This window comes from Eurytemora carolleeae, unplaced genomic scaffold, assembly GCF_000591075.1.
Source record: "Eurytemora carolleeae unplaced genomic scaffold, Eaff_2.0 scaffold191, whole genome shotgun sequence".
Lineage (NCBI taxonomy): Eukaryota > Metazoa > Arthropoda > Copepoda > Calanoida > Temoridae > Eurytemora > Eurytemora carolleeae.
The window spans coordinates 71-72159 of record NW_019396105.1 but is presented as its reverse complement, the minus strand read 5'-3'; the positions used below and the strand labels follow the sequence as shown (position 1 = coordinate 72159).

Here is a 72089-nt window from a genome sequence, read left to right as displayed (position 1 = left end):
TCTCTGTGGACCAGGACGACTATTTTATTACAAGGATATTGAACATCTGAGAGCAAGGACCCTCCTGACTAGGTCCCTATGGACCAGGACCACTAGATTGCAAGAATAATAAAAACCTGAGAGCAAGGACCCTCCTAAATAGGTGTAAAACCTATATTTAAGCCCTGTTTAGGAAAGAACTAGAATGAAGGCTGAAGTAGGAAACCTACCGAGAACTCAAGACTGAACTGAATTCAAGCATTATCACCAGATCAACCATATGAAGATATGAAGTACTTTTATTAACTTTCATAATATTTAGCCTATATTCAACCCTGCTTTTAAATGCATATTTACTCTGTTTATTCTATAACTTGCAATTTTATATGTGAATTGGAGCAAAAAGAAAAGATTTTAAACTTATATATATAAAAGGAAGCACGTGCAATACCATCAATCTTAAAAATGTAACCATGTATGTAAACCTATTTACTCCCAAAACATTGATTAAAATATTAAATTAGAGGCCTTTTTCAGACCAAACAATATGGTCTTTCTTGGATGCAAATCTGAATAATTTCTCCACGATATAAACAAAAGGTTTGAGAAATATTATAATACTGTACATTCTTTAACGTACTGTATTTCTTGTACATGGGAACAGTGTACACGTTGCTGTACCCTGATCTCATCCCTCCCCGGTGCATCGACAATATATACCCCTGTTAAGGCGCTGAGGACATTATCGTTGTATCCTGACCCCAGCTGACTGGTTTCTGTGAGATCGGAAGACTTCACTAAAGATTGACTAGAGAACGTTGTTTCTAAGCCCTGAGCGGATTCCTAAACTATCTGGAGAACGTTGTTTCCCAGCCCTTAGCGGATTCCTTAACTCTCTGGAGAACGTTGTTTCCCAGCCCTGAGCGGATTCCTTAACTCTCTGGAGAACGTTGTTCCCAGCCCTGTGCGGATTCCTAAATTATCTGGAGATGTGGACGGTGCTCCACCCACTCAGTCGATGCACCAAATGTAAGCACTCATTTAATATATTCGTGTGATTGATTGATTGTAAAATAATAATTAGTTGATGGTATTGCTTTAAAACTTTTAAATTATATGGAACTGATTAATATTGTGATTTATTTTTTCAGTTTCCACCGCAAGACGTGCTTTCCTCGTTCCTAGAGTATAAATGAACTGTGGATATTTACAGAAACAAGCGCGTGAGAAATGGGTATGATGACTGGAGCCTGCGTCCGGCATTTGGCGTGAAGACTTAATTGAAAATTAGGTGAGAAATGCACAATAGGTCCCTATGGACCAGGACCACTAGATTGCAAGAATAATGAATATCTAAGAGCAAGGACCCTCCTAAATAGGTCCCTATGGACCAGGACCACTAGATTACAAGGATAATAAATACCTGAGAGCAAGGACCCTCCTGAGTAGGTCCCCCTGAGGGAAAGCCTACACCCTCGAATGAGACTTGATATTCAGGAAATCTAGAAACTACTCCCTCGGCCCAGTTCTGGAACTCAACTCTACATAAATAATAATAATAAACCATGTGAAAAGTTTATTGTCCCGGCTTGAAAGGGACTGTAAGCGTAATTTCAATTGGCCCTCCATGTAAAGATGGCAATACCTGATTTACAACGGTATCCTTAAAAGCTTTGTCTGATCAAGAATGAATTAAATATCAATGTTTTGTTTCTCTGAACTGTTTTACGGTTTCTCTGTGAAAGTTACTGGCACATTTCTTAATTGGAAAAACGTAAAGAAAAAAAACGTTTTTAGAGTCAGAAAATGGATCTTCCACATTTTTAATCAGAGTAAGGTGAAAATGCGGCATTGCCATCTTGGAGGGTCACTTAAAATTAAGCTTAAAGTCTCTTTAAAGCAGCCGGTACAAAAAAGGTTGGTTGACCAAATTTAAAGTAGTTGAAGATGGATGGGGGTATATAAAAATATTTCTAAAATTTTTCCCTCAAATGTGAAGACTCGACCATTTTTAAAACTACCTGGTCCACTCGAATTTATGGTCCCAGTGTCTGAAAGGACCAGGGAAGCTGTGGAAGAGAGTATTGTAGTCCCTGTTTGGTGTTGTTATCACAGCAATCTTGGGCCTCATGAAACCGAATACTGTCTATATTTGTAAATACAAACAATATTATCAAGTTTTATATTTTGAAATATCCAATTAACAATTTCATAAAAAGACCCAATCAAACTAAAAAACAAATCCAAACAAAAATCTATTTAGAGCTTTTAAACTTTTTATCTACAAAAATTCTTTAAAAGGTAATCTTTTCTTAAGAACATCAAGATCCCCAAACCGATGTCCCCCCCCCACACCCACACTCTACAAGATAGCAACCACACCGACAACCACATTCCCCTTTATCTCTAACTTATTCCAATTATTAAAAAAATCATTAATTAAAAATTGTTTATAAATAATGTTTCCTTGGGGAAAGCCTCTAATTCTTCCGGATAAAGATGTTCAATGAGTTCAATAGCACTGACGGCTTCAATATCTCGTAGCCTAGGATATATTCAGTATTTTCCAGCTGAAATCCCGGATTATAAGATACAGGGTTACCCGCAAAGGATGAGACTTCAGAGACGACTTTACAGAATGTATACTGTCTGTTTCCTTATATAAATGAATCCCTGTAAATATACACTTCGAAATAATCAAATTAGCCATTCAAATACTTTTTTTTGAAGGCAGCCGAATTAATTTAATCTTAATATCGTCATAGTTCAAGAGTTTCCAGTCGTCTTCAAATTCTCATCCTTTATGGGTAACCCTGTATATTGAAACTCAACTCATAGAAAGGATGTCTCAAGCAATCCCTGCAAAGAATGTTATGATTTTAGTTGGATGCTTTGTCCGGCTGAAGATACTGTGACCTAATTAAAGAGAAGCAGGTTCGATTACCGAAGGGTACCCTTTAAAAAAGCGTTGTCCGAGGAGACCTGAAAGGATATCTTCGTTTTTCAAAATATTTCGATTTTGGCAGAACTGAGCTGAACACTTACGAATGGTGGATATCGAGATCAGTCTCAACTGCTATCAATGCTTAACTGCTATCCAAAACTAGTTACTATCGAAATATGTTGCTATCAAAATTAGTTGTTTCCAAAATAAGTTGCTATCAAAACCAGTTCTTAGTTGCTATCATAAACAATTGTTGCTTTCTCAATAAGTTGCTATCAAAACCAGTCCTTAGTTGCTATCAAAACTTGTTGCTTTCTAAATAAGTTGTTATCAAAACTAGTTATTTCTTACAATAAATAAGTTGCTTTCTAAATAAGTTGTTATCAAAACCTGTTCGATGGATTCCTTTTGTAGAACAGCTACGCGCTTAGGATCCGTTTCTGTATTTCTGGCATCTGTAGGTGGCCTGTGTATTGTATGCTTTGTCTTTGTAGTGGAAATACAGGTAGTTATTAATATCTTTCAAAAGGTTGATACCTTTACTTGAGGCAACACAATGAGCCGGTTCCATGCCCACGCAAAGTTTGCCAGAGAATGAAAAATTCCAAATGTTGAGAAATTTATCCATATTTTTTGCAAATTTTTTGAAGAAAAAAAAAGGTAAAAGTAATGATTGAGAGGAAGTCGAAAATTGATAGCAAATGATGATTGATAGCAAAATTGTTGATTGCAACTGACGATTGATAGCAAATTGGCTTGATAGCAAGTGAGGCTTGAAAGCAAATGTGTCGATAGCAGTTGAGGTCGGAAAGCAAATGAGGCTTGATAGCAAATGAATGTGATCGCAACTGAGTTGATAGTAAATGAGTTTGATAGCAAATGTTTGGATAGCAAGTTAGGCGGATAGCAACTGACTTGATTTTAAGTGAGTTGCTAGCAAGGAGTTAATAGCAAATGATCGTGCTCCGATTAAATTTATATTTGTTTAAATGCTCTAAAAGCCGGCTTGTGAACAACTGACTTTAGTTCAGTTGGATATTAGTCCAATCGATATAGCATCGTATCTGTATTTGTAATTAAACGTATCTTTATTACATGTAGTAAGAAATGTGATATGCAACAAGAGCGGATTAAAAAGAAAATTAGAAGTTTCCACGGTGGATATTCAGATTAAGCGATCAGGATTAAGGGTATCCATTTCTAAAGTTTAAATCTGATCTTGTTACAATTTCATTGTCACTGTTACTCAGATAAAGGTTTTTGAATGGTATCGTTGCGAATCTAGCGTATAAGTCTTGGAATGGAAGGTCAATTAAAATGACTCCGACAAGTATGCAATGACAGGTTTTTATTTAAACAAATTAAAATAAGTAGAAGTATTAGAAACTAATCTGTCTAAACTAATTAGGAAAAATATCGAATCCAAAAATTGTAAAGAAAAAATCGGAAATTTAAATCTTGAATGATAATATTATTATTAACCTTGAATCCAAATCAGAAATACTTCCACAAAGCAACTCAATCCTAAGCGGGTTCTCCCTAGATCCTGAATTAATTTTCAATTCAAGGGACTGTAGCTATAAGAGTTTTAAGAAACTTATTTACCGAGATAATCTGCTATGAGAGGTTTAAGAAACTGATTTACTGAGATAATCTGCTATAAGAGGTTTAAGAAACTGATTTACCGAGATAACCTGCTATTAGAGGTTTAAGAAACTGATTTACCAAGATAATCTGCTATTAGAGGTTTAAGAAACTGATTTACCGAGATAATCTGCTATTAGAGGTTTAAGAAACTGATTTACCGAGATAATCTGCTATTAGAGGATTAAGAAACTGATTTACCGAGATAATCTGCTATTAGAGGTTTAAGAAAGCGTCCATTATCCCTGAGAATCTCTTCATCTATANAACTTCTGAATGAGATCAACGCCTGAAGGCCCCGATGGATATTTTATAAAGGTTTTATTCACTGAATTGACGGAAATACTTGACTTTACGGCGAAAAAAAATATGAATTTTTGGATAGAAAGTATAAAAATGACATAGAAAACTTGCCTTTTGATGTTAAATTATAATTTTTACCCCCAGAGCACCAAACAATAATTGCCCACTAACACCCCAACATTAATTTTTTTTAATTACTTACCCTGAGAAACTTACACTCACTGCAGCCAAGATCAACAAACGACTAAATCAAATAAAAATATATTTCTCTATTCTTCCAGGGCCCTCGGAGTGCATGCATGGTACAGATTACAGAAGGATTAATATATAATAAAGTTGTTGTAGATTTAAGGAATTTTTGAGGTTCTCGATTCTGATTGATTGATTTATTGATTGATTTATATTACCTTAAAAATTCCATATTCCTTTTCTTCCTTCTCTACTATATCCAAGACTAGTCGGTATCTAGAAACAAATAAAGTTAAACATATTTTGCATTTGGATGGGCGTTTTATAGTCATTAATAGCCCCCCTACAAGGGAATAGGGTAAACCATAACATTGTTAGAAAGAGAACCGTTCTCATATTTTTCTACAGAGAACTTCAGCACATCATTAAGAGGCGGAATTTACTTTGAGAGCTGATAACTTTTCCGCAGTTAAACTACTTCTCGATATTAATTGATTGATTGATTGATCTGAATATTTGATCTGAATTTGCCAGTGGAATATGTTACAAGTAGCTAACCTTGGAATATAAAGAGGAGGGTCAAACAGTACAATTAAATAACCTTTGAATACAGAGAGGAGGGCCAAACAGTACAATTAAATAACCTTTGAATATAGAGGAGGGCCAAACAGTACAATTAAATAACCTTTGAATACAGAGAGGAGGGCCAAACAGTACAATTAACTAACCTTTGAATATAGAGAGGAGGGTCAAACAGTACAAGTAACTAACCTTTGAATATAGAGAGGAGGGTCAAACAGTACAAGTAACTAACCTTGGAATATAGAGAGGAGGGTCAAACAGTACAATTAAATAACCTTTGAATACAGAGAGGAGGGTCAAACAGTACAAGTAACTAACCTTTGAATATAGAGAGGAGGGTCAAACAGTACAAGTAACTAACCTTTGAATATAGAGAGGAGGGTCAAACAGTACAAGTAACTAACCTTTAAATATAGAGAGGAGGGTCAAACAGTACAAATAACATATCTTTGAATATCGAGAGGAGGTTCAAAAAGTACAAATAACTAACCTTTGAATATACGAGAGCAGGGTGAAACAGTACAAATAACATATCTTTGAATATCGAGAGGAACGTCAAACAGTACAATTTACTAACCTTTAGTACAATTAACTAAACTTTGAATATAGAGAGGAGGGTGAAATAGTACAAGTAACTAACCTTTGAATATCGAGAGGAGGGTCAAAAAGTACAAATAACTAACCTTTGAATATACAGAGAGCAGGGTCAAACAGTACAAGTTACTAACCTTTGAATATAGAGAGGAGGGTCAAACAGTACATCTCCGTACTCAGGTTCTGAAACTTTTAATAATACTAATTATTTGAAACTCAAAATGGATTAATAATGATTATCATTGAAATCATTCAAATTAATAGCGCTGTTAATTCCAATCTCTTTTACAAAACAAGAGATTATTCAGTCAAACTAACACGAAGGCTTTGTCTGATAAAGTATGAATTAGAAATGCGTTTTTTGTTTTGTTTACATAAACTGTTCATTTTCATTTGTGGTTGCTCTGCGCATTTCTTGCTTGTAAAAAAACAATAATGAAAATAAACACTTTTCGAGACAAAAATCGACGTTAGATTCACGATTTTTATCAGATTATGATTTCAAGGGTACCGTTGTAAATCGGGCATTGCCATCTTTTCATGAAATTACGCTTAGTCACTTTAATATCTCTGATAAATTCATTCTCTAGTACAGAAAAAGGGAACTGTTTGGTGAAACTAAAACAAAGGCATTATAAACTTAATTTTGCAAGGTATATTTTCAAGAGCTTCCCTCGGGGGGGGGGGGGGAATAAAAACTGGACATCAAAAACAAGTTCTTTTGATACTTTCGATAATTTTTAATAGTAAATTGATTAATTTTCCCAATTTAACGAATGAAACACTGAAAAAGAATAAAACATACTTAACATCTGGAGGAAATGATTTTTCAATAAAATATACACTCCTGTCATTTAATTTACCTGGAGGTTCCTCTTCCTCCTCCTCCGTGTTATCCTCCTCATTATCCTGAATCTCTGGAACAACCTCGTCATCCTCGATCACAAGGTTTCTGATGTTTCGAGCAGCTTCCTCTATTTCCTCTTCAACACCTTCTCCTTCTCCTTCTGCAAAAAAAACTAATTGTCTTAAGATGCAATCCTTATTAAATCAATAATCCTTATTCTTAATAATCATAATCATTCATTTTCCCTTTCCAACCCATAACCCCCCCCCCAAAAAAAAAATGCTGTCAAGTTCAAAAGATAGTCATCTTTTTCCGGTTTTTGTTAAATAAGTTATTTTTTTGCAAATTCAACTTTCATTTTTCAATTTTTTTTTTGTTTAAAACATATACCAAACATTGCAAAATATTATGGTATATAAAATTTCACCAACCCTGCACATTCTGGAACTGAGGCTAACAATATCTGTATTAAAATATATATATTTCCTCAACTATGCAAGCATAATAGCATTTACTTTTTTAACTTTGGTTGAGAATTCTCTAGTATCTTATTTTTTTAATATGAGCAATCTAAATCTTAATATTTCTGAATACCGTTGTGAATCAGGCATACCTCATTTTTATTATTTTTAATTAAGGGTCCCTTAAATAAAAACACTCTCACATTACTCACCATGCAAACGATTGTTCGGATCTATAATATAGGGGTTCCGGGTTTCACGAGGTGCCATTTTAGAACTCTGAAATAAATAAGTATAACAAAAGTAATAAAACATATTTAGAATCTATATTAGAAAGGGAATACGTGTGAGACCTACTGATTTATAAGATTATCTTTAAAATAAGAAATGTCGACTGTATGCGGGAATATATATTTTTGAGACATACTATCTGATGGACAGATGAAAAGCTGCCCGATTAACATCCGTACCCTTGAAAGATTTGTCCCATTAAGTATGAATTAGATTCTAACGTTTATAATTTTATTAACAGATTATTTTCAAATATGGTTTCTCTACAAAATTAACTTGCGAATTTCTCCTGCAGAAAAAAAAATAGGAATTATCCAAATTAAAGTATCAAGTAAGTAATTTCTCCTGAATACTGATGTATTATTAAATTATTAACGATAATTATACTAAGTTGAGTATAAAAATATATATTCTAACTCCTTTATTTCTAAATATTATCATGATCATCTCTACCAGGGCCTGGACAGCTGTGGTTCATATCTTGTTCATTATAGAAACTAAAAAATAGTATTGTTATTTTTTCTCCACAAATCAAACAATTTTCAGTGGTCAGAACTTCTGAATGAGATCAACGCCTGAAGGAACTAAACCGCCCTAAGCTTTCTTACTTCTGAGAGATATTTAAATCCTTTAAATAAGCTAAGCGTTAATCGGCATCTTTTCTAGTCGACACATTACGTTAAATCATTCTTCATATCTTGTAGAGTCCGTAGAGTCAAAATTGGATCGCAAAAGCATAAGGCCTGTCGTTTTTCACGAATTTAAGACGCGATTGCTAAATCAGAAATTCCACTGTGGATATCGAGTTAAGGCACTAAGATTAGTGTCACAAAAGTTTCGGCCTCATATCAAAGGTGTTTTCAGGGGACGGCTTTGGGGGTTCAGTCCCCCCTAGGTCAGTGAGCGCTGAGCCCCACCTCAATAAAAAAATTTAAGCCCCCCCCCCGGAAAATTCCCGATTACGCCCCTACCTCAGATTAAATTAAATAAAATAACATCCTTTTACCTAATCCCACAAAACGTGCAGTATGTATGCTCGGTTCTCAGGTACTCCACCACCATCTCCAGCTGCTCCTCGATACTGAACATAACCTCCTCCTCCTCCTCCTCTTCGTCCTCCTCATTCTCCGCATCTTCGTCCTCAAAATTAAAAATAATATTAACAAAAAATTGTTTCCAAAAAGGATCTTTTTTATTCAATAGTTGTTAACCCTTATTTATTTGTGGAGTTACTGTTTTGATTTCCAACAGTACCCTGTAATAATTAATCTGATAAGGAATAAATGGGATAACGTTGGTTTTACCCTAAAATTGATTTTTCAAATGTGTTTCACTCAAAAATTTATTTGCGGAGAAAAAATGAAGGAAAAAATATCATTTTTTCAAATAACATTTTTTTACAGTATTGACGATTTTAAGGGTACCGTTGTGAATCAGAACTGCAACTCTATAAATGTAGGGCTACTAAAAATTACGTATGACATTTTAGTTCTAACAAATCAAGCTAATTTTAGAGGTATAGAGAGGACATTTTGTAAAATGCTTCAACTCAGATTCTTTAGTTTTTATTTACCAGAAGTCTTTGTCGTCGTTCCTTCGGCCAAAACCAAGATTCCATTGGTTCAATAAACTCTTTACCGAGGTCAAGTTGTCTACAGGACTTCTGTGCTTTAGATAAGTCAGCCTCGGACCTCTTCAACATGTGTTTCTCCCGCATTTTAGCCCTGCAGGTTAAAAATAATCGATAATAAATATAAGGACTTATGTTAATATTTGAAATAAATAACATTTGTATTTTTACGTCATTATTACTATTATTATCAAAATTTGAATTACAGTCAAAGTATCATGTATGTACTGCTGGCTATGTTAAGTTACGATACTAAAATAAACTTGAAAATAAGACTTCTTTAAGACATAAGAAACTGCGCTTCGAGTCGTCCGTAGAGTAAGATTTATCATTATTTTATACTTTATCCTTAAAAGTGTTTTTAAATATATCAACATGAACATTTAACAGTTTTAATTTAACGATGAAAATCGCGTTTTTTTTTACATAATTGGGGAAAGAATATGGTTTTTTAATAATTGAATGTGGGGTGGCAGAATGAGTTCTTATAGAAAATACCTTAAAATACCCCCCCCCCCCCCTGGTGTTTAGAATATATTTAACCTGAAAGCAGCAGGATCAAACTCAGAAACCAGATCTTTAGCTCTTTTCTCCATTATCATTTGTTTCTTCCTTAGAAGCTGTTTTACAGCCTCCTCCCTACCCAACCCTCCTCGACCCTCTTAAGAAAAAATAATAATATTTTTTCTGAAGATTTTTAAATGATTGCTTTGAAAATACAGTGTGTCTCACAAAACTGGATAATTGAGAGATGACGAAAGTCGTCTTAGTTCTAAGAGCTTTTAGCGTAATAAAGTCCCGTTGATCATTGTTTACGATTGTGTTTTTGTGACGCCCTAAAATGGAGTTAAAATTACGATTATGTTGTTTTTAAGACACACTTCTGTAATTGAAGTTTTGTACTACCTTTAATCTGAATAGGAACCGGATCCTTTCTTCCTGTTCCATCCTTTCCCAAGCTAGTTCCCGGCGTATACCCCATTTTTGCTAGCATTGCAAACCCCTGCAAAAATTTCAGCAACATCAAATAAAATAGAACTGTAAAAGACGTCGTCCTGCTCCCAAACTCGAATTTTGAAAGGACTATACTAAATCGGAGGTTCTACAGGGAGATTTATAAAACATGAGAATAAAGTTATGATAAATTAAGTATTATTTTAAGATTTTTGTTATTCTTTTCATATAGGATGGTATTGTTAAATAGTTATAAAAATTTTGTCTGTCATAAAAGTTGAAGATATACAATCAACATACAATATGGTTAAATCCAACTTCCGAGTTTACCTTGTTACTGCTGTCCAGGACTTTCTGCATCCCCTCCTCCCTGTTCTCCTGCTCCTTCTCCTTTAATGACTTCTTGATTCTCTTGTTCAGTCTCTGCTCCTCCAGAACCAGCTCCCTCTTCTTCCACTTCTCATGCTCTCTAACCATTCATTCATTTATTCAGGGGAACATTTTGTGATAAAGGAAGTGGGGATAACATTCTGTGATCAAGAAAGTGGGGATAACATTCTGTGACCAAGATAGTGGGGATAACATTTTGTGATCAAGAAAGTAGGGATAACATTTTGTGATCAAGAAAGTGGGGATAACATTTTGTGATCAAGAAAGTAGGGATAACATTTTGTGATCAAGAAAGTGGGGATAACATTTTGTGATCAAGAAAGTGGGGATAACATATTGTGATCAAGAAAGTGGGGACAACATTTTGTGATTAAGAAAGTAGGGATAACATTTTGTGATCAAGAAAGTGGGGATAACATTTTGTGATCAAGAAAGTAGGGATTGTTATATGAAATGAAATGAAAGATAGATCGTGGAAGACCCCCAACGTGGGATCCCCAGACCGACTCCGAGAAGGGGACTCAGTCAGGTGCTGAATCCCCGACCGATTCAATCTGGCACCCTAATCTCATTCCCCCTACTCCAAGGAAATTTAATTAAGGCAGGTACAAACCAGACGCTGTCTAGCCATACATCCTGATGGCGAAAGTGTACCCTGCAATCAAAAGTGAGGTGAGAAGCAGTAGCTACTGGAAGTTAAAAGGGTGTCGTGATATTCTGCCAACGCTCAATGATGTTGTGGATGTGACTAGCTCGTATACGCAGCTCTGGTACTCCCGCATTATCCTCCCCTAGATACTTCCTTAGTGTGGTTTTAGACCCTAATGAGTTGACTAGACATTCCGGGATATTAAATTGGTTGCGCTCATAGCTAATACTCAAGCATTCGATTATGACATGGTGTTCTGTTAGTTTGCACAACACTCCTTTATTAAGACAATAAGGGCAATGCGAGAATATTTTTCCCCTTGGGTTTGGTCTTCTGTTACCCAAACCAACATCACCTACTCGTACCCTATTGAAAGTGCGCATCTCTACACTGTCATCTACATGACCCTGGAGTTTGAACCACTGGCGTGGTTGTGGCATACAGGCCAAGGAAGATAACTCTCGTTTCTGTGAGAGAATATTATTGACTGCTACACCCTTCAAGCTACTCTTCAGCAGCCTCTTGGGGCCAGCTAACCGCTGACCCCCCACCGCTTCTTTCCAAGGGACAAAGTGTACTCCTCAATTTTAAACGTTACACGGCCCATTTACAACGGTATACTTAATACTTATGCCATTTATTGGACAAACAATGAGGAAGATATCGTAGTGTTTCTGTTTGAAAAGATCAAAATTCCATGTCTCTGATGTGTTCATCCGAAGGTCACTTTAAAAATTAATAAATTTTCAGATGAAAAACCAGGAATAACTCTATCATTATTAACACCTGAAGGATGAGCTGGTTTTTAGAAAAGGTCAATGCATCGCTTCATGACACGAATAAATTTACAAAATAATCAAAAATCCTTTTTAGTTCGTTTTTTACTTTACAAAAAAAACTCTAAGAAGATTTCATAAATAATGAATAGTTCCTTTTTCCATCGTAAGTTTTAATGAGACCAGGCTTAGAAGATCCAGTCTAAATAAATAATTTTCATCATACAATAACTTTCTTAAAAATTCAAGAAAAACAAACGCACGGAAACCCTGCAATTTTATATCCATGTAAGTTTTCGTGAAAAACTATAATTTTTATCAATTGCCATAAAATTGACATTAAAAACATATTTTGAGAAATCCTTATTTCAAAATTGAAAAATTACAAAAATAATGATTTTTTTCACATTAAGAATTTAACCTGTTCTGTGCATTTATTCAAAAAATCATCCGACATATAATCATATTCTTCCTCAGTCATTTTTAGTCTGAAATAATGATTATTTTTTTAGAAATTTTTCTCCTACAACCACGAAGTGGTAACTCTTAAATTCAATTTATAAAGCCGTTAAATCCGTGAAAATCAGCAGACTAGAATGTTTACTATCACAGGATCTTTTAACATTTAAACAAGGAAGTATTATAATTCAATAACTACAAAAAATGGTGCTTTCCAGAATAGACCTAGAATTAAATTAATTCTTATGAATTTTCTTTCCAACTGATGATTAGTTTTTCATAAATTTTTTTTCTAGAACCATGTAGTGGGAACTTTTAACTTCATGGCATGAGTTTAGATTTGGTTTCAGTGTATACTGTATACTGTATATGAAGGATTTAATAAACTAGAAAACGGTGTTCTTAAAACGTTTATCTTAAAAAGTTTAAAGACTTTTTTTTCAACATAAGAAGCGACATTTTTGAGTCAGCAATCCACCATCAGGAAAATTCTCAAGTTCTTTTTTATCATTCGATGACATTTGCTTTGGAAAGAATTAACAATAATATCTTCAACGAAAATTTATTTTGAAGATAAAATTTTATAGAGTTATTAAAAACATCTTCATAAATATATGATAAAACATCTTAAATTTTTTTAGCACCAAATTGTATTTTTAACTACATAATTTCTATTTTTTCTCTGATTTGAAAAGTTTTTGAAGATCTGAATTCCATCCTAACTTCTCAGATAGAGTTTTGCAACCTGTATCCGTATCCGTCCCAACATGCACGTCTCTATAGTTACCTTAATAGATATATTCAACGTAACATGATACAGGATTACCCCCAAAAAAATGAGACTTTAAAAACAATCTTAAATCTAACGAGCTGAAAATTTTTTATTATGTTCTGATTTAGATCTAGCCTTTTAATGAATAACTTGATGATTTGGCAAAGAAAGAAAAAGGTTCCCAGCTACATGAAACCTTAAATCAAGAATGAAGACCAAAATACTCGTACAGTCGTCTCAGTATCATTGTTTATGGTAATTAAAAAGTAGTAACACTTCTGTGAAGAAATAATCTGTTAAAATAACACCCGTCATTTAGCTGTTACATTTTTTAAATAATTTGAATCCCCTTTTAAATACATTTAAATTTTTCCTGACCGTCATGGAAAATATGTTAAATTTAGTATTATCATCACTTAACAGTGTCTTTTTTTCTCCCTTGATCCATTTGCGACTATTTAGATAATTTAAATTTAATTTTTTAACTTTTTTCAAATACTGTTAACAATTTGTTCGGGTCTTTTTTACTTTTTCCATTTTCTGCGTTTTTCTAGCTGGTAACTTTTCTTCAATAAGGAACATATATAAGGAAATGGAATCTGAAAGAGACACCAATGCAAGGGGGGCCGGGGGGGGGGGGGGGGGTTAAATTCTATTATATACCTGGAGAATCGTACTGCAATCCTTTCTTTTCTAGTATACTTGATAAATCTGTTGCAATGCCGACCTTTTCAATAATATAATATAAATTAAAAAGACAGTTTTTAAACAGAGTGTTCCAAGACAACTTTTCAGTATTCAAACTTCTCAACGTTCAGTGCTGGCAAGAAACTATTTATTAAATTATGATTTTTCTCAATAACGGAATATGTCTGTAAAAACAGTATTTTTCAATAATACTTTCAGATTTCGGGGAATTTTTTTTTTAAAAATACCTTTTCCTTATTGATTAGAAGTCTGGGACATGTATTCTTAACACAGTCAATCAACCCACAGAACGGCTGAGAACAATTATTGTTCAGAATTATTAACACTAAATATTTAATAATACAAAGGTAGGTTGAAAATAAAAGCTTCTACCGAGTTTCGGGCAAATCGGTCAAAGGGTTCCTTTGACCGATACAGACAAACAGAGAGTATTACTTTACATATATAGATGTACATGGCAGAAGGGCGGGGGTATAGAGTTATAAAAATAGTTCAAATCCAAATCGAGGTAAAAACTACGTGTTACAAAGCTTTTTTATTAGAAACTTCATCTCGAGCGTTATATTTTATATTCCAAATAGCATTTTTAAAATTGTGCGGTGTTAAATGCAAAACTCTTTTTTTTTATATTATTTTTATATATTAAAAAAAATTCAATTTTTTGTTTAATTCTATAAGGGAAAAAATGTTTTTAGGAACATTCTTGAAACTAAATGTTATCCCCAACTTATGTGAACTAACCTGAACCCTGAAATGACTTATACTTAACCTGAACCCTGAATTGACTTTAACTGTCCTAAACTGACTTGAACTAACCTTAATTGACTTGAACTAGCCTAAACTGACTTGAACTAGTCTAAACTGACTTGAACTAACCTAGACTGACTTGAACCAACCTAGAGTGACTTGAACTAACCTAGACTGACTTGAACTAACCTAGACTGACTTGAACCAACCTAAAGTGACTTGAACTAACCTGAACCAGTAAACTGGTTCCAAGGATAATGAGAAGATCACAAATCTTGAAATCTTGCTCCAAACATGTAAAATATTTTTCAGGTAAATCTTCACCAAACAGCAGGACATCAGGTTTAACTAATCCCTGGAAAAAATAAACTTTTTTCCTTTATCATTAAAAAATTGTAAATCCAGCCATAAACATCTGAACAAAATCTTTTACATTTTGTTGACGTAATTTTGATCCGAAGTTATGTTATTCTAAACATTAACACGTTTTTAAATTGACTGTAAGCGAAATTCCAAGTGACCCTCCATGTAAAGATAGCAGTTGCCCAATTCACAACAGTACCCTTGAAACCTTTATCTCACCAATAATGTGGAAGATAGTGTGGTTTTTAAGGTTCAGAAGTGTTTCATTATGATAATACGTATGTTTTCCGGCAGTAGAAATGCGCAAGTCACTTTTGTATAAACATGTATATCTAATTCATACTTGATTAGAAAAAGCTTTTAAGGGTATCGTTGTGAATCAGGTATTGCCATCTTTGCATGGAGGGTCGATTGAAATTGCGCTTACAGTCCCTTTAACGCGTATATAGAAAAGAACAAGTAAAGGTTATTTATACTTCAATCTTCATAAAACATTAATTACATTAATCTAATTTCCTTCTACCTGGCATTCATTACATTTAGGAAGCGTATCAGACAATATTCGTTCTTTAGTCCATCCTCTACTATGCTCCTGAAGCAGTATCAATTAATTCTTTATTTCCCCTCAAAACCAATAAAAACCCCCAGAAATGTTTTTTATGCTTTGAGGAAAAAGATAAAATCGGAAATCAAAGGGAAAGTTTTTTCATCCATTATGATATTTTGTACTCAACATTCATTTATTATTCTTTAGAAAATATTTTACCCCGCAATTCAGGAAATATAAACACCCTAAAAGATGTGTTCTTATATCTAACAACTAATTTTTTAAACACCCTGACAAAATTGGGTTAGAGGGAAAGAATTATTGTTAGGAAACTGATTCAAATGTTCTTTCTGCTCCACTTACCCATGATTCCCCCCAACAGCTTGGTCCCGAAGGACAGTGGTGTAACTTAACATCCCACTCTGCGCAATTTCCGTGAAAAAAATCGCGCATTTTCGTCTCAAAAGACGGTTAAATTGTGAACAACTGCTTTAAGGAGGTTAAGAGAATTTTACTTAAAGGAAACCCTCGACCAAAAAAATATTTTTTTTAAAGTTTCAATATAGCTAAATAATATGACACTTTTTAACCCACCCATGACACAACGAAATGGAAAGACGACATTAAGGCAGTTATATGTTTTTTTTATGTTGAAATAAAACTTAAAGTTTTCCAGAAACTTAAAAAGAAAAATATTATATTAAATGGGCCTGTATACGCTTTTATTCTAGGTATTTAAATTTGTAACTTATTTCCAACCGTCGTCTTCCCATTCCACAGTTGCATGAGTCTCTCAATACCTTGCTGCATTGTAAGCAATGAGAAGTATTTATAGAACCGTGAGACTCCACAAGCTTATCTTTTCCCAATCCAGCTTCTAGCTCTACACTTCGTCAAAAAATATTAGCATTGGAGTGAGTACAGCGATTGCCAGAAAACAGTGGAATAATTCTCGTCTTAGTTCTTTAATTGTATTTTGTACACTTACCTGGGATTGTGTAATTGATATATAAAGTATAAATATATAAATTGCAAATATTTTTCAGTTAAAATTTTTGTGCTGTGAATCTCGGGATTAAGCAATTAATCTTTATCTTGTGCAGAACCCCGAGGTTGTTATACCCTGGAGGAACAACTTTAATTGAGGGATCAAGCATTCATCCTCAGTTTTATAAGGACCCACATTGGATATCGAGATCTAGCGTTCAAGATTAACGTGACTTTGAGTACAATTTTATCGAAGAATAAAATTAGTTACAAATTAATTAATTCACATTGACATTTCCAATAGAGAGAGAAGTAAGACGACAATCATGTCATTGTTTCCTGATTACTACTGTATTTATTTAAAAATTATATCACTGTAAAAAGATAAATTTGAAATACAGATCTAATGAGATAAAAATCTCCAATTTGAAAAACAATTCAAATAAATAACAAACTGCATGAAAATAGTAAAAAAAAAGAAGATATTTTCGATAATGTACTACCTAATGAGTCTACGTTCTGTGTATACACCCTTAGTAGTAATCCCTTCTTCTCCAGTAGTGCAATAAAGTAGTGGGTTAAGGTTGGATTATGATCCAGGTATAGCTCTTTAATCAAATCAAACATTGGCTTAGGATTCTCGGAGAAATATCTATAAAAATTGGTATTCATCCAAAAAAATATTTGCAATGATAATTGTCTAGGGCTACAAATAAAATGTGCAAGGGATTTAGGAAGGTATTGTAACACTTCATAGCTATCCGGTCTTCCGGAATTAGAATGGGCTTTATTTCGAAGATTTGGATGTCATAAAAAACATATGAAGAAAGACAAACAATCTTATAATTCTTAAAGAAAATTTACCTGATATCAAGTCCTGCAGGCGAGTTAGAAGAATCAGAGTTGGCTATTTTGCTGTATAGCCCAGTTCCTGGCGTCCTAAATACATAACAAACTTAATTGATTATTTTTTCGTTCCTTCCTTATCATTGATAATCCCCCCTTAATACTTATAAACCACAGATACTGAACAAGCTCAGGTTAAAGTTTCATAAAACCTTATCCGGCTCAAGCTTAGTTCCCTCAAATCTAATCCGGTTAAATCATTTTCCCTGAAATCCGATCCGGCTTTACCATAGTCCCCTAAAAGTGACTAAAACTTAATCCAGATCAAGTATTTTCCCTAAAATCTAATACGGCTCAAATTTGTTCCCGAAATCTAATCCGGCTCAAGTACAGTCGAATAAATCTGATTCGGCCTAGTTCCCTAAAACCTTATCCGGCTCAAGCATAGTCCCCTAAAATCTAATCCGGCTCAAGTTTATTCCCTAAAATCTAATCCGACTCAGGTATAGTCAACTAAAATTTGATCCGGCTCAAGCATAGTTCCCTACACTCTAATCTGGCTGGGCTCAAGTGTGTTCCTTAAAATCTAATCCGACTCAGGTATAGTCAACTAAAATTTGATCCGGCTCAAGCATAGTTCCCTACACTCTAATCCGGCTGGGCTCAAGTGTGTTCCTTAAAATCTAATCCGGCTCAGGTATAGTCAGTGTCACCTAAAATCTGACCCGGCTCAAATATAAATACCTAAAATCCGGAATCCCTGCTCCTGTAGAAATTCCGGCTCCGACCAGCACAATAATATTATTTGCTCGACCCTGCTTTATGTACTCAACAACCCCCTCCAGGTTCAGTTCGTCGAGAACATGAGGATTCAGTTGCTCAACCACCTGTTTAAATTTAACATTATTTGATGGAGTGTTCGCGAAAAATGAAAGGGGATATAAATTACTTTTTTTCTGTTGCTTATATAAGGAGAAAATGGTGTCTTATACCCAAGTGAGTAGCGTCCACATGCAATCGATATCGAATTCAATTCCGTATCAGCCTTTACCCCCTTTCAGTTTTCCCTTCAAAACTATCTTCATCTAAGACTTAAACAACCTCTTCCCCTCTTTGGTTCAATCATTACGATGGGTCCGACTTCATTGTTTCAGAGGATAATTGTCCTTTAATGAATGATCGATGTAAGACTGTGTAGCGGAGTATATTTCCTCTCCCCTCCCATGTCTCTGAAAATCATTTTTCCTCAAATGTTTAGCATGTTTTACTTATTTATTTTTATTTTTTAGGGGGAAATAACTGAACGTTGGGGAGGAAAATATCAAGAGATGCAAAAAAACAATGAACGATGAACAATTCTTCGTTTTTCCCTCATTCATCAAAAATTATTTATACAACCCTGAGTCTGTGTATACACACCTTTACTGATAATTGGTTATTTGCGTATTTTCTTCTGATCTGATCTAATGAAAACCCATCTGGTCTATCCTCTCCGCCATCCTCATCACTAAACAATTATTTACTTTTAAACATGATATACAGGGATTTTATTTTCTTAAAGTGTCCCTAGAGACAGTTAAGGTACAATGCGTAAATTAGAGGACGCGGTAAAGTATTAAAGGAACTATCCTTGTAATTTTAAGTGACCATCCATGAAACAGATGGTGTTAGGTCCAATGCACCGTAGGTCGGATTGGGCATATTAAAAACAGCATATTAGTGCATCTGACCTACTTTGGACACGTTAGTAGGTTTGATGGGCCTTTTTCGTAGGTCGGATAGGCATTTTTAGTAGGTCGGATGGGCATTTTTCGTAGGTCGGATGGACATTTTTGTAGGTCGGATGGGCACTTTTCTTGGTCGGATGGGCATTTTTCTTGGTCGGATGGGCATTTTTCTTGGTCGGATGGGCATTTTTCGTAGGTCGGATGGGCATTTTTCAGGTCTATCCGACCTATACGAAAAATGCCCATCCGACCTACAAAAAGTGCCCATCCGACCTACGAAAAGTGCCCATCCGACCTACGAAAAATGCCCCCATCCGACCTACAAATGTGCCCATCTGACCTAAAAAATTGAGTGGCCGTCCGACAGCTACAATTGATAATATTTCTACCCTTATACTGCACGCAGGCATGACAAAAGCTGCTGAATAGGTCGGATGGGCAAGAAGATATGCCCATCCGACCTACAGCTGTCGTAAGTAAGATGTTGCAGTAGGTCGGATGGGCAGTATAGCGGATGGGCAATAGGACGTATGGGCAGTAGAGCGGATCACATTCAACAATATAAATGGAAGGTAACTTAAAATTACGCATAAAGCCAAAAAAGCTGGGCCTAGATTTTTGTTGTTGGAAGAAAACGTGCTTTTATGCATTTTGCATCCGGTGCAAATTTAAATGCATCACGGTCACACAGAGAAAGTTTTGGTTTAAGAAAATATAAATTTAAAAGTTACTACTTAAGCTTAAAATGAAAGTTTAAATGATTAAAATGTCAATTAATGTGGTTAATACAAGATCAAAGAATTCTAATCCTCCTTCCTTGGAATAAATACATTAAAATTAAATATGAAATATATAATTTTAAAATGAGGAAAAAACTGTCAAGGATATACGTACAATTTCTGTAAAACCCGTATAATATTTACAGGGTGGGGTGAAAATAAAATTAATAACATTCTTTTGTGCTTTGTCGATTGTCGTTGTAATTCTTTTAAACGAGGGGCATTCCCAATTCATACCGTTTAATCCTTTATTTGATAAATAATCTGGAAGATATCATTGTTTTTTATAGCTTTAAAAAGTTTTGAATTCTGACAATTTTCTCCATTGTTTCTGAAGCAGGAATGCGCAATGTCACTTTTTAAAAAAGCCACAATTTAAGATTAAGGATCGGACATAGCTTTAAAAGGTTTAACGTTGTGAATCTGACAAGCCTCTCTATAAATTGAAATTACGTCTACAATCATATTAAAAAAATTGTCCTTTTGACTTAAAGAAAACGTAAATTGTAAAAAAGAAGAAATAACCTTGAACTTCCGGATATTTTTTCTTCCTCGTCGCTAGAACTCGTGTTTTCCTCCTCTAATAAAATAACTTTTCTGTTTTTGAAAAAATGTGATAAAATATTATTCTAAAATGAACACTTTAATTTCCAATTTTTTCTTTTTACCGGACACAAATATTCAATAATGGATTTCTGATGAAACAAAACTTTAAAATGAACAATATTACAAAAATTGCAAAACTTTTAGAATAAAATGTTTGTGCTTAGTACAGAAAGTATGTAACTTACTTTTACTAAACTATAAAGTAACAATATAGTGATTTTTTAATTTTTCATTACTTTTAGTTTTCTGGTTTAACATTTAATGCATTGCATACCTTTATTTTGCTGAGCATTTTTATCAAATGGATTTAGTTTTTCCATTTTTCTGAAAAATTTGGTTCATTGGATCTGATAACAATTATTTAACAAGTATCACATTTTTTTATAGATGTAAATTTAATCTACTGATAATTTAATGTATTCGTTGGGAGACGACATTTTCGTTCATTACGATTATATCATTTCCTATCTCGCAAGTAAAAGCATTTATTTCAAGCGAAGATACTGGTTCAACTATGATAGGTGTAGACAAAGAAACTTCAGAAGAAGCATTAACAGAAGATACAACTGAAGAGGTAGCACTGGCAGGAGATACAACCACAGAAGTAACATTTAGGGGAGATACAGCCACAGAAGTAGCATTAACGGGAGATACAACCACAGAAGTAGCAGTTGAATGAGTAGTAGGAAAGGTGGAGGTTATATCCTCGTATAAATGGACAAGCAAGCTTCCTTTCTCCGGTCCTCTCTCCTAAAAGCGTTTAAATTTCAAAGAGCTGAGCTACATGCCCGATTAACAGCGGTATTCCGTCAACCGGTACCATTGCAGCAGAGAAAGGGAAGGAAATTAACCGAATTTATCTGTTTGAAGTTTGAAGTTCACTGGAAAATAGAAATCATGTCTACAGTCCCTTTAAAAGCTATCAATCTATTTTTAAAAAATTATTAATTATGAGAGTTCAACTGTTTCAGGGATTTTTACCCAAGGAACTGTTTTTATCATGATATTGAAAACAATCTTGCTTTGAGTTCCTAGATTAAAGAAAGTTTGACTTAGTAACCTTGTTTTTGTTAGGAAAGAATCACAGCAACTTTGCCCCGATTTAAAACCGCTCAGAACTTAATCACATTTTAAAATCTGTGCTGTGTTTAAGTAGAGTATCGTGAAGAACAGATTTATACATAAGGAATCATAAGGAAAATCCCCCCCCAGACCCCACCCCTTTTTGAATCAATCTTTTCCTAAAAGTTATGTAACTTAACTGATTTTTTTTCGCTGAATTTGGAAAAAGGAAAAGTAAATTCATTTCTATGTTAAAAGTAATAAAAAACGTAGAAAACTGCTGCTGTACAAAGATTAATTTTTAATGGTATTAGAACTAAGCTGTAACTAGAAAGCTAACCTTGAATGACTGAGTAAGATGGGTTTGATTCTTTAAGGTGTAATAGTTTACAGGATGGAGACATTTATTTCTTGAGCATTTTCTCTCCTCATCCTCTTCCTCTTTAGTCTGGATACAAGAGGAACAATCTTGACACGATATCCTGAGTAGCGAATTTGAAATTAACATTTTAATTTTTCTTGTAATCTATCCCCCCCACCCCCCTCATTCTTTATAAATCATTTCCCCTCGAGGAGGGAAAATATTTAGCAATTGCAATAATTTCAGCTTACTTCGTGCAACCGATACAGACTCCACAGCTGACTTTCCTTCCAGACTTGACATAGAGACCTTGATCAAGCATACACCTTGACTTCAAACCAACCACGTCCATGTCCTGGTAGGCCTTCACCCTCACCAGCTCCTCGGCCTGGAAATCAGGCAGTTTACCGCAAACACTGTCCCACAGATAATGTTCATTATACATTAATTTATTCTTAAATACTTTCGCGCATTTTAGACAATAGTTCCTCAATCCGCGGCAACTGTTAATGTGTCTTGTCAAGTCTTTCTCTCGGGAAAATTTAAATTTACACTGATCACATTGATAAGGTTTCTCCTCGGAATGAGTTCTAAAATGTAGCTTCAGCTGGTAGGAATCTCTGGCTTTAAATGTGCATACATCACAACTCTTACTCTTTAATTTTATTTTGAAATGAGAACTCTTCTTGTGTCTTGATAAGTTAGATTTCAGAGAGAAAGATTTATCACATATATCACATGAGTGCTGCATTATTAACCTTACTTTCTCGCGTTCTCCAAATTCAGATAACCCTGAAATAAAATCTTAAATTTAACTAGACGGTTTGTTATTAGGTATTTAAAAGGAATCTACGTTTTTCCTATCAAAGTATGGCCAATTAAATAAATAGGGGGTCTGTCCTTTTTAGGGTTAGGTAAAGGCTAAGACAATTTCTGGGCCGAGCGCTACGCCTAGGACAGGTTAAGGGGCCGAGCGCCGCGGCTAGAACAGGCTAAGGGCCCCTAAGAATATGAGGTATATTTCTAGAGAACGATTTTTGTTGTTTAAAGTCAAACCATGGGTACCCATGAGTCAATCACTAGGAGGAAATTCGCTTTTTGTTGTTGGTGCTGAATTAATGCGTGAATGCCGCGAGTTAATCTCAAAGAAAATAAAATTGGGAAATTCCGTTGATCGTCTTTTCTTCTACTGCATAAAAAGTAAACGGACCTTAAGGATTTCTGACCTACTGGTTTCCGACCTAAAACTGTGTTATATCTTTAAATACAGGGTGTCCCATGAAACATGATAGTTTGTGAATGGTTTAAAATTTCCTCTTCCATAATATGTTATGTTGTTCGACGAGGGGAGGAAGGCCAACCACATCAATCTCTAGTCCGAACCACATTCTCATCATTTTCTCGTCCGAACCACATCGAAATCCTCGTCCTTTCAATATTATTTTTTTGAAGTGTCCGATCCTTGAAAATAAATACATTTTTTTTAAATATGGCGACGTTAGGGCATAGATGAAATATCAAATTTTCCCAATTCAATTTTAGATTTGTGTAAAAATGAAAATGCTCCATAAACGATGTTCTACAAAAAAACGTCTGTAAAGAGCCCTTTCTTTCGCGGAAAATGCCGCAAAACATTCTCAAACTCGATGTAAACAACTTTTTGTAATATTTCAGCTGAATTTGGGTTAGAGATATGACTTAAAATTTTTATATGATTAAATACTGTTTGAATTCATAGGGTTGTGACCAATTAATTGTAGAAAATGATTTGAATAATATAAATTGAACATTATTTTTTCTATAATTTTAAGCATGCGGCAGGCAGTAGTGATTTCTTAGGGGGACAACAAATCTACCTTATTTGTAAATAAATCAGAAATCAATGATTATTTTGTATGGGTTGAAATGGAAAGATTAAAGATCATGTTCACGCGAATTCTTTGGTATAAATTTTTATTTGTGAAAGTTATCCATTTTGGAGGCAGAAGAGATTCAATTTTTAACCTAAATAATGTTTGACATCATTCTCGTGGATTTGAAGATTCCAACATCTCAAAATCCTTGGAAAACTTTATTCTAGTCATGTTTTATGCCCTAACGTCGCCATATTTTTAAAAAATGTATTTATTTTCAAGAATCGGACACTTAAAAAAAATAATATTGAAAGGACGAGGATTTCGATGTGGTTCGGACGAGAAAATGATGAGAATGTGGTTCGGACTAGAGATTGATGTGGTTGGCCTTCCTCCCCTCGTTCGACACCAAATGCAATAAGAAAAAAATTACATGTGAGTCATACTAAAGTGATAATTTATTTCAATAAAATATATTTGAGCAAAAGATTTGTTTAACAAAATAAACTGCAAAAAGCCTTGAAAATTCCTCCTGTGTACAGCACGAGAAAAAAAACGCAAAAATATTCTTTGAAAATTCCCGTCGTTTTTTCACAGATTTTAATTCTCGTAATTATCACGTGTAAGCTATGTATGAGATAATTCTAGTTCAATTCTTATCGTTTTTTCACAGATTTTAATTCTCGTAATTATCACGTGTAAGATGTATGAGATAATTCTAGTTCAATTCATGTCGTTTTTTCACATGTTGTGCTTGTAGCAAAGATACCAGTGCAAGATATCGTGTTAATCATGAGTAATGTACGCCCAGGCACGTAGTGGAGGGGGGACCGGTACCCCTGTGATCCCCCTAGACTCCCTAGACATGCACCATCCTAGGCCCCCCCTAGAGCCAGAGGCAGGCTCTAATTTATTAAACAGTAAACTTACATATATATTGAGATTTTAACTTTTCTTATCCGTCGACAATGTCACAATTTGTCCATTTTATGATTATTTCTCAAATTCTTTCTTGTACCTTAATTTTATTTACAATATTTTTTTCGTGGGGTTTCATTACAAATGATTGGTAATTATGGTCAGATGACTAATAGTCAGCCTTCAGGTAGATTAATATAGATTTTAAACTTTTTTAATACCGTTTTTTTAGGAAGGTGCACAAAAAAATTGCTAAAGTGCACTCCCCCCCCAGACTAAACCTCCACTATGCGCCTGTAGTACGCCAGAATATCTAGATTTTAATCCGTGGATTACGAGGGGGGGGGCGCCCCCCCCCCCGAGAGGCTGAGGGGAGCATCCATAGGGGGGCCCTTCTAATATTACATCTGTATGCATTTCCCTTCCTCAGGCTAGGCAATATATACATTCAAAGGTACATCGGACATGCCACTCTATAAATGGAGGTCACTTGAAATTACGCATGTATTCCATTTGAGTATAATTACATCGTATAGAAAAAATACTTTAAAATCTCACTTTTGCCCTGAACTAAAAAAGTTTCATTAAAAGAAACTTTAATCAATACTGCCTTCAGAGTAAATATATATTTGATATCATTATTTATAATGCAATCCAATGAAAATATAGATTATTTTTTAGAAACATTTCCATCTATATTTTTCATCCCTTGAAGCTTACACCACAGTCTTAAGAAGGATTGCCTGATTTTGTGTCCCCCCCCCCTTGGCAACATTGTGCCCCCCCCCCTGAAAATTACATAAATAACTTATTATAACGCTTGTAATATGGAAGTGTGTATATGATCGAATAGTTTACATAGTTAAAAAAGGTATCAATTTTTTTTCAAAAAAGGTTTTTTCAGGGAGGGGGCACAACAAATTTTTTTGCGCACAAAATGTGCCCCCTCTACACAAATGCCCTCGTACGCCCCTTATTTTAATTCTTGTAAAAATAACGTACAAAATATATGAGAAACTTCTTGTTTCATTTTTAATAGAGTTGCAAAATCACAACACTTGGTGCCTCTGCTCATCTTTTAGAAACCAAAAGTTTGTTGTAGTAAAATGAAATATTTTAACTGAAATAAATTTTTCAGATTATAACAAGCATGATCAATTAGTATAGAAAAGTTTTACATTGAATTTTGTATTGTATTTCTCAACATCCCCTTTTTGGAATATCAATCTTTTAGATATATCAAGGTAAACATTTTGTAATGATTATATACTTTTACACAGTATTTTTTATAATATATTTATATATCAGAAATCAATTATATACCCCCTCCTTTCCCGGGGTTTTTAAAAATGTAATTTAAGTAGATGGTAGAAAAATAATTTTTTCATGTAAAAATCTCGTGTTCATGTCGTGAAATAAACTCAAGTCTTCACCGTGTAAAAACTCGGTCCTAGACCCGTGGTCAAATCGTCGACATTCACCTCGACAACACGTTAATTATCATGGGTCACTCGTGTGAAATACACTAAATAATCTTGTATTCTTCATGAGTTTTTGTTAGTTATGTTATGTTGAAATCCTGAAAACACGCTTGATAAGTTACTTTGTTCGCAGGGAACAATTGCTCAAGATTGCATTTTTAATTAAGTTTCTTCTCCTAGCCTGGGGAATATATTACCATGAAGGTCTGGGTGTCCTAGGGCAGTTGTAGATTAACTTCATGGTATATTGGAGGAGGAGTATATTATTCCCAGGAGAGAAACAACTCCTCTTGGACAGAGGACCCATGCAAAATTCAGGGCGGGGAGGAAAAATGAGGGGGGACTATGGGGGCTCAGCCCCCCCTTCAATTGATGAATCCTAAGGTTTCCAGGTTTTTTTTTACCAGGGGGGCAGTAAAGTCCTCTTGCACCCCCCCCTGGGATTTATGGGCTAAAATCAGGTGTGGTGGGTAAAAACTGAGTTTTCCCCCATCTTAATTTGTCAAAAGCATTTCTCTTTTATCTAAAATCTCTCTCCCCTCCTCCCTTCTTGATAAATAATTATAGCTTTATGTTTTATGCTTTATGAGCTGTATGCAAGTGTAATCAGCTTGGTTCATCTAACGGACGTTTAAGTTTCCAGTTTTGGGGAGATTCAGAAGAAGGATTTTGAGAGTTTTGTTTCAAATATGATGGGTGAAGAATTATTTTTTCTTTAAATTTTAGAAAATTTAACTATTGAGTGCTTTCTGAAATAATTTATTTGGACATTTTTATTTCTATCCTGTCTTGTGAAATAGGGTTTAAATTCTATTCTCTTTGGGTTTAAAGTTTTTTTTTTGTATTGTGAAGAATCGTATCCTTTTCCTTTCTTTTATTGACTTAATGATTCTAATACACCATCGTACAGCAAAAAGTAACATTCAGACAAATTGAAATTATAAATAAATAAAATATGGCCAGGTTAGAAGAAGCTTTTTGTGCTCATCTTTTCTAGATCTTTACAAGTACATTCTTTACTTTCCCTTTATTAAAAATAAGTATTGGCTATTCGAGTGATTTAAAAGTTTTCAAAAATATACATTTATATTTATAGTTTAAATCAAATCTCTATATCTTATTATACCTCAAGATTTTTGTTTTTGATGGCAAATAGCTTCTTATTAAAACCACTTTTTATAAAACTAACTCTTGCCTTTCATAAACACTTTATTTTTAGAAAATTGTATTTTTGGATAATATTGGCGAACAAATTTATGTTTGTGTTTTGATGGAAGATTTATGGAAGACACCACACTAGGGAATTATAAAGTACGTATTTTTAGTTTATTTAAGAGTAGATATTTACGTAAATATTTATTAAAGTTGTTGGAAGTACTCCTACTTATGATGGAATAGTATAGCCTCACGTCAAACTGGAGTAAACTGCACGTTAGACAGAAATCTTATATTTTCAGTAATAACACCTCTTATTGGACAACCTTTGGAGAAGAAGAAAAATGTTTTGAATTTCTAATTTGTAACCGAACAAATTTGTTTTTCTTAAACTTGTGCGTAAAATAAAAGCTAGAGGAGCCAAGAGACCATAAAGTCGGACCAGTAAGGATACATAAGTTTGACACCCTTCTGTTTAGATAGTTCGGTGTGGTGTGAAATCAAATATTTGAATTTCACGCACCTCTGACCCTTTAGTAAAAGTAAATTCAACCTAAAGTCTGACCGCGTCACCGGCTAGTCCAATTGAGTGTCTGCTTTATTTACCCAATGTCCGGACAACACAGTACAAACTGGGACCGGTAAGGTTGACACGGTTCGGAAATTCAAATGTACTACGACTGCCCGTGATTTGGATATATTTATCATTTATATTTGTCTAAAGCAAAATTACATTAAACAATATAAAAGTTTACAAACTAATACTCTTTTCTCTGGATATCGCATTTTAAAATTGACAGGGTTTGCCAAAAAAGGTGCAATACAAGACTTTTAGCATGAGTATAGTGGAATTTTTGCGGTGCCAATTTTTTTCCCTGTCTAATTTAGATTGTAAGGCAGAGTTAACTGTTTCGTCACCCAGTATTGATTTGGATACACTTAACATCTTCAAAGTTATAATATAACACATTTAAATTGAATGTATGAAACCAACAAGCTAAATGTAAGAAAAATAATCATAAAATCCACTTAATTTACTAGAAACACTATTTTCTTAAGCTTGCGATCAATTTTAGGTTTTTTTGCCAAGCTTAGAATGTTCCTGTAGTTCTACAGAGTTCCCTTATCACAAGTTTAGACAAATATAAGGGGTACATAAGTTATGATCAGACATAAAAACAAACAAAAAACAGATAAAAGAGATCACTAGTTTTTATTCAAGAAAACGAAACTTGCTTAAAAAGTTTATTGTATATAGTCGTGTTGTATTTTAACAATTTCTTTAAAATGTTGAAGAACTTGCATAGAAGGTTTATTGTATATAGTCGTGTTGTATTTTAACAATTTCTTTAAAATGTTGAAGAACTTGCATAGAAGGTTTATTGTATATAGTCGTGTTGTATTTTAACAATTTCTTTAAAATGTTGAAGAACTTGCATAGAAGGTTTATTGTATATAGTCGTGTTGTATTTTAACAATTTCTTTAAAATGTTGAAGAACTTACATAAAAGGTGTATACAAATTCTCTGAAATTTTCAATAAATTTCTTTCCTTTTCCTCTTTTCTTAAAAGATTGATTACATTGTTTATTGTATAAACCTAGGAAAGCAGGAATAAATATATTCCGTTGATAATTTGTTTGTTGAGGTAAATGATATCCTGCCACCCTGAAACACACGGAATAATGGAGTACAGGTTAAGTCCCAAATACATGGAGTAATGGAGTAAACAGGGTTTAACAAAAAGATGTAATAATGGAATATACAGGTGTCCCAAAAACATGGGATAATGGAATATACAGAGTTTAACAAAGAGGCAGAATAACGAATATAAAAGTGTTTCAAAAACACGGAATAATGGCACATACAGGGTTTAACAAAAAATTGGAATAATGGAATATACAGAGCGTGAAAAGACAGGGAACAATGGAATTTACAGGGTGTAACAAAACACGGAAAAATTGAATATACAATATACAGTGTGTAAGAAACACGGAATAATGGAATATACTGGGTGTAAAAAATACCATGGAATAATGGAACATACTGTGTGTAACAAAAACATGGGATAATGGAATATACAGGGTGTAAAATAAAACATGGAATAATGGAATAAAAAAGGTGTAACAAAAACGTGGAAATGAAGTAGCTAGCGCGCCTTTGATCCACACGGAATTTTTTTGATGAACACAAAAAGTGAATCTGTCAAACAGTTGAATAGGAAGACGACATTTAAACATTCGTAAATGTATTTAGTGTTATTATATGTGTTACCAGTGCATGATAATCAACTTTTAAAGTAAAAAAGGTGTGTGTTCACCGCGCAATTGTCGTGTTTTATGTTCATCTAATCAAGATCATAATTTGAGTCTAAAAGTAGTCTTTCTACTTAGGCGCTTATACAGAGGGGACAGTAGTCTACTTGCCCCCCCCCCATCCTAGGCATCCCAGAGAGGCCTGCCCCCCTCTGGGATTTGTGGTCGAAGGTTTAAATCCGCTGTGGTAGATAAAAAAATGAGCGAAAAGGGGGTGTTTTCCCCTTTAAAGTAGTTGAACAATTTTCATTGCGCTTCGCGCCATTTATTTTTAAATTTTACCTTAGTATTTCCCTTTCATCTAGAATCCCCCCCTTGATAAACAGTTATAGCTATATGCATATGTAAGTCTTTAGCATGTCTTCCCGCAACCCCCATGAAGGCCTAAGGGAAATTACATTAGGAGAATGATAGTCTTCAGGAGACTATACTCAGGACTTTAGAGAGTAATACAGAGGGATAGACTAAAATATATAGTGAGCTTCAACGGGGAGTAGTCTTCATGAGACTACTCAGGACTAATACAGAACTATATACAAAGGAGCATCAGACAATTAAACTTTTTGATCTACAGAATTTATAGTTTAAAATATCAACGGTATATGACATACAAAGATATAGGGATTAGAAAATCTAAGTTTGTGGCAACAACTCAATTTTTAAAGAAGTTAGACAACCCTTATTTTGAAAAGCTCGATAAACTTTTGTTTTGTTTTGAACACCCTGTATTGTAGAAGAAACCAGTAGACTTGGAAAACAATGTTCAATTATGTACATAATACAGTGTGTACAAATATATGTATTCTACGCTGGTACAAAATAAACTTGTTGTTTCTAAAGATTTATCTTTTGAAATATGTATAACTATAGTTTCTTCTGGTTATTTCTGCTTCATTCCAGTTTCCTCTTTTCACTTCTAAATAATAGAAAATTGAGCTTATAAAATATTGGAACGGTTTCCAGAGATCTCAAATATATACATATGTGAACCAAACAAAAGGATATAGGCTCGAAATGGAGATAAATAGGAGCTAAAGCAATGCAACTCGAAGCAGGAGGTAGGAGAATAAAAGTAAGAACGGGATATATATTCTCCAAGGTAAAGGCGCTTCTCAAGAATTACAAACTCTAGGCGGAGTCCCACACATATACGTAGACGATAACTTCTGGTGAAATATATTTCAGTAACGAGGTTTCCTACAAAATACAGATTGTTATTGACGAACAAATGTGAATAATAATTGTTAATAAAATGTAACTATTTGATTGACGAACAAATGTGAATAAAATGTAACTATTTGATTACAACTAATTAAATGTTTATTGAAACTGATAAATAGGAATTTTAAAGGAAAGGTTCTGTTGTGAATCGACCAAGAAATATTTTAAGGTACTGATGGGAATTAATAAATGAAATATTTTAAATGGGTACTATTGTGAATCAAACATGAACTTACGATCTATTGTCGTATAGTACGGGAATAGTGGTTGGAATCGGAGTCTAAACTATTCAATTTCTGAAAAAAAATATTCATTTGGTAAAAATTAATTCACTATTAGTTTGCAAAATGATTCACTGAATTTTAAGCGTAAATTGTTTCTATTTTTTTTACGAATTTAAATCTTATTGTTGCACGAGGATTTTGTTTACGTTTATGCAGAAACCTTGAACAGTATTTGGTTTGGAGAAGAAAGTGGACGGAGGTCTGACGGAGATGTAGTTTGTCAAAGACGACTTTTACAACAGGGTAGTTTATGGGATATGGTTCACAACATAATTTAACATTCTTATTTTTGCGTTTCTTATAGCATAAACTCCATTAACAATCAAACATGTAAATGAAAAGATTTTGTTTATATTAATGTTTATATTGTAAATGTATGGCTGATTTTGATAAATTTTGTACTTTTTTGTAAACCTTTTTAATTCGCTAGGCTATGTCAGCTCCGCGACGAGTGAGATTAGACCCAGCTTCGACGCCAGTTACAAACAAACATTCATTTGAAAGGATTTGTGTCTTTGCAACAAACTCTGATTTTGTAATTTGTATATCTTTGCAACCCCATTTTCGTAGACCCCTCGTAGACCTTTGCTATTTCAAACTGTGAATTCTTCTGGTTTACGCCATCAGGTTTCAGATATAGAGATTAGAAAATTTGAGTTTTTCACAAAAACTCAAATCCTTTGGAAGTCAGTTGTGAATGTGATATTTAAAGTTTTACTATATGGAAATTAAAAAATTGATATTAAGATAATATAACGTTCAAAAGTTCTCAGTTACGGACTGATTACATACAATTAGAGCTCAAAACATTACACACCTTTCATTTTCTTATTTTCTATCTATCTATTGATTTGTAGAATTTTGATAAAACGGTATTTGAGAAAATTTACAAAAAATGTTTCTGGAAACCTTATAATAATTAATAATTAAGATATCATTTATTATATGAATTTGAATTCGCTTCTTATAAAATTACAACATTGTAATTCTTACTCCAGAGCTGAAAACTTAAAAATGGGAGATCCTTAATCAGGATCGGTTAATTAATCTGGAGATTAATAACAAGAGGCGAACAAGCATTATTTAATCTGGAGATTAAGAAAAAGAGTGGATTAAGCATTAATCCCGATATTTAGTATTTAAAAATTCCCAACTAAGGATATAAAAATAAATTATAAATACCAAAAATACGCCTTAAAGGGACTGTAGATGTAACTTATAACTAAACCTTAATTTTTATAGACTTGTACTTCCGATTCACAACAGTACCCTTTAAGCCTCGTTTTTAACTAACTTATTAGTGAATACTTTCAAAAGTTATTACCTTAACACAAATAAGTTATGCGGCAAATACCATAAAAAAGTTTTCAGAAATCTACACATTTGAAGATTAAAATTATAGAATCAATTCTTCTCATTGTTATTTACAAAAAGATTTCAGGGGTACATATAAATTGACAATCACTTGAAACTACTTCGTTAGACACTTTTATTTTAAAGATATGAAGTTGTTGAAACCTAATATTCTTCATAATTCTATATTTTCTGGAATATTTTCTTATATCGAATTCCAATATTAGATATATATCATCTATAGATTCTAAGGTTATACTGGAACTATAGAATTAATATTTGTTTAATATCAATCTAATATTATTATTATCATTAAAGTAAAAGAACTTTTACCACAAAATCAAATTTTCTAAAAAAAATGTATATGTTCTGCAGCTGTAAACTGTAAACCTTTGATATTTCAAACTTACACAATTCTATCCAAGATAATTCATAGTTTGAAATATCAAAGGTCTACATAAGATCGGGTTGCAAAGAGATAGAAATTAGAAAATCAAAGTTTGTAAATATCTGTTAGAAATCAGTTAAAAACAAGTTATCAATTCTAAGGTTGGAAAATATAGATTTAATATTTGTTTTAAATAATTCTGATACTTTTATTTTAATCTTTAAAGTAAACTAGTTAATCTTTGCAACCACTGGGTTGGGTTATGATATTTCAAACTATGAATTTTGTAAGATCAAATAGCCTAAATTAGAAATATCGAAGCTTTACATCACAAGTATAGGGATCAAAAAATCTGAGTTTGTGACAAAGACTAAATTCCTTTAAATTTTTTTTTTCAAAAGAATGTGTCAAATCTTTCCTTGGGATAATTTGAACGACGAATATTTCCCTATATATGATAATTGAAGGACTGCAGTATGGTTTTGGTGAATTACATTGATGCACTAAGCCTAGAGGAGTGAGAAATCATTTTTTTTGCATATTTTTTAAAACGTCCCATACACCTAATAAAGCTTAATTTTAAAATATCTTGATAAGTATTAATAAACATTTCTTTATTCCAAACATTAAACTTTATTAGGTTTAAAGGACGTTTAAAAAATATGCAAAAAGTCATTTCTGACTTCGAGCTAGGTTTAGTGCATCAATATAATTTACCAAAACCATACTGCAGTCCTTCAATTAACATATAGGGAAATATTTCATGTCTCTAATTATTCCAAGGAAATATTTGACGCCTCTTTTTCCATCTACATCTTTACACCAGCAGAAGTATCTAACTTTGCCTGTGCCCAATAGTTTTAAGTTTGCGGAACATTTTTAATAGCTAAAATAATATCTTATTTCAAAATGTGTATTGTTAAATTTTTGTATTGCACCTTGTATTTACTTAATTTTCAAGGATTTCATTCTAAGGAAAAATAATAAAAGTTATGAAGTGCAGGGGTTTTCAGGTTTTTTTTACATTAACGCCACACTTTTAAATCTTTATTAAATCTAATTTAATTTTTAATTTTGGCTTTTAAGTAATTTTCTGAGATTCTTGTAACAGATGCAGAGTTATTTACAAAGGAAGAGACTTCATGGACGACTATACGGAATTTATTCTGTCCTTTTTTCTACATTAATGGTTCCCTGAAACTATAAACTATTGTCTATCTTTGATAATTCAATAAAATACCTTTATATGGTTATATTCAACACGTTGTAACAAAATCATCCTTTACCTTGTCGTATTTTTATGTCGTCTTCAAAGTCTCCTCCGTTGTAGGTAACCCTGTATTCATAACTATAATATTATGCCACTTTTTTTATTTTCAGAACGGATACGTTCTTCGGCAATTATGCTTATTTATGTGAACAACAAAATTGATTTTTAATCCGAACCATTTTTCTGAGACAACCTTGTAATGTAAAGTAAAGTTCTGACGCAGAACATCAAAAGAACACTCAAGTATCATTTCCACCTTTTAATAGATCAAATACATTCCAACTACATTCACTACATTTTATCTGAGATTATTCTTTTTGATGCAAAAGTTTAATTAGGTCCATACTATAGATGCAGAAATCTGTAGGCGGTTGGCTCAATTCCGATATTTTTCAATATTAGTGCACATGGTTTTAGCAGCCTGGATAAGGAAATTTCAAGAAAAACTAAAAAAAAATTATTTTCATGAATGCATGATTATCATTAAAAATTGTCTTAAACTGCAACTGGACTTAATTGACGAGTCATTGTGTTATTTGCTATTCACTCGAAATGTATTTTATAAGCACGAAGTATGTGTAAGGGTCTTTTCACCATAGAGTACATTTTTACAGAAAAAAAATCTTTAAGTGAAGTAATTTTTTAACAACCCTCAATTATTAAATTCTGAGTCCGATTCACAACGGTACCATTTTAACCTTTGACTGATGAAAGATTTCCTTCTTTTGTCTAGTTGAAAATTTAATATTTTTAATCGTGGTCATTTGCATATTTCATATGTATGCTTCAAGACAAAAACAGAATTTTAAGATAAAAAACCCCGATATCCTCATCACATTACTCAGATAAAGGTTTTGAGGGTATTGTTGTGAATTATTCAATCCTGAGTTTAGAACATCATACTTCAAATGTTCGATCTGATGGTGCAATCGAAAACCTTTCATCATGTTAACGTGGAAAACAATTTTATTCAATTTTGAGGGAAATTATCACACCTAATATTTCCGATTGTAGGGCGATAAAGTGACTTTTTCGCCCTACAGTTACAATAAAAAATTTTAAATGTAAATAAAGGGAACAAAAAATAATTTCTTCCTACATCGTTTTTGTTCCTTCATTAGATCGGAATTTTTTTTTAGGTAATAGCTAAAAAAAATGGAATGGAAACATAGGACTCTGCAGGTTTCCATTACTCTGATAAAACTACAATGCATCAGCTAGAGAAACTTTAAACGTACATAAAATTTTCCACATGCATGCATCAGCATGATATGAAATTTATGTCTGTCCCTATTGTATCGAAAATCGTTTAAGCATAATTTTAATGTCCAAACAAAACGTCCAAAAAGTTAATTAAATACTCAGATTATTTGTTGAGAGACACCCTGCACAATGAACATAGCAATCTTTATATGGAGGGTAACTTGAAATCAATAATTATTATTCTAATTCTAATATAAGCGTAGTTTTAAGTAACCATTCATGCAAAGATAGCAATGTACAATTCACACCGGTACCCTTAAAACCTTGATCTGATCAAATATGTGAAATATTATAACGTCATTTTTTTCTGTGAACTTTTTCATTGTTTCTTATAAGCAAGAAATGCGCAATTTTACATTACCTTAAAAAAATATTTATTTTTTGTTGCAAAGTTCTAGATTAACTTTTGCAAACTTCATTTTTCAATGCCACGGATATAAAGGAAATAAAAATGTAAATGTGCAAGATTAAAGAAAACCGTGAAAATCTCAAGATAAAAAAGAAGAGACTGAGAAAGAATGACTTTGTAATCAGCTAGAATCCTTTTCCTTTAAAATTTGGGATCATCAAGGATCATGGAATTTCATGGAGGATGATTCGACCCGTTTCGATTCTCCATGCATATTTTGTTGACTGGTTCTCCATTTAAAATTATTGTTTAAATGTCGTCTTTTTCTTGCCTGATGATTATATACTATGACTTCTGTTAGATCAACTAATCTAAATTTGATGTATACCAAATGTTTACACTATTAAAAAATTTGAGTTTTTACAAAGACTCAATCCCTTTACATTAAGCAATTAGAATAGGTCATTTCAACGAGGTTATAGTGTATAGAGTGATGATGTACGCTAATCCTTTACTAATTGTACAGGCCATGTACTCCACTTTCAAAGGTCAATCTGTATATTACAGTACTTGGAGGTGATTTCTGAAAATATTTATTTTTACATAAGCAGAAATAGGTTTTCAATAAAAAAAACTTAATAAAACTGTGGCCATGATTTCATTGCAACTTTTCCGTTAATTAGAGAGGGAACTGTTGACAATGGTACCCTTAAACCTCCCCATACACTTGTACTCTGAAAGCGTACTGCATATTTGATGTTTGTACTGCATGAATAGGCCATAATCATACACTCAGGCTAATATACACGCACAGATAGCTAAGATCCAGCCCCCCTGAGCCTGAAATTTAAAAGAGTTTCGTTGAACGAAACTTCCGAGTTTCCTTTTTGGGGTCTTATTATTTGTGTTGATTCTGATTTAAGAGATCGATAAAAATGGTAAGATATAAAGAATAAAATAAAATAATATTTCAAAACAAAAATATCGATATCTACAAAACTGGGTAAACCCATTTGTGAAACCCGGGTTCCAAAACTGGTTTTCATAACGATACCCTGTCTTAAGTTTTGGGCTCTGAGCCCAAAGCTTCAGACAGGGTATCATTATAAAAACCAGTTTTGAAACCCGGGTTTCACGAATTGGGCCTGGCAGTTTTGTAGATATCAATATTTTTTATGAAACATTATATTATTTAGTTTCTTCATATTCTTCTTTTTTCGAATCTCTTAAATTAAAATCTACTTAAATGTTAAGACCTCGAAATGGAAACTAGAGAGTTTCATTCAACGATACTCTTTTAAATTTCAGGCTCTGGTTATTACTTATTGCACAGGAAGAAAAATAGACCGAACAAAGCACAACAAATCCTTCTCTCACATTTATTGTAGAAAAGTTGAAAACCACTTTTGAAAAAAACGAGTTTTAAGGAATTAATTGATACACATATATAAGATATTTTGTTGATATTTCTTACAGACTAATCTCATATCCATTTCCACAGAAAGATCTAGCCACACAATTAAATATTCTCATTTCTGAAACTCATATTCCTCTTTTAAGGAATTAATTGATACACTTTTTGATACATTTTTTACAGACTAATCTCATATCCTTTTCCACATAAAAATCTAGACACACAATACATTTTTCTCAGTTCCTAATCTCATATCCCTCTTTTAAGGAATTGTTTGATAAACACTGCAACCTTAATTTAATAATTATAATTTGTGATGTATCTGTAGTTGTTTATGATAAGACATGTAATTGTTGATTTAAGCAAATTTTGCTTAGTTACTTTAATATATACAGGTCTTTCTCATGGTTTGTCTTTTTTAAATCGCCCTATATTAATATAAACACAAAGTTAAATTGTTTAAATTTTTTATTTTTGAGTTCCACAGGATGGGACGCTTGAGAAAACATATCAGTGATCTCCATTCATGACCAGTTTATGCTTGTTCTTCTGAGAACAGGCCAGTGCACTTTTAGTGCTCGGCACCGTAGTTGATAAACAGCCTTATTTACATCTTCTGAATCCATAGACTATTTAAAGGACTCTGCACAATTGGTTTCAGGTCGTCAATATTTGTATGAGGAACCTTTTTAAACTCTGCTAATGGAGTGGTTTAAAGGACTCTGCACAATTGGTTTCGGTCGTCAATATTTGTATGAGGAACCTTTTTAAACTCTGCTAATGAAGTGGTTTAAAGATAAGTTTAACAACTGCAGGGTTATCAGCCGAATTACGGATCATCCCTGGCAAGCAGAGTCCAGATTTGTCGCCTTTGGTCTGCTGGTTGTATAATAGTGTATTAGCAGTTATTAGAAGTGTTCTTCATACAGATTTTGACAACTTGAAACAAACTGCAGAGCACTTGGAGTACTTTGCAGAGTCTTTAGAATCAGAAGATTTAAAGAAAGCTGTTCATCACCTCCGGCGCCGAGTACTTATAGCCATGCAGTTCTTAGAAAACTGAGCTCAATTTCAGCAGAGCTTGAACACGCTCAAAGTGATCATAAAAGGAGAATATTAATATGTTTTCTCAAATGTCGCAACCTGTAGAATTCAAAATTAAGAAATTTAAACAATTTAACTTTGTGTATATAAATATAGAGCGATTTAAAAAAAACATGAGAAAGACACTGTAAACTTTATTTAAGAAAAAAATGCTTTTATACCTACTCTGTGCGACTTTAGAGACGACTTTACTTTCATTTTTCTACATTCGTGGCTCTCAATAATATAATACTCTTTTCATTCTTTGCCAAATAATTTAGTACACCATACACAAGTGTATATCAAAGCCCGAAGACCAAATTAGAGTCGTCTTTATATTTTTATCCTTTGTGTGTAATCCTGTATACGTAGTTCCTTTAAATGGACTAAAACAATGAAATTACACAAAACCTGATCTGTAATTATAAGACAAAAACAACAAAAAAATCAATTTAATTAAAAACTAAAAAAATAATTACAGATTTTAATGGGTGCAGATGAGCAAATTGTAAAAATTGTAAAAACCTTCTAAAATTTGTGTTCATTTTATTCGTGTTATTTAAGATTCCTCAGGACTGAAATTACTGTTCCAATCCTGAGGAATTTAAATTATGTCACTACTGCAGAAAATACTGCATAATCGGATAATCCACAAATTCTTTTAATTGCCAATAAAAATTCTAACATTTTAGAGAGTAAGAATTTTCGGAAATAAATTCAAAAGAATTGTCAGAAGAAATCCTGTCAATGCGCCACATGAAGAAAATTGCACAAGATTGAATCATTTATGTTTTTTTGATGAGTTATCGAGTAGAAGAAAAATGTTAGAAATACTTATATGCAACCGGATACATTTGGTTCTTTTAGATTTATGCATAAAACCAAAACATGGGAAGCTACAAGGTCACAGAGTCGTAATATTGCATAAAGGAATTGATTGACAAACTCTGATTTTCTTATCCCAATATCTAAACAACCCGATTTTGTGGCTGACTCGGTTCCTTTCACCTTCTCTTGTTTACGGTGCAGCGCTCTGGAGATATTCAAATCAAATTATATATTTTTCTGTAGTAACAAATAAAACAATATATAAAGATAAAAAATTTTAAAAAAAATTAAATATTGAAAATTGCTGAAGACATTTTGACTTATCGTACACTCAAATAGAAAGAAAATTTGGCTTTCCGGTTTTCTATCAAACAGATAATTTGGAATCACTTTTCCAGAATTTCACTTACTTAATTAGAGTCGCGTAAAAATTTCGAAAGAATTACAAAAATAGAATTATGACTTTCGAAATTAAAAGCAGAATGGCAAAGCTTTTCATTTGGGAAAAACATCTATGGTCAACAATATATATATACTCTCTTAATTTTACACCTCTTTTTCAAATGTTTTTTCCTAAACCATTATTTGAAAAAGTGACATGTCCGATTCACAACGGTAACCTGTACATTTTTGTCTGATCAAAAATAAATGAGATATCCTAAATCATTTCAATAGTGCATTTACGCTCCAAGCTGAGATTTTAGTTTTCAACAGTTTTCAAGATAGAGAAACGACGATATCTTCCGCATGGTTGTTTATATAGGGGTTGAAAGAGTACAGGTGTGAAAGTAAATCATGCACCATCATGCATCAGTCAGGAAAATTATCTGTATTCTCAGATACAACGTGTCCCACGAAACATGGGAGCTGCTGAATAGTTAAAATGTCTTCTTCCAAATCAGTTAGGTTGTTTTATACCAAAGAGAATCATATAAATTATTATATGGTAGTCATGTTGTATCAAAATTAATTTCAAAGTAAAAGATATTTCAGTAAAAGTTTTTTTACAAGAAATAAACTGCAAAATGACTTTAATTTCTAATACAGTGTATCGAAGAAGACATTCTAAACTTTTCCCCAACTCTCATGTTTCTTGGAACACCCTGTAGTTCCTTATGTTTAGTTTTCTTGTAAAAAGATAGAAGTTGAACAACCTGTAACCATCCTCTAGATGACAAACAACTCTGATTGTTTATTCAAGAAGAATGTGGCTGGATGCAAATTAGGGGAAATGATGTGCTAGAACGTTCTTTTTACAAGGTGTAAACCGTATACAATACAAACCAATAAATACATCGGAGATTCGCGAATTTTCATTGTTTTCAGCATCATGCAGGAGGATTTACTGTTAGTTACAGTTTGTATGGAAAATATAGGTTCTCCTACTAAAAACGTAAGCAGTTGAGAGACGACTTGAAGGCCCTCTTTGATCCTTGAAATCTGTAATATCTCCGATAATATGGAAACACAAGAAACCCACACTTTCTATAATTTGTGATTATTGTCGCTAAAATCTTACATATAAAAGTAGGTTGACAAATGAAGGCCACAAATTATTTCAGATATCAAAGACGACCTTCAAGTCGTCCCTTCAATGTCATGTTTCGTGGACAACTCTGTAGAAAAATATTCTTTTATCTAAAATTTTGCGTTTAAAAATTGTTTAACTCAGCAAACAGATTCATACCAATGGTGTTGTTTTAAACAAACAAATATATGTAGATTTTATAGTTATCTATCAAAAATCAAAATCTTTTTGCAACCGTCTAGACACTCAAAATATGCGAGAATTTCTTGTCCATTTGTTTGTATACAGTTAAAGAATTTTTAATTATATGCATGGATTATCTTTATATCCTTGGATCATCTCGCTAAGTTGTCATTCTTGCATCTTTTTCATTATCCTTGTATATCTCTTAATCATCCTTGCATATCTATTTATCATTCTTGTATAATCTCTTTATTATCCTTGTATATCTCTTTATCATCCTTGTATAATCTCTTTATCATCCTTGCACATCTCTTTATCATCCTTGTTTATCTCTTTATCCTCCTTGTATATATCTTTATCATCCTTGTATATTTCTTTATCATCCTTGTATATCTCTTTATCGTCCTTGTTTATCTATTTTTTAATCTTGTATATGTCTTTATCATCCTTGTATATCTCTTTATCATCCTTGTATATCTCTTTATCATCCTTGTATATCTCTTTATCATCCTTGCATATCTCTTTATCATCCTTGTATAATCTCTTTATCATCCTTGTATATCTCTTTATCATCCTTATTAAATCTCTTTATCATCCTTGTATATCGGTTGATTATCCTTGTATATCTCTTTATCATCCTTGCACATCTCTTTATTATCCTTGTTTATCTCTTTATCATCCTTGTATATCTCTTTATCATTTTTGTACATCTCTTTATCATTTTTGTATATCAATTCATCATCCCTGTATATCTCTTTATCATCCTTGTATATCTCTTTATCATCCTTGTATATCTCTTTATCATCCTTGTTTATCTATTTATCATCCTTATATATCTCTTTATCATCCTTGCATATCTCTTTATCATCCTTGCATATCTCTTTATCATCCTTGTATATCTCTTTATCATTCTTGTATATCTCGTTATCATCCTTGTTTATTTATTTTTTATTATTTATAAAGATGTGACCGAATACAGAATTTTGTTTATCTCCTCCCCCCCCCACTACCTCTCCTTCCAACCTTCTATAAATGATTTATATTTCATGGTTCTCTGGACCCGGTATTCAGAAAATACCTTGGCCCGTTATATATGTATATTGTATATTGTATATATATAATAGATATGGATGTAAATTGTATACGTTTATAAGTATGTACACCTAATTGCACAACCCTCTTCTTATATATACAGAATACTAATACCTCAACTGAAGGGTCTCCGTAATGTTTATACATATAATCATCAAAAAAAAACGATGGATTCTTTTCCCCCTTAAAATATTGCAATGGATTTTGTAATGTTTGTCTAATTTTTGTTATTTTTTTAATTATTTAGAAATATTTTTGTAAAAATAATCACAAATTACAATTGGCGACTTTTCTTGTTAAAATGTTTAAATAAAAACGTCAACCAGTCCACAGTTTTCTGGGTACCACTGTATCAATTAACTTCTAGAATTAAAAAAGATTTCTGTATGAAGAAATGAATTACAAATTTTTACAAATCTTGCCTGTTGTCGTTTAAAGGGACTGTAGACTTTTTTTAAAGAATCGATATGGACTGTACTGTTTATGTAACTACTATCATTAACACCCTGTATTTTAATTTATCTTTACATAAAAATCCCTCTGATCTCAACCTGCCACAGATCACCTGACAATCTCCTTCCTTCCGATCAATTCCTTACTTATCCAAAAACATATCTTGATATGTGTAACCAATTATATTCAGTATCGTTAATTAACTTCGGGCCAACCACTCAAAACAACCAACCCTGGTTAGGCGGGTCCAAACTGCAATTGTGATTGCTTATTTTTAATATCTCACGCTTTGTAGTTGAATAAATATATGAATGAATCTGAAAATCTAAATGAAAGCATGAAATACTTTTAAAGTTGATATTTTTTATCCCCAGCAGTATTGGATGAAAAAAATACGTTTCTGCAAGAACAAAATTGAATGAAATAATGAACTAAACACTCGCCACAAACACAAGTTTCTAATCTTTGCAACTGAATATCGGACACCTTTGATTTATCAAACTGTCAATTTTGCTAGATTAAATATTCAAAGTTTGAAATATTAAAGGTTTTCGTAATAAGGTTGGCAAATTATAGTTTGTGATGATTTCTCAGTTCCTTTAAAGGGTCTTCAACTAAAAATTTTGCCAAGAAAGATTTAACAATGTAAAGAAAAGTGCATTGGACCAGGAAGAGAAGAAACATTCCTTGATGCATTCTGATGATTAATGTGCACTCAAGAACCAGTCACAGTGCCATATTCTAAAATACCCAGAGCTGAAAACTTTATAATTGTGGATATCGAGATCAATGTTGGATCTTCTCTTTTTGTCAATTTCAAGATTAATTTAATCTTTAGTTAAAAGAAAAGTGTATATAGAAATATAACTCAACCAATCGAGTGGTGTTTGGAGAAACCGGAACAGTCAATTAAAGAAGCCTGAAAATTTGAAATTTTGCACGCCATTTAAGATCGTATTAAGAAGGAAATTAATAGTGTCCACATTAGACATTCAGATTAAGCGATCGAGATTAAAGGTATCCAAATCTAAAGTTTTCAGCTCAGGACACATAGATCTCGGCTCCTATGTAAACTTGGATCAATTTTCAAGACGAGGCCGACTTTACAGTGTCGCAACGATTTTACCCCACTGCCCGTTAATACTTTTTTTGTAGCCATATACATGTGCATTTATGTACAAAAAACACTTGTTTTAAGCTTTAGCTTTTAAGAAGTAATTGGCAAAATTCTCATCAATTTTGTGTAAGAGCTTGCAACCTTTGGATCACTGGTGGGCAATGATCCAGAGAATCTCTTGGATCACAAAAATTGTATATTTCTAAAATATTCGCAAACTTATTGAAAACCTTGATTAAGGAAACTTAATATTCAAGTCACAATAATTAGCGCACTTAAATATTGAGTAAATTTTTATTTCTGCGGAAAAGTATTTCCTAGATAATTTACCATATATTTCGGACTAATTTTGTTCAATCCAATTCTTATTTAATCACCAAATAATGGGACTGACCGTTATTTAAAGGACTCTTTACAACTTGATTTGTGAACATGCATCCTACAAGCATGTATTTTTGCATTACACGCGCTGGATCCGTTGCACACTGAGATGACAAGAGCTGGGCTGGAATGCTTGAATCCTTGTACCGGTTCGGATCATGCAACGATTTTACCCATGTGAGTGGCCCACCTGATTCTCAATGATAAATCTGTATAGAAGCGACAACTTGAAATAAATCGTCGTGATTCCATTTTAAAAAGTGTTGAATTCTGTAAATTAAATTTTTTGTTTCTATCGCATAAAATCCGCAAGTAACATTATAACATATAGAGAATTCCACAGTCAAAAATGATCACCTTTTAAAAAGAAAAACTAGAAATTATCTTAAAAATTTGTTCACACAAAGTTTGAAATGGTACTGCTGTGAATCGTACATTCTAAATGTAATATTATATGAAATTAAGATAAATATAAGTATAATGTAGGTTCTATTTTCTCAAATATTTTAAGGCTATTTTAATTATTAAATAACGACGACAAAAAATGTAAACAAAATTCTACAGTAAACTTATTAGTGTTTAGGAACAGGTTGAGAAAATAAAAATTAATTTTAATTAAGTATTGGTGTTCAATAGTTAGATTCTATTTTCTCATAAATCTAGTTTCTCATTATTCACAAAGATTTTCTGCAGATGAATTATTATTGAAAAGACGGCAATGAAAGAATTTAAAGAAATCTGCGAAGAAATTCAAAGAAAATAAGATGAAAATATGATGAAACGAAATAATTGATTCTAGCATTGGCAAATTTCTTTTGAGAAATATGTTCCTAACCATCTAACTAGATTACTGCATAGTTTTTACTTAATTTTTCGTCGTCGTTATTTAGTAATTTAAAAAAAAATTCTGAAAACGTATCCACCCAAAAGTACGATTTTGAACATTGACTTTACGCTCAAACTCAGGATTTACAGATCTTTAAAAAGTGTTATATGTCTAAAATGAATCCTAAAGAATTTGTCAACAACACTGCATACTCAGTTCAACAACCTTACATAGCCTTTAAACTCGTATTTTTATATCTTTAAAATATTTTTTGTTTCTTGGTTTTGGTATTTTTGTTTATTTGTATCTTTTAAAATCTATTTTACATTTTTGTATTGCAGTATTTTTTCATCTCGATTACTGCGGTTCATGTAAAGGTTTAATGAACCCAACTGTAAGTCTGACCCCCCTACAATTCTGGAATACTCAAGTTATGATTTTATATATTCCAATAAACATAAATAAACACAGCCATTGTTAAATGTACAATTAACCATTTCACTAAAAAGTTTGAATTTAAGTACTAAACTAGAAACTATTCTTATGGCAACATTCCAATGCAGAGAATAAATATATCAAATTTTACTTAAAATTGCAATCATGCATGCAGATTTAACGGGCCCACCATCTCATCCGCTTAAACATTTATGTAATTTTATTTTCTAAACCCCCCCCCCCCCCAACCAATTTCTTTATAATTGCAGACGTTATTATTTGTTAATCTCCGTTAATTAACATAATCAAAAATGAAAATAAAATAAAGAGAAAGTTGTACTTGAAAAGATATTGCGCAACATATCTTATTATAGATATGTAATCACTTATACAATACTAGGTTATTAGGGCGCTTCGCGCCCATCTTGTAATTCAAAGAAAAAAAACGAAGATTCCCCTTCTGAATACTAATGAGCATTGTTTTGAGGTCCATTTTCAATTTTATAAGGTTCATGAATTTTTAAACGGCTCCACAAGAATATGAGATGTTTATTCTAGTTCAAAATTATATGCCTCATAAATTATTTTTTACTTTGTGCAAACTCTTTACTCTGACCAGAGATATCCACCAAAAATATTTATTTTTAATCGTTGGTAAAATCGTTTTGGTAACTTGTTTTGAAAAATCAATTTGTTTAATATCTCTCGTTAGTAAGGTCAAAATTGTAATAAAGCAAACTTATCGAAAATCTGATTTTACTGTCCCTCAAACATCTCAGATTCTTTCAGAGCACATTTAAAGGGACTGTAAAGGAAAATGTAAGGAGGCCTAAGCGTTTCAGGAGTTGAACGAGACCCATAAAAGTTCTATCTGATGTTCCTTTCCCGAGAAATTGATATAAAACTGTGTCAAATTAATACGAAAATTCATATATAGGTAATTTTTTGAAATAGTACAGATCATTTTCAGCAAATACGCAACAAATCTGAAAACAACGACATCCCAGAGGAGCCTGAAAAACATAGGTTTGCTCCTATTGTTTTTTGAATTTCATAATTTTTCATTTTTAATAGAAATAATTGATACGTCCGTATTACGTGACCAGAACTCCCACCAATGACATTGCAGTATCATTGTCACGTGTATCCGTCTGTGTCACGTGACTATGGTATCTGCATTTTCAAGCTAAAAAAACGACGATATCTTCCACATGATTGATAGAATAAGATTTAAAAAAGGAGAAACACTTGATATTTCAAAAACAGTCCCGTAAAGAGTACTTGAAATTGAAAAATTGAATATTATATTTTTGTACTTGTAATGTATTGTATCTACATGCTGTAAAAACTGTTTATTATTTTCGATAAACTTAATGTTTCCTGAATGAAGCAATCAAAGGTTAGATTCAAGATTGGTGATTGGGTTTAGTTTTGTTCAGTGCAAAAAGTGGGGAACTATACGCCATTTCTAGCTTTTACAAGGTGGGTAGGGGGGGGGGGGTGTCGGTACCCCTAAAAGATTCGAATACGAAAATTTACAAGACAAAAACGTTTCAAACAGAGAAAAATAGCGACAAATATGTGATATGTAGATATACACCCCTGAAGTGTATAGTATATGTAATATTGTAGTATGTAGAGTAAATATACCCCTGAAGTGTATAGTATATGTAATATGGTAATATGTAGATATACCCCTGAAGTGTATAGTATATATGTTATATTGTAATATGTAGATATACCCCTAAAGTGTACAGTAAATGTAATATTGTAATATGTAGATATACCCCTGAAGTGTATAGTATATATGTATAATATATACCCCTGAAGTGTATAGTATATATGTACAATATATACCCCTGAAGTGTATAGTATATATGTACAATATATACCCCTGAAGTGTATAGTATATATGTACATTATATACCCCTGAAGTGTATAGTATATATTTACAACATATACCCCTGAAGTATAGTATATATGTATAATATATACCCCTGAAGTGTATAGTATATATGTACAATATATACCCATGAAGTGTATAGTATATATGTATAATATATACCCCTGAAGTGTATAGTAAATATGTACAATATATACCCCTGCAGCTTCTGAAGATTCTGCAGTTCATCTTTAAGATATAAACGCCCTCTACACAAAACAAAACTAGACAAAAAAAAAACTGCGAAGGGAAGATATAAAATAATATCTAAAATTTATATTTTTTGTGTTTCAACTCAGAATGTTAGCTACCAACTCATTAGAATCAGTAATTAAACTTATAAGATGTTTTGATATTTTTAGCATTTTCGTTTTTGTTTGTTGCCCTCTCAGTTTAGAGCGGATATATCTAATTACTATTCACGAGTTCGTTTTCGAGAACATTGCTGTTTAGATCTTAGTATTGATAACATCTTCGTTCTTGATTTAATCTACTCCTAGATAATACCATCTCCGTTCTATTCAATCTACTCCTAGATAATGCCATCTCAGTTCTATTCAATCTACTCCTAGATAATGCCATCTCCGTTTTATTCAATCTACTCCTAGATAATACCATCTCCGTTCTATTCAATCTACTCCTTGATGATAATACCATCTCCGTTCTATTCAATCTACTCCTAGATAATACCATCTCCGTTCTATTCAATCTACTCCCAGATAATACCATTTCCGTTATATTCAATATACTCTTAGATAATACCATCACAGTTCTATTCAATCTACTCCTAGATAATACCATCTTCGTTCTTGATTCAAACTACTCCTAGATAATACCATCTCCGTTCTATTCAATCTACTCTTAGATATTATCATCTCCGTTCTATTCAATCTACTCCTAGATAATACCATCTCCGTTCTATTCAATCTACTACTAGATAATGCCATCTCCGTTTTATTCAATCTACTCCTAGATAATGCCATCTCCGTTCTATTCAATCTACTCCTAGATAATACCATCTCTCTTCTATTAAATCTATTCTTAAATAATACCATCTCCGTTCTTTTCAATCTACTCCTAGATAATACCATCTTCGGTCTATTCAATCACTTTTGTAGAGAAACTACGAATGAAAAAAACAGTTTTTAAAAACCAAAAACATGAACACCCAATTCTTACTTGATCAGACAAAGCTTTTAAGGGTACCGCGTAGTGAATTGAACATGCAAGTTTAGCAATAGAGGATCACTTCAGATTACGTTTATGACCCTTTGATTAACTTATAGATTAAACGATTGGACCGAGTTTTGTTGATGAGACCTCGGAAAATGGAAAGAAAATCCATGAAAAGTAAAATATATGATCCTGCACGAGAAAAATTTTTACAAATAAGGCTGAAATTTCTTAGAAAAAAATATTCCAAAAAGATAAACTGATAAAAAAGGTAACAGATTTGAATAGAAGGATGCAAAGTGCATTAAAAGTCTATTTTTTTATTTTAAAAGTTTTACAAGCTTTCCTGTAAATACTTTATAGACAAGGTTTAGATTTCTTAAAGGGACTGTAAGCTTAATTTCAAGTTACCCTTCATGCAAATATGGTAATATTATATTTACAAGGGTTCCCTTTAAACCTGAATATGATCAAAATGTGGAGAATACTGTCGTAAACCTGACTCGAAAAGTGTTCAATTATGATAATTTCTCCATTGCTATAAGCAATTCATACTTGATCAGACAAAGCTTTTAATGGTACGTTGTAAATTGGGCTTTGCCATCTTTGCACGGATGGTCACATGAAATTACGCTTACAGTCCCTGTAAAAAATAAATCTGGAGCTATAAACAAGGTTAAAATAAATAAATCAAAATGAATGATGGGTTGGAGTTTAATTGAGCATTTACTCTCTTTTGTGTTCAGAACTTTAGAGATTTGCTTTTGTGAAAATAAAATTTCATGAATTAAAGAATTTTCCTTTTATATCATTGTTCAATATTTTCATTCATACAAAACTTATAATTAATTTTTTTACTTCTAATAATTACATTTTTTTTAAAGAAAGAAGTTGAGTCTTTACAACCAACTGAAATTGTCTAATCCCTATAAATTTGCAAACTGATTGTGTAAACATTTGATATTTCAATCTTAAATTATTTTATCAAACAGAGTTCACAGTTTGGAATATATCTAAGGTCTACAACATTGCTATGATATAAGGAACAGAAAATCAAAGTTTGTGACAAAAACTTAATTATTTCATTAGTTTCAGATATCTGATTGAAATTAGAAAATGAAAATGCTGCAGTGGCTGCTAGGTTAAGATTGCTAAATATTAAACAGAATTTTATCAACAATTATCATGAGTAAAAAAAATCCCATAAGCTTTCTAGACTTGTGCCCTTAGTTTATTCTAGATTGAGTATCCTTAAAATAATTATTGCTTCAAGAAAATGAAAAAAATTGTGACTTATGATCGATATACTTTCGGAGAAAAAATAATCAAATTTAGGTTTTCGAAGTTTTGAGTCCAATCGGAAATTAAATTGAATTTTCTTTTGAACTCAATATTTAGGATCGAATATGATGTAAATGAGGAATAATACAGAGTTACTCACAAAGAATGAAACTTCAAGACGACTTAGCAAAATGTAACTTTAACCATGATAGTATACATTTTCCCCTAACCAAATCATTTAATATACCATATAGCCTTCAAATCATATGATATACAATATAGCCTTCAAATCATTTAATATACCATATAGCCTTCAAATCATTCAACATACCATATAGCCTTCAAATCATTCAATATACCATATAAACTTCAAATCATTCAACATACCATATAGCCTTCAAATCATTCAATATACCATATAGCCTTCAAATCATTTAATATACCATATAGCCTTCAAATCATTTAATATACCATATAGCCTTCAAATCATTTAATATACCATATAGCCTTTAAATCATTTAATATACCATATAGCCTTCAAATCATTTAATATACCATATAGCCTTTAAATCATTTAATATACCATTAAACCTTCAAATCATTAAATATACCATATAGCTTTCAAATAATTTAATATACCATATAGCCTTCAAATCATTTAATATACCATATAGCCTTTACATCATTTAATATACCATTAAGCCTTCAAATCATTAAATATACCATATAGCTTTCAAATAATTTAATATACCATATAGCCTTCAAATCATTTAATATATCATATAGGCTTCCAATCATTTAATATACCATATGGCCTTCAAATCATTAAATATACAACATAGCCTTCAAATCGTTTAATATACCATATAGGCTTCAAATCATTTAATATACCATATAGGCTTCAAATCATTCAATATACCATATAGCCTTCAAATCGTTTAATATACCATATAGCCATCAAATCATACCATATACCATATAGCCTTTAAATCATTTAATTTACCATATAAACTTCAAATCATTTAGTATACCATTAAGCCTTCAAATTAATATACCATATAGGCTTCAAATCATGTAATATACCACATAGCCTTGAAATCATTCAATATACCACATAGCCTTCAAATCGTTTAATATACCACATAGGCTTCAAATCATACCATATACCATATAGCCTTCAAATCATTTAATATACCATATAGACTTCAAATCATTTAATATACCATATAGCCTTCAAATCATTCAATATACCATATAGCCTTCAAATCGTTTAATATACCATATAGCCATCAAATCATACCATATACCATATAGCCTTTAAATCATTTAATTTACCATATAAACTTCAAATCATTTAGTATACCATTAAGCCTTCAAATCATACCATATACCATATAGCCTTCAAATCATTCAATATACCATATAGCCTTCATATACAATATAGCCTTCAAATCATTTAATATATCATATAGGCTTCAAATCATTTAATATACCATATGGCCTTCAAATCATTCAATATACCACATAGCTTTCAAATCGTTTAATATACCATATAGGCTTCAAATCATTTAATATACCAATAGGCTTCAAATCATGTAATATACCACATAGCCTTGAAATCATTCAATATACCACATTGCCTTCAAATTGTTTAATATACCATATAGGCTTCAAATTATCTAATATACCACATAGCCTTGAAGTCATTCAATATACCACATAGCCCTCAAATCGTTTAATATACCATATAGGCTTCAAATCATCTAATATACCACATAGCCTTCAAATCGTTACATTTAAAATGTTTCAGGTCGTCGTTAAAATCTCAACCTTTGTGGGTAAAACTGTACAAAATGACCGAAAAAAAAACCTAATTTATTAGCATTCTATACAGTGCTGGTGGTAGCACATACTGCAAAGGCTCAGGAGGCAGACAGCTTTGGTAGATATGATTACGACAGGTCAATATCAGGGGGTTTTATGGGGTCGGGTAGATATGTGTACTGTGTAGGAGAGCTCAGAGCCCGAAATTTAAAGAGCATCGTTGAATGAAACTCCCGAGTTTCAATTTCGGGGTCTTAACATTTAAGTAGATATTTTAATTTAAGAGATTCGAAAAAAGGAGAATATAAAGAAACTAAATAACATAATATTTCATAATAATATTGATATTTACAGAACTGTCTAACCCCTTTCGTGAAACCCGGGTTTCAAAACTGGTTTTTATAACGATACCTTGTCTTAAGTTTTGGGTTCAGGGGTTAAGTAGGATAGGTGAATATCAGAGGGTCTCAGCTGACAGTATTTTAATAAAGATAACACTCTGGATTTTGTAATTTGTAACTCAGAACATTTATATATATTTATAAGTATATATAAAGTATATATATACAGGGTGTCCCACGAAACATGACAATAGCAAGACGACTTGAAAGTCGTCTTTGATATTTGAATTTATTTGTGACATTTAGTCTTCTATCTACTTTAACATGTATGATTCTTGAAACAATTATCACATAATTCTCCTAGCCCTGGCATTTCCAAAAAGTGGTCTGCGTTTTTTGTGCTTTCAATATAACCGGAGATGCAAAGAGTTTGGTTCAGATTTCAATTTTGTCAAATAAAAGCAAAATTGTCGAAATCTGAACGAAATTCTTCATATCTCGGGCAATATTGAAAGCACAAAAAAGGCAGACCACTTTTTGGAAATGGCAGGACTAGGGGAATTTTGTGATAATTATCTCTAAAAATTTACTTCTAAAATTAGGTCGACAAATAAACGCAGCAAATTATATCAAAAATCAAGACGACATTCAAGTCGTCTTGCATACTGTCATGTTTCGTGGGACACCCTGTATATATATGTATATATAGTATTTTCTATTTTTTTCCGTTTAAATATACATTTTAGATGTTTAAATATATATTTTCCAATACAAAATGTTTAATGGATCTGATCCGATCATAATTTGGAATAAACTCTATATATATATGTAACCCGGACATAAACTACAATTACAAATCCAAACTACTAAATCTTTTTTGACATTCCTGATTAAAACATAAGGAAGACGACAACAGTTCCACTTTACATTGGAAGACGTTTGATCTTCCATAGATATAAAGTATACTATTAGCTGTTTGTCTGTTTGTTTTTATGTCCGAACATAATTCCGGAAACTCTTGCAGACATATTTGTATCAAATTTGGATACTCAGTAGAACCACGGGAACGACTTTAACAGTATACTCAGTAGAACCAAGGGAACGACTTTAACAGTATACTCAGTAGAACCAAGGGAACGACTTTAACAGTATACTCAGTAGAACCAAGGGAACGACTTTAACAGGAAAACTTAATTTCCCGGCCAACGTGTGTTCCCAAGCTAATTCAAAATTACCCTTTCAAAATGATTAGGTCTACCATTCACCAATAAATGCCGCAATACATTTTTAAAAGGCTGTTTCTAGTAACAATTTAAACTTAAAAGTTTTAAATCTTACTTTTTAAGCGGTCATTTCTTTCTCGTACTTCAAAACTGAACCGAAATTTTGCTTTTTTTTGTTAGCATTGATGGATTTCCAAAAATGTTAAAATTCAACTTTTTCTAGGATTATTTTTTTAATTTCGCCCAGCCATGTCCTGAGTTAAAGAATATATCAAGATCATTTCATTTACCTTTCCTGGGGTTATCTGAGATACCTCAAAAATGGTACATACAAACAAACAAACAAAACAATTATACGAAAAGACGACAACTTTGCTTATTTTCAGATAGGGATACCTAGTATACAGATACTGTTTATGTTCAGATATGGATACCGAATATATAGATACTGTTTTGGTTCTGCTCCAGACAGCTCTAAAGGTTCATCTACACCTACAGCTTAAAGCAGTTCCCTACAGAAGCAGCATTCTACAGTTCTGCTCCTGACAGCTCTAAAGGTTCATCTACACCTACAGCTTAAAGCAGTTCCCTACAGAAGCAGCATTCTACGGTTCTGCTCGAGACTGCTCCCTGTTCTGAAGACTCATCAATTCCAGCAGTTGAGAAGCTCCCTAAATCCCCCCACAGAAAGTAAAAACGCTCCTATATATTCCGTAACAAGTTTTAACCAATAAACATTTTTCAACCCCCACCATGTTTCATTTAGTTAGGCCTAAGGTTTAACAGTTCAGATATGGATACCGAGTGTATAGATACTGTTCATGTTCAGATATGGATACCGAGTGTATAGATACTGTTTATGTTCAGATATGAATACCTAGTGTATAGATACTGTTTATGTTCAGATATGGATACCGAGTGTATAGATACTGTTTTGACCGGTATGCCCGACCTGAGAACCAGTGTAAGTCAGGGTACGGACGAGGAGTAGGGTATCCCAGCAGTTACTATAATGATCCGTACATCAATAGATATGACGACTTCTCTGGCAGGTAAATCAAATAGTTGTAGGTGATTATATCAATTCAATGAAGACGACTTTTGATTTCAATTTTTATTTCAGTTAAGCTTTTAAACTTCATGGATACACATAAACATAGAAGTCAAGAGAAGCTGTCTATTGGTTACTTGTAAACTTGTAATTCGAAAAAAAGCTTGTTAATATTGTTATTGTATTAATATAATCGCCTACCATCATATATTCAATCTTAAAGGAACTGTCGACGTTTTTCAAGTTTAACTCCAACCCTGATTTACAACGGCATCCTTTAAACCTTTATCTGAGTAACATTGTTCTTGCAAATTAGCACCGTTGAAAATTGATAATTTTCAGCAGTTGTTTCTCCATTAAGGCAACCGGTGAATTTGTGAAACAAACTTAAAGATGGAATTGTCAGAAGTCAACACAGTTAAAAATTGTTTTCAGAGTTAAATATAAGGATATCTCATTCATTCTTACTCTGAACAATTTTTATTTGGAACCGTTGTGAATTGGACATGAATTGTTTTTCAATTTAAGGAGGGGCACTTGAAATAACATTTACAGTCTCTGCACAAAAGAAAATTTATTTTAGAAAAGATCTAAAAAATCTTATTTTTGTGGCAGAAGCATAAGTAAATAAAATTAAAACCGAGTTCCCCCATCAGGGAAAATGTTGACATGAAAATAATTGGTTAAAACTTTTAGAAACAATGCCAACACTGGGACAGGCACAGGGTATTATACATTTTTATACATAAACCATATTTATTTTATAGCTGTTGCTGAAAAATTTAGTCTTTTGATAATTTTTTTTCTAGTCCGCTAGATATTCAGAGCAAAGAGTGGCAATTATGACGAAAAATATTAAAACCTTGTATTTTTGTGGAACATCTTTTAAATTTTTAAAATAATTTTTCTATGATCATAATTTCTTGGAACGCATTTTAGATTGAAATTCTTCAGAAGAGATTGTAACAAATAAAACGTGATGGATAACTAAATATCTATTATTTCTATCTCATGCAAGAGAATTTGATTTTAACCGTTTTCCACAGATCTTAAAATGTGGCGGGAACTAGTTTCTCGATGATTGAGCTGCATAACTGACCACGAAGCCTACTTATGGTCAAGAATATATGGAACCAAGGTTATAATACAAGGAAAGGTGTTTCAAAGGTGTACACATCTTTTGTACTGCAGCGTACTGTCTCTGAGCGGTAATGTAAATACAAGACGGATGTCACAGCCTGTCAAGGGATACTAGAAGAACATTGAAACATCTATTCTTGTTTACAAATTCCGCCCAGAGAGAATTGGTTTCAATATGTACGCAGAGTATACGCAACTGCAATTAACTTTCCTTGCATTATAACCTTGTATATAACTAAGGAGAGGGGGATAGAGTTTGTTTACATTGAACTTTAATTTATTAGGACAGCTCTAAAACAGCTGTAGAACTAGTAGAATATAATAGTAAACAATTATTGCTGAAGCCCGGCCATTTTGCTATGCTCTACTTTGTTGTCTTTGCCACAAACTCAAATGGTTGAATACTATATCTTTGCATACTGATGGTGAACACCTTTAATATTTCAAACTTAGACTATTTGATTGAATATTATTCATAGTTTGAAATATCTGAAGTCAATGAAAGAAAGTTGCAAAGATATTGGAATTAGAAAATCAAAGTTTGTGACAAAGACTCAATTCTTTTTCTATTGTTTCGAAAAAAACAAGTTCCTGAGCTGAACTTATGCGTCATAGTTGTTAATTGTAAACAATCACCCTTTCCTTATTTCACTCACATTGCCTAAATTAGGATCCGTGGAAACCGGTTTATTTTAAGTTCTCTTTATGCAGAGAAACAGCGAAAGAAAAAAGTAGTAAATATTTTTTTATTCAAAACACTCTTTATTTTTTATTTTTTAAACCGCTTTCTCTAAAGGATTCATTAATCTAACTTTTTCCCCTAATTATAATAGTAAAAGTAACTCTCTTCCTATTAAATTAATCGATTTATTTTTATTTTGTTTATCCTGTTTTTTGTAATGGCAACGTGATGGTTTATAAATATTCAGCCAAAAAAATAAATAATTTTTCACAATTTTAGAAGCAACGCAAACAGCGGAACTGGGAATGGGTAGAGTATAATATTTATTTTAAATGCATGATTTTTTATTGTTAGTATAACTAAACTAAAAGATAGGATATTTACTTAGTTTTGAAAATATTGAAACTAAGAGATAGGATATTTTCTTAGTTTTGTAAATATTGAAACTAACCGATATTTTCTTAGTTTTCAAAGTATTGAAACTAAAAGTTTGGTATTTTCTTAGTTTTTTAAAGTAGTGAAACTAAAAATAGGATATTTTCTTGGTTTTGAAAATATTGAGAGTTGAAAATAGAATATTTTCTTAGTTCTTGAAAAATTGAAACCTGCAAAAGATATGAAAGTTGAAACTAAAAAAAGTTTTTAATTTTTAAATCAGATTTTTTAGCTCAAAACAAAAAAAAGACGACCGAATCTAAATGTCAAAAAAATCAAATAAAAAGTTTCAGTTTAACAAAAAACAATTGTATATGTTTGTGAAGGCCGAGATAAACCAAGGGTTCTTAAAGTTAATATAATTTCCAGTCGTTTGAACTTTTACAAAAACTTTACAGACAAAATCTTTGACGAGGGAGGGAAGGCATACCGTACCTTTCCTTTTGTCCGGGCCGCAAATGACTTCGCAAATTCCATATTTGGGTGGCGCTCACCTAGAAAATAATCAAAAAAGGATATTCTAAACGCCGGACGAAAAAAACGCTGCGTTCTGGATGAAAAATAAATAATAGCGCTACCAAAGGTTGAGTTTGTGACGGCCATTTGTAGACGATAAACAGGTGCGGTGTGTCTTTCCTCCCTCGTTTTACAGATCTGCTTTACAAGAACACAACAAAACTAATTTTACAAATCTTTATCCAATTCCGCCAGCCTCCATAATTGTTTCTTTTTGATAAAATTATTCGACCAAAAAGTTCTTTATGTTACATGAAAAAAACTATTATACCTTATTGTAATGCCACTAATAATAATACTAAAATAGTCGAGTATAGTTATAAAACTACATTTTTTACAACTGTAAAATTGTGTATATGTGTGTTTATTCCATATAATACAATAAATGGAATTAATATATTACATGTATCTACTTATTAAATCTTTATTTATTCGGATATGCATCATATACTTTTATAGGTGTTAACAATTTATTCAATTATTCATAATACAATGAGGACGACTTTTCTTTTTTAAGTTTTGATTTCTAAGAAGATTTTTAAAAATTACAAGTTAAAAAGTAGGCAAAGAGAACATGTTTAACGGCTGTTCCTCTTTGTTTGTATTTTCTACGCATCTAGCTGCTTGAAAGCTTGGTAGAAAAATTGAAATAGAAAGTCGTCTTCAATGTCCTGATATATACACTGAAGTCCAAGATGTTCACGCTCTGACGCAAAATTCGAGCAGTACTTAAGTTAGAAACAAGCGTACTGCAATTTAAATGTTCAAAAACTCACCATTAAACGAGAAGAAATGGCTTTCAAAGTTAAGGCTTACTGAATATTAACGAGGACTCATAATCTACCGTATTTACCATAGAAGTTTACTTGAAGTACGAGAATCTAAATACATCAGAGATTTTATGACTGAACTCAGAGAAATGAACAGAAAAAAATAGTTTTATTTAATTGTTAGCTGTAATTCAGTATGTTTTTAAAAAAGAGTTTTTTTTTATGCACTATGTATAGTATATAACATGTACTCCTAGGTTTCGAGATAACAACTACTATGGGAGTACTGGCAGTATAGTATATAACATGTACTCCTAGGTTTCGAGATAACGACTACTATGGGAGTACTGGCAGTAGGAATGGAGTATATGCTGGGAAAGGTAAAGTTTAATCATCTTCTGTTAATTTGATATTTTTTATTTTTTAATAGTTTCCACCATCTTGATCCGTTTTATCCTTCTTATGCTATTGTTATTGATGATTATTCTAATCATGATCATGCTTTTAATTCTGTTGATCATTTTGATCATGGTCGGTAATTATGCTCATGATCATGATCATGTTCTAGTTATTGCTCTGATGATCATGTGGATCGTGTTAATGTAATTGTTGATAATCTTTAAACTATTGCTCTTGCTGTTTGTGTTGAGCAAAGAGCATTGCTTATTAGGTTAAAATTTTTGTTTTACTAATCATTACGTTAATGTAAAAAGTTCTACATTTCTATCACATTCTACCTTGTATTAAGAGAATGATAAGATGAAATTGTTCATCCGAATAAAAAATATCATTTTATCAAGGTTCTCTTTTCTAAAAAAATCATAATAACAACTCAATTCTTTTGATCAACTCGAGTGGGACTAAAAATGCAATAGAATTGATAGAAATACGAATCTTATGATTGGTATTATTATCACCTACAATTAAAGAATTAAAAGCTCGATTCACAACGGTACCCATCAAACCTAAAGAAAAGTAAAAAATTCTGACAAATACTCTCTCAACGTCTTTGCTGCAAAATATTTAGAAACCTCGATTGGAAATTATAAAGATTATCTCTATAATTTTAACTCAGACTTAGAATTTTATCAAGTTAGATTTTGCTATAAATTGCATAACCCTCTTCAGTGATTCAGATTCAGTTTAAAAGGATTATTTAGCAAAATTCAATCAATATTTTTTGCGTGAGAGTGTATACGTGTTTATTTTTGGCGATCTCTTTCCATGTATATTAACTATCCCTGTAAAACAGGATTTTCATGTATATTAACTATCCCTGTATATCAAGAGTTCCATGTATATCAACTATACCTGTAAAACTTGAGTTCCATGTATATTAACTATCCCTGTATACCAGGAGTTCCATGTATATTAACTATCCCTGTATATCAAGAGTTCCATGTATATTAACTATCCCTGCATATTAGGAGTTCCATGTATGTTAACTATCCCTGTATAACAGGAGTTCCAAGTATATTAACTATCCCTGCATACCAGGAGTTCCATGTATATTAACTATCCCTGTATATTAGGAAGGTTCCGTGAGTATGGTGCAGATGTGGAACTGATCTGTGAGTTTCCACGTGGAACAAATATAGTTTCAAATATTGTTTGGGAACGCGTTCCAAGCAGCCCTGGAGACAGGTTAGTTAATTTAGCCATTAGGGAAATTTACACCGCAAGAACTGACAATTGTTCAAAACTGAGAATTTTCTCTGAGGAGATTTATAAATCCAAAATTTGTTTTAAAAATTGTCGATACCGCCGCGAAAAATAGTCTCTCCGCACCCCTTAGAAAATATTCCAATTGCGCCTCTGTAAACATATTTAAAGTAAGACGGTTTATTTGTACTTTTGGACACCTTGATTCGGAACTAGGACTGAGCACACTCACACTTTTTAAACTGTTCGTTAAACCGTTCGGTTTGCACTAATAACTAATGTTTTTTTTTTCTCGTTCGTTGATCAATGTATTATTTGTTCACGATTTGGATTTTTTAATGGCGTTAACGGACGATATTTCTAAATTCGTTAACTTTCTTCAACATCAACGGTTGTTTAGTTTTTAAACAAGAGGCATTAAAAGATGTATATTAATACTCCTATCTTTGAACGGGGTAAAATTCTAAAGTAAATACTTATCTTATTAAAAAGAAATTATAAAAATAGTTTCTGTAAATTTCAAATGTTTGTCAACGAAATTGAAATCAACGGAGTCTTCTGTTGATTTTTAAAACTGCCCTTTTTAACATTGACCAGTCCTAGCTAAAACATCTATTTATTATTTATACAGGTTTAGCTCAATCTAGCTCAATCTAGCAGCTCACAAAACACCCGACTACAACGGATACAAATTATACCTTTGCAAAAAGGTGCAAGCAAATAATAAATCAAAAGTTTTTGCACAAGAACCAACAACTATTTGCATTAAGAATTTAAGAAAGAAGTCAAATATCAGATATTTCTTATTTGATCATTTTAACAGACAGAATACAACAGACATCAGACAAAGTTTAACAGACATCAGACAAAGTTTAACAGACATCAGACAAAGTTAAACAGACATCCGACAAAATTAAACAGACATTAGACAAGTTTAACAGACATCAGACAAAGTTTAACAGACATCAGACAAAGTTAAACAGACATCAGACATAATTAAACAGACATCAGACAAAGTTTAACAGACATCAGACAAAGTTAAACAGGCATCAGACAAAATTAAACAGACATCAGACAAAGTTTAACAGACATCAGACTAAGTTTAACAGAAATCGGACAAAGTTTAACAGACATCAGACAAAATTAAACAGACATCAGACAAAGTTTAACAGACATCAGACAAAGTTAAACAGACATCAGACAAAATTAAACAGACATCAGACAAAGTTTAACATGCAGATATCACACAAAGTAGAAAGACATCAGACAAACTACAACAGAAAATACACAAAGTTTAGCAGACATCGGACAAAATTTAACAAACATTTGATAAAGTTTAACAGACATCAATCAAAGTTTAACAGACATAAGTTAACGTTTAGCAGACAGCAAATATTAGAGAAAGTTCAACCGACGTCAGATAAAGTTTAGCAGTCACTAGACAAAGTTAAACAGCATTTAGACAAAGTACACACACCAAGTTTATTAGACATCAGATAATGCTCAATAGACAACAGACAAAGTACAACAGACTTCAAACAGACATTAAATACATTAGAAAAAGTATACGACAGACAATAGAAAAAGCACGATTGGCATCGGACAAAGTTGAACAGCCATCAGAAAAGTTTAACAGACATCAAACAAAGTTTAACAAACATTACACAAAATTAAACAGACATAAGACAAAATTAAACAGACATAAGACAAAGTACGGCAGACATAAAACAAAGTACAAGAGCCTCTACACAAAGTACAAAACCTAAGTTTATTAATTAGACATCAGATTACATGTATACAATATACAAAAGACAAAGTACATTAGACATCAAAAATACATTAGAAATAGTACTCCAGCCTATAAACAAAGCACGGTTAACATATAACAAAGTTTATCATACATCAGACAAAGTACAGAAGACACCAGACATAACAGTAGACATAGTACAAAGTACAGCGGACAAGTTTATTAGACAACAGTAAAAGCAGAATAGACACCAGAGCAGGCACGAGGCAAAGTTAAACAGACATAAGACAAAGATTAAAAAACATCAGACAAAGTTTACCAGATAAACAAGAAAAAGTGTATGAACCAAAGTCTTGTATAATACCAATTTGTAACGATGGGGAAAAGTTGAGAGCTAAGAACAAATGCATGTTTGTGTCCTTTAGAGAGAAGATAAAAGATAAAAAGTAAAGAAACTGAGTGTGTATTGTCTATATTGTACACTGTACGTCTAAAGAGAAAAGATAAAAGATAAAAAGTAAAGAAACCGTGTTTACTGTACACTGCTTTCTCGGCACTCAATTTTCAAATAATATAATATTGATATCTCTGACGTCAAAGATAAAAAATATTTTTTGGTCCAGACTGCGCTATTTTTGATTGATTATATAAGGAGTAATAAAAATTCCACGTAGTCTAATTTAAAAAAATTAACGCTGCGAAAGCATGACAAGAAATTATTTCATTTCCAAAAAATGTTTTATTTATCCCTATGAAAGTGTATCCAAATACGGAGCTAAAAATACTTCAGATATAATTAGTATATTTAGAGAAAGATAGAAAGTTTAGACTTTTAATTTCAAACCCCTCATGTTCATGTGGATATTACATATATTTATATATTTTCTTGTTTTTTGAAACTTCGGTTTGTTGTCGCCTGGCCGGCAAATTTTCTTTCTTTCCTAATATTAGGCATTTTTATCCGACCTTAAAGGGAGTGATCGGCAATTAATGGTGGTTGAACTACTTATGCAGTATTGTGGACCAATTTTTTAGGATTCATTTGAGACATATTAATCAATTATTAAATAACGACGACGAAAAATAAAGTAAAAATTATACAGTAAACTAATTAGATGGTTAGGAAAATATTTTTCAAAGGAAATTTGTCAATAAATTAATGTTAGAATCAATTACTTATTTTTTTTTCATTACGGTAATTAATTTTCTATGAATTTGTTCGCAGATTTCTACAAATTCTTCAAATGTCGTCTTTTCAATTAAAAATCCAGAAAATCTGCAGAAAATCTTTGTGAATAATCAGAGACTATAGAAACTAATAATTGAATAAGATTACTTATTTTCGATGATAAGAGTTAATTTTTATTTTCTCAACCTGTTCCTAAACAACTAATTATGTTAACCTTAAACAATGAGTTCTCCGTTGTAAAGTCGGCTTTGACTAAGATTTTCTCCCAGAGCCGGAACCTAAACCATTTCGAGATCAACTCCTTTCTTTGGTTCAACAAATTAGTTTACTGTAGAATTTTTTTACATTCTTTGTCGTCGTTATTTAATAATTTTTAAAAAATCCTAAAACGTACCCACCCAAATTCATGATTTTTAACATCGACTTTGCGCTCAACCTCTTTAGATATACGCCGTAGAAACCTTTCATATGTCTCAAATGAATCCAACAAAATTTCTCCACAATACATTCATTATACCACCATACATTACCGGTCACTCCCTTTAAACAATCCGTAGGTGTAATTTCAAGTGACTGTCTATTGTAGAGTGGTGTGTCAGATTCCTAATAGAACAAATTTATGAAAACCGCCTTGGACTGTTTGGACATTTGGATATTTTCCGAGGAATACAATATAAGTAACGCCAGCTGTGTTGAGTTTTGCACTGATCCTATTTTCTGGCAATTTGAACACCATTTTAGAGATAGACACACGTCGATGATAAAAGGGTTCTGTTGTAAATTGGACATAATACCTTTGCGTAGAGGGTCACCTAAAATTACGCTTACAGTCCCTTTTAATTAGTTACAACTACTTTACAGGGAAGTTAATGGTATTTTACTTTATCAAGCTGGAATTCCCAAGACCAATTTTGTCCACAAAACATTCCTCGCTGCGCTCTGGATTGGTTGAGGGAACCCGTGAATAAGTAAAATTTTGAATTTCCCGAAAAAGTAGTTGTACACCAGTTTATCGTCTTTTAAAATGAAAATACGCGATTTTTTCCCCGAAAACCTCACAGAGCGGGTGGTTATTTTACATAACTGTCCCAAGGGACGTTAAGTAACCTAACTTCCCTATGTTAGGGGAATAATAGGTCGATAATATTGGTCAAAAGGCGGCAAAATTTTTAACTACCGAATGCATTTGATAAAACGAACATATTGTTCTAAATTACAAACAGAATGTTATGCATAAATCAGAAAGGTTCTATTCTAACATGTTTCAAAAAAAAACTTTCGTTATCTTGATTTGTTTTCGGTAGTTCGACATAATTAACAAAATGTTTGTTATATTGATTTGTTCGAATTATTTTTCGAAAAATTAGGTACTTTCTGACAAGTTGTTTTTTATAAAAAATTGTATAATATTTTTACTAATTTGTCCCCCACTAGGCGGTATCCAGTCTACCAACAGGACTGGATGGGGTCAAGAATGCAGGTGAGACATTTAAATATTTAATAAAAAAGAGACGATATTTTCAATCATAAAATTAATTAAAAATATGTTTGATCAATAGATTAAAACGAACTTGGTTTAAAAAGACTAAGACTAAGTGGGTCCTTTATAACTGTGGAATAGGAAGACGACATTAGAGCAATCCTTTTTTTTGATGTTGTTATAAAGCAAATATTTTCAAAAATTAACTCGAAAATTAACATTTTAAATGATATGGGTCTGTTTGTGTACACATACTGCTCAGTTCACAATTTTTGTATTTTATGTTAATTGGACTTTTAGCAAACATAATTTAAGTCTAACAGTCGTCTTACTAATCTACAGTTTTATTGGTCTCGTTGTTTTGAAAATAAAAAAACGGGCCTCACTGATTAGCTATCAGTATTTGGACTTGTCAAGTTTACACTTTTCATTTTTTCATAAATAGACAAATAAAAATTTCTACATCAACGATTAAAGTTCTGTTCCTGAAAAAGTCATCATTTTTAAATTTTCTTCTGTCAAAGGAATTTACAAAACTTATTTTGATACCTTTCGTGAATTCATTTCTTAAGTTTTGCATAGTTCAGAGTATTTGGGATATTTCTGTCAGCTTAAGTTGAAAACTGTTGTAATTTTACAAAAATCAACTCTCAAATTTGAAATATATTTTAAAAACTAATTCAAAAGATAAAATATAAAAAAGTTGAGAAACCCTGATCGAGCCTGGCATTTGCCGCAGTATTAATTCAATTTACCGTCAGAAAGACTAAACTTTATTTTATATTTCAGTTTGCACTCAGACTAATTATTTATATAGAGTTTCCACACCTTGATAATCTAGGTTCGCAGAATCGGAGATTACGGTTCTAAACTTATCATCAACGGCTGGGATGAAAGGTAGGTTCGCAGAATCGGAGATTACGGTTCTAAACTTATCATCAACGGCTGGGATGAAAGGTAGGTTCGCAGAATCGGAGATTACGGTTCTAAACTTATCATCAACGGCTGGGATGAAAGGTAGGAGTAAGAATAATCCACATCTTATTACAATGAGACTCATAAAACTGTGGAATAAGAAGGCGACAAATATACAATCTTTTATGTATATTATATTGGTTTAAAAGCAATTAAGTATCTTGTAAATTAACTTATTGAGTTAAATTCATTTTTTAAGATTGCACGATTGCTAATGTTGTCTGCTTCCTGTTTCACAATGCTACAGGTTCTACCATAGGATTTTTGGGTTTATGAATATACAAAATAGAAAAATAGAAGAAAACCATGCAGTAAATTATTCGTTATAAAGGTTCAAAAAGAAAATGTTAATAACTAAAAAGAGAAGGTTTGAGTGAAGAAGGTTTATAAGAAAAGGAAGAGATAAGAGTTTTTACAAGCATAGAAGTTTTGCTTAGTAGAAGATGGTTTATAAAGAAGAGAAGAATACGAATAAGGTTTATCAAGAAGAGAAAAAGAAGAATAAGCTGTTTATCAAGAAGAGAAGAATAATAATATGGTTTATCAATTAGAGAAGAATATGGTTTACCAAGAACAGAAGAAGAAGTATTATCAAGAAGAGAAGAAGAAGAATACGATTTATCAAGAAGAGAAGAAAAATGGGGTTTTTCAAGAAGAGAAGAAGAAGAATAAGGTTTATCAAAAAGAGAAGAAGAAGGTTTATCAAGAAGAGAAGAAGAAGGTTTATCAAGAAGAGATGAAGAATATGCTTTATCAAGAAGAGAAGAAAAAGAATATGCTTTATCAAGAAGAGAAGAAGAAGGTATATCAATAAAAGAAGAATAAGGATTATCAAGAAAAGAAGAAGAATAAGGTTTATCAAGAAGAGAAGAAAAAAACTATGGTTTAGCAAGAATACGGTTTATCAAGAAGAGAAGAAGAAAAATAAGGTTTATCAAGAAGAGAAGAAGAAGGCTTATCAAGAAGAGAAGAAGAAGAATAATGTTTATCAAAGAAGAAGTTTTATCTGGACTGAAAGTATGTCCTGACTCCTAGTTAGCTCCGGGATAGTGATAAAACAGAGGCCAAGGAAACATTTTTCACAAACTTTTGCTCACGTCCTCTTTAGATGGTTCGGATTAAACTATACAGATTTATAGAACATGGCTTCAAGACATCTTGAAGATATATACAAAGTTTTACATCTTTTTCTTGTTTCAAGAAATACTAAAATACTTTAAAAACAAATGCGTAGAGTTAAACATGAACAGTAAAATTACACTAATTTGTTGAGTTGTATATTTTTAACTGTCCAATTCAATTAGGAATTGTATTATTAACATGGGAATTGTAATATTCAATTGAGAATTGTACAATTCAAATGTAAACTGTAAAATTCAGTCGTGTAAATTTCAATTGGGATTTGTACAATTCAATTGCAATGGTAAAATTCCATATTAGAATGAAAATTGCCATTGTGTAGTTTACAAAGTAACTAGAAAATGCAAATTGCAATTGTTAAGTGTCAAACTCAAATGCGATCTTGAACAGTACAGAAAACTTTATACAGTACTAGTTTGGTAACCCAGCTTTGCCTGGAATATATTTTATCCTACGCCTCTTCAGTAACAACCAGGGACGTAGTCAGGAATTTTTCTTCAGGGGGGGACATACATTTCACTAGAAGGATGTTTCATCTGGCGTACCGTCCCGCGCGTTCTGCCTTATTATAGTCTAAGTGTGTACTGTACAGCTTGCTCTTTCTTCTTGAAAATCGGCCCGGTACTCAAAATGAACCAGGGGAGATGTCTTTCAAGGGAGGGGGGGGGGCCTGATGCGCATTGGGGCCCAAAAACCCTCCTCTAAACCCCCCCCCCCCTAAATACTAAGGTTGCACTGAATGTTTTATCATATATTCAGAGATAGAGGAGAATACAGATGTACAGCAAGTCGTTCCAGTACAGGGTACAGCAGATATTCAGATACAGTCTATATGGTGGTAGATTTCTATCCTCCAGGTATAGGGTTAACCACAAAGAATGAGACTGTAAAAACGACTGGAAACTCTTCAAATAAAGTGTGTTAATAAAAAACCTCACAAGATGCCGATAAAACAAAAAAATACTGACAAAAAAAAGATGGCAAAAAAATCTTAAGAACAGGATCGATCCTATAAAGACTAAACACCAGAACCCACTTGAATAGACAGATCAAGGCTTTTATCCAAAATAGTGATTTAGCTAGGGATGGAGATATTTTAAAAAATGACTATTTTCTGGTATCAATCCTAGTCGAATACCCATTACACAAACTTCTTAAGCTTGTCATAATTGATACGAAAATAATGAAAATACGACGATCTCAAGTTTAAATCAAGTTTTCTGAATGTGGTCTTTAAACGGCTTATTTAACAATTTAGCAAAACAAAAACAGTTTATATTTGCAGAAACAGAGAGTATAAATTCCGTACAGTCGTCTCTTCAGTCTCATCCTTTGTGGATAACCCTGTGCTATAAATATTTTTCCTCCATGTACAGGGTTACACACAAAGTATGAGATTTTAATACCGATCATAAACTCGTTAATTGTTACAATTTAAAGGGACTGTAAACGATAAAGCATGTTATGTTCCATTCACAACGATATCTTTAAAATCTTTGTCTAATCAAGTAATATTGTTTTCCTTTGTGTTTTTCTTCAAAAGTTACTTGCGCATATTTTGCTTCTAAAACTGTAGGGGAATTATCAAAATTAAACACTTTTCAAGCTAGTTGAAAAATAACGTTGTTTTTCACATTGTTGATCATATAAAATGTGAGAGTGTTATTGTAAATCGGGTATATGGCCCTTATTTAATTGAAGGGTCACTTCAAATTCTAACAACAGTCTCTTTAAAGGTTTATTTTATTTGTTTTTGTTTTTTGTTAAATTTAAAATTTTATTTTTTTGTTTTCAAAAATAGTATTAAATATGTTTCTAAATGCTTGAGTAAACAAAGTAACAAAATGAAAGTTCCAGCTAAATAAATTCCGTACAGTCGTCTCTGAAATATCATCCTTTGTTTAAATTGCAATGAAACGTCGCATGTTGCGGAATGTTATTATTTGTGAGTGTTTATCCAAAAATGTCCCCTGAAAATTTGTATAATGATGAATCAGTAATAATCGTTTCAAGTTCCAACTTTTGTTGTTGTTTTTATCATTCATCAATATATTCAACAGAAGTATTTTTGTTATATTTATTATCGCTTATATAATGTATTCACAGTAACACCCTTACTATTTATTATTATTATAATTGTTATTATTGACAAGATTTTTATTTTACTTCTAGGATATGGACCAGGATACAGTGATTACTCTAGATACAATAATTATGATTCTCATTTTTCACGAGATAGTTACTATCCTAACTACAGGTATTGGTACAGGGGATACAATATTGGGTGTCCCACGAAACATGAAGATTTAGAGATGACTTGAATATTGTCTTTGATTTTTGTAACACCTAGCGGTATTCACGCGTCAACCTAATTTTAATCAAAAAATACCCCTAGTGTAGTATTAATCAATGCAGCAAATTGCAAACATCAACGACGACCTTTAAGTCGGCTCAGCTACAATTTGCCTAGTCACATTTTGCCTAGTCACATTTTGCCTAGTCACATTTTGCCTAGGTAACAGTTTGCCTAGGTAACATTTTGCCTAGTAACATTTTGCCTAGGGTAACATTTTGCCTAGGTAACAGTTTGCCTAGGTAACATTTTGCCTAGTAACATTTTGCCTAGGGTAACATTTTGCCTAGAGTAACAAAAGAGCGAATTTTTTGCCTAGTCAATAATTTTTTCACAAAGAAATTTTCATCTTTCAACTGTTAAGGTTTGTGGGACACCCTGGACAGGGTGATCTGATTTCGAGATCGCCTTGTAAATGATTTGTGTTTGTTTTAAATAAATACAAATACATAATATTGCTTAAATGTCGTCTTTCTTCTCCAAAGTTTTATGGATTCCTGCACAATCCCACTTTTCTTACAGAGCAGTCTTGAAATTAAAGAAAGAAGTTTTAGATTCATTAAATAAAAGTTTTTCTTTCCTAAAGGATTGCTGAATAATAAAGCTGGGAATTTATCATTTATAAAAAACTTTAAAGTAGTTTGGAGAAAAAAAAGAAATAAAAACATAGCTAAAAACTTTAAACTTATCCCGGCCCCCCCCCCCCCTCCCTGTTAAAACGACTTCCACTAGAACGAATGGGGTAGGGTGGAAGACGGTTAAAAGACCGGTCAGTGTTTAAAAATTAAAGATCAAAAATTGTGTATAACCTTTTTTATTTTTGTACATTGTAAATTTTACATGGTTGAAAAGCTCTTGAAAGATGAAAAAACATTTGTCACATTGTGATATTTGTCAAGAATGAAAAAAAATTATTATTGTTTACATTTTACAGTGTTGGGAGGAGTGCCCCCCCCCCCACAAATTAGACAAAAATGGCCCAACCTGGAAAGGGTTAAACCATCCAAGCGTGGAAATCCAATGAATAGGAATGTCCAAAAAAAGATTTAAAGACAAATCAACCAATACAATAAAGGAAACCGATTCAAAATAAATCCATCTTGACAGAAAACTTTCCACACATTATAAATTTACCAGGTGTTCTTTTTATTTATAATTTCTAAATAGTTAAACTCTGAAAAGTTGAGGTTAATATCTTATTTAATGTTTGTTGCTAGGGGAGGGGGGGAGGGTTACACCTAGAATAAACTCCTTGATTAATGTAATACTATAACACTGTACAGGGTGTCCCACAAAGCATGTTAAAATGTTTTGTTTTCATCACGTCAAGTTGGTTTGTTTAGTCAATATGTTCTTTTAGGGGAAAAATAGTGAAAGAAATTTTTTTTTTAAATTGTTTTTTCTAGGCATTTGGTTTTCTTCCACTATGCCAAATTTTGAACCTGAGAGAATATAAAGGCAAAAAAAGAATCCAAAAACTAATGTGTTATAAATAGCAACATTTTTGGAAAAGTTTTTTCCATTTTTGGGGATAAAGATATTGAAAAGTTTATAAAAAGAAAACTTTACACCTTTATAGAATCAACAACGAGGAAGATATCGTCGTTTTTCTGTTTGAAATCCATTACAATTCATTCCTTGTCTCTGAAGCATGAATGTGCAAGATTTTTTTAGAGTCTTAATTGAAATGAATCCATTACAGAAAGAAAAACAGGGATAGCTCAAAAAATGATTTAAGGACAGCATTGTGAATCGGACATGCCACTCTTTAATTGAAGATCACTTGAAACTACTTTAAATTAATTTTGGAATTAGGAAATGTGGTCCTGTGGTCCGGCCTTCTTATAAATTCAAAAATGGCAAAAATACATGGATTTAATTTTGTCAGATTTTAATTAATAAGTAAAACCAAAACTTTCAAATTCTCCAGATTGAAATTTAACACTGAATGCAGGGGACAAGGGTTATAGTCCAAATGGACACACAATTAAAGGATTGGGTTTGTACGATCCCGTTCTATAAACAGAGTAAAAGTTTATAACAAAGCAACATTTTATAAAGCATGACGAGGACAACAATTGCCAATTTAAAATCATTATTTAAAGAACACTGTAGTGTAGAAGTTGACCTTCCATAGTTGTTTATTTTGGCGCCATTTTTATTATTGTTTTGTTTCTAGGAGTCTTCTTCTAACTGCAACCAAGGAGAAAATAGTTTCCGAAGATGAACATGAAAAAGATATTGAGAAAACTAGAAAATAAAGAAAATAATGAAAAATGAATCCTCTACAATTCTCTCATAATACTTGCACTTATACTTTCAACAAATAAAATTATTCTAAATTTTGTTGTATTTGAATAGTCAGTGGCCGAATTTAAAGAATTTGAGCGGCGGTTTAAATTTAAGCCGCGGTTTAAATATGGTTGGTTCCACTTAAAATTGTATCAAATGTTTCAAGATTTAAGCCGGCGCTGAATTTAAACCGGGGTTTGGCGGATTTAAACCGCGGCTCAAATTCTTTAAATTCCATCTCAGGACTCAGGATGGATTAGAAATTGTATTCAAAAGTTTCGATTAATATAAGGGTAAATGTACCACACACAGAAATGTATACAGATTGCTAATAAGCTTTCATGGGCTGGGTTAATTTGACCTTTAGTACTGGCTCGACATTCTTACATTCTTACAAAAGGTTCTAGACTGTCATCTCGCCGCAACTTGTTGCGTATAATACCCATTCACGGGGTTAAGTTTTACAATTTCTAAAGAAATATCTAACTTTTAACAAAAAACATCTTTATGGATTCTATTTTCGAAGGTTTTGTATTTTGTATCCAAAGGATCCTTAAATATCCCTGAATATAGATGTCTGCTTATTGGTCGTGTACTCCAGTTGTACATCGTGGAACCTGCTTCAGAAAATATCGCCTATTTTAGACTTTAATAGATCTCTGTACTCTCTTATCTCTGGTACCACATTAATCCCACTTTATGGGGATGATTCAGTGTGTGTACAATCCCGGTTTTCCACGTGTATGAATGTATACTGTGCACACCTTGCTTTACTTGCCCAAAATTTGGCTCAGTACTTCAAATAAACCTGAGTTTCAGTAGTAAGTACAGTGAAACCCTTAATAACGAATACTTCGAAAGAATTCATCAAATGTCGTATTCTTCACTTTCTGATAATGGAATGTTGCAGTTATTTAGTTTTTTAATGATTATATGAAACTCTTTAAAACTGTTCCCGCATATTCATGTCTGTTTATTTATTTTCGCAAATACTGAAATTTACGTAATGTAGTATAAAACTAATTGAAAAATTGTCAAGACGACATTTGATAAATTCTTTCGATGTATTCGTTATTAAGGGTTTCACTGTATGATACATATAACCAGCTAAACCATAACACATACATTTAATAAAGATATTTAAATAATATCCAGGGTTACCCACAAAGAATACCACTTTACTGACAACCATAAGTATGTTGATATACAGGGTAACCGCACAAAAAGAGACTTCAGATACGACTGCGCTGAATTTACCTTTTTTATTTATATTTCGCTGCAGCTGTGTACATACTTGTTTCTTTGTTTGCTAAACTCAATTGAAAATTGATAAAGACACATTCGACTGTTAAGGGAGCAGGGCAAGCTGTACAGTACACATACTGTCTATGTAGACAAAACGGGACGGTACGCCAAATGAATTAGTTCCTTGTGGGGAAAATATAGTGAAGAAGTTATGATTAAGATTTAAATCTTATATGCATTCT

At 32.3% G+C, this 72089-nt stretch overlaps 5 protein-coding genes and 3 long non-coding RNA genes across 11 annotated transcripts; 1 reads left to right on the top strand and 7 right to left on the bottom strand.

Annotated features, from left to right (window-relative positions):
* Positions 1-2504: 2504 nt before the first annotated feature.
* Positions 2505-4738, bottom strand: LOC111695064 (uncharacterized). Its single transcript, XR_002763772.1, has 3 exons — positions 4689-4738; positions 4406-4469; positions 2505-2524 (listed from the first exon to the last, which is right to left on the bottom strand). It is a non-coding gene; the product is annotated as an uncharacterized LOC111695064 (long non-coding RNA).
* Positions 4739-4901: 163 nt separating this feature from the next.
* LOC111695046 (uncharacterized) lies at positions 4902-5820 on the bottom strand. Its single transcript, XR_002763769.1, has 4 exons — positions 5788-5820; positions 5278-5335; positions 5073-5114; positions 4902-4912 (listed from the first exon to the last, which is right to left on the bottom strand). It is a non-coding gene; the product is annotated as an uncharacterized LOC111695046 (long non-coding RNA).
* A 527-nt stretch (positions 5821-6347) lies between these two features.
* On the bottom strand, positions 6348-7883 carry LOC111695052 (uncharacterized). The gene is made up of 3 exons (XM_023464203.1): positions 7756-7883; positions 7099-7242; positions 6348-6418 (listed from the first exon to the last, which is right to left on the bottom strand). The coding sequence occupies exons 1-3, from the start codon at positions 7856-7858 to the stop codon at positions 6348-6350; spliced, it is 318 nt and encodes a 105-aa protein (XP_023319971.1). The 5' UTR covers positions 7859-7883.
* LOC111695051 (G patch domain-containing protein 11) lies at positions 7822-12719 on the bottom strand. The gene is made up of 8 exons (XM_023464201.1): positions 12655-12719; positions 12389-12435; positions 10749-10887; positions 10371-10467; positions 10008-10125; positions 9408-9558; positions 8841-8974; positions 7822-8331 (listed from the first exon to the last, which is right to left on the bottom strand). Exons 1-8 carry the CDS (start codon positions 12712-12714, stop codon positions 8262-8264), a joined length of 816 nt encoding a protein of 271 aa, XP_023319969.1. The 5' UTR covers positions 12715-12719; the 3' UTR covers positions 7822-8261.
* Positions 12720-12887: 168 nt separating this feature from the next.
* LOC111695049 (NAD-dependent protein deacetylase sirtuin-2) lies at positions 12888-21099 on the bottom strand. The gene is made up of 12 exons (XM_023464199.1): positions 21049-21099; positions 20694-20748; positions 19082-19169; positions 18407-18549; positions 17681-17755; positions 17320-17468; positions 16630-16712; positions 15806-15874; positions 15149-15274; positions 14400-14465; positions 14128-14191; positions 12888-13479 (listed from the first exon to the last, which is right to left on the bottom strand). The coding sequence occupies exons 1-12, from the start codon at positions 21092-21094 to the stop codon at positions 13364-13366; spliced, it is 1080 nt and encodes a 359-aa protein (XP_023319967.1). The 5' UTR covers positions 21095-21099; the 3' UTR covers positions 12888-13363.
* Positions 21094-23014, bottom strand: LOC111695050 (zinc finger protein 12). Its single transcript, XM_023464200.1, has 3 exons — positions 22449-23014; positions 22177-22318; positions 21094-21524 (listed from the first exon to the last, which is right to left on the bottom strand). Exons 1-3 carry the CDS (start codon positions 22946-22948, stop codon positions 21186-21188), a joined length of 981 nt encoding a protein of 326 aa, XP_023319968.1. The 5' UTR covers positions 22949-23014; the 3' UTR covers positions 21094-21185.
* Positions 23015-30991: 7977 nt separating this feature from the next.
* Positions 30992-31697, bottom strand: LOC111695058 (uncharacterized). The gene is made up of 2 exons (XR_002763771.1): positions 31376-31697; positions 30992-31115 (listed from the first exon to the last, which is right to left on the bottom strand). It is a non-coding gene; the product is annotated as an uncharacterized LOC111695058 (long non-coding RNA).
* A 17903-nt stretch (positions 31698-49600) lies between these two features.
* LOC111695068 (uncharacterized) lies at positions 49601-70655 on the top strand. Of its 4 annotated transcripts, none has more exons than XM_023464230.1 (12): positions 49601-49642; positions 51677-51743; positions 54076-54222; positions 54918-54947; positions 56323-56352; positions 58083-58144; positions 59297-59408; positions 63797-63842; positions 64684-64739; positions 66717-66814; positions 68130-68214; positions 70490-70655. In XM_023464230.1, the coding sequence occupies exons 1-12, from the start codon at positions 49618-49620 to the stop codon at positions 70569-70571; spliced, it is 840 nt and encodes a 279-aa protein (XP_023319998.1). In that variant the 5' UTR covers positions 49601-49617; the 3' UTR covers positions 70572-70655. The 4 variants fall into 4 exon arrangements, with proteins under 4 accessions (XP_023319998.1, XP_023320001.1, XP_023319999.1 ...); XM_023464233.1 differs by having other exon boundaries at positions 54000-54222; XM_023464231.1 differs by lacking the exon at positions 56323-56352.
* The last annotated feature ends 1434 nt before the right edge of the window (positions 70656-72089 follow it).

Bases quoted from the DNA above. Each gene is read 5' to 3' on its own strand.
- LOC111695050 (XM_023464200.1), bottom strand. From the start codon at position 22,948: ATGCAGCACTCATGTGATATATGTGATAAATCTTTCTCTCTGAAATCT. The intron at 22,319-22,448 runs GTAAGCTGAAAT...TTCGCTACTCAG, and splicing joins GTCTGTATCGGTTGCACGAA to GATATCGTGTCAAGATTGTT. The intron at 21,525-22,176 runs GTTAGCTTTCTA...AAACGCTTTTAG, and splicing joins ATCTTACTCAGTCATTCAAG to GAGAGAGGACCGGAGAAAGG.
- LOC111695068 (XM_023464230.1), top strand. From the start codon at position 49,618: ATGAAAATGCTGCAGTGGCTGCTAG. The intron at 49,643-51,676 runs GTTAAGATTGCT...CATTCTATACAG, and splicing joins AATGCTGCAGTGGCTGCTAG to TGCTGGTGGTAGCACATACT. The intron at 59,409-63,796 runs GTTAGTTAATTT...GTCCCCCACTAG, and splicing joins CCAAGCAGCCCTGGAGACAG to GCGGTATCCAGTCTACCAAC.
- LOC111695051 (XM_023464201.1), bottom strand. From the start codon at position 12,714: ATGACTGAGGAAGAATATGATTATATGTCGGATGATTTTTTGAATAAA. The intron at 12,436-12,654 runs GTTAAATTCTTA...TTATTTATTTAG, and splicing joins TGAATAAATGCACAGAACAG to ACTGGATCTTCTAAGCCTGG. The intron at 10,888-12,388 runs GAACTATTCATT...ATGAATGGTTAG, and splicing joins AAAACTTACGATGGAAAAAG to AGAGCATGAGAAGTGGAAGA.
- LOC111695052 (XM_023464203.1), bottom strand. From the start codon at position 7,858: ATGTTTTATTACTTTTGTTATACTTATTTATTTCAGAGTTCTAAAATG. The intron at 7,243-7,755 runs GTGAGTAATGTG...TTTTTTTTGCAG, and splicing joins TCCGAACAATCGTTTGCATG to AAGGAGAAGGAGAAGGTGTT. The intron at 6,419-7,098 runs GTAAATTAAATG...TAAAAGTTTCAG, and splicing joins GGAGGAAGAGGAACCTCCAG to AACCTGAGTACGGAGATGTA.
- LOC111695049 (XM_023464199.1), bottom strand. From the start codon at position 21,094: ATGGAAAAACTAAATCCATTTGATAAAAATGCTCAGCAAAATAAAG. The intron at 18,550-19,081 runs GTGTGTATACAC...AAATTTAAACAG, and splicing joins ATAACCAATTATCAGTAAAG to GTGGTTGAGCAACTGAATCC. The intron at 17,756-18,406 runs GTATTTATATTT...TTATGTATTTAG, and splicing joins GCAGGGATTCCGGATTTTAG to GACGCCAGGAACTGGGCTAT.